The 72,089-nt window shown below is 40.5% G+C and overlaps 1 protein-coding gene and 1 long non-coding RNA gene across 3 annotated transcripts; both read right to left on the bottom strand.

Moving 5' to 3' along the window:
• Window positions 1-23,410: 23,410 nt before the first annotated feature.
• Window positions 23,411-27,721, bottom strand: LOC119733366. Of its 2 annotated transcripts, none has more exons than XR_005271795.1 (5): window positions 27,414-27,721; window positions 25,498-25,703; window positions 25,045-25,204; window positions 24,780-24,886; window positions 23,411-23,509 (listed from the first exon to the last, which is right to left on the bottom strand). It is a non-coding gene; the product is annotated as an uncharacterized LOC119733366 (long non-coding RNA). The 2 variants fall into 2 exon arrangements; XR_005271796.1 differs by lacking the exon at window positions 27,414-27,721 and adding an exon at window positions 27,143-27,318.
• A 22,040-nt stretch (window positions 27,722-49,761) lies between these two features.
• On the bottom strand, window positions 49,762-50,394 carry LOC119733103 (uncharacterized protein K02A2.6-like). The gene has a single exon (XM_038206682.1). The coding sequence runs from the start codon at window positions 50,392-50,394 to the stop codon at window positions 49,762-49,764; it is 633 nt and encodes a 210-aa protein (XP_038062610.1).
• Window positions 50,395-72,089: the final 21,695 nt, after the last annotated feature.

The raw sequence follows: 72,089 nt of genomic DNA, 5'->3' as shown, positions 1-72,089 counted from the left end.
ACTCAACCAATAAGAAAGTGATCGGTAAATTTAAAGACGAATTTGGAGGTAAGGTCATTCAAGAATCCGTTTGCGTAAGACCTAAAATGTACTCGATTTTAGCGGATGACAACAACATCACTCTAAAAAAAAAGCCAAGGGGGTCACAAAATCGGTCACTGACAAAAAATTAAAACACCAACACTACTACGACTGCATCTTTAAAAAAAATCTAAAACAGAAACGATGACTCAAATTCGATCGGAAAAACACATCCTTTACACCATATCGCTTGATAATTTGTCGTTGAGTCCGTTGGATACCAAGAGGTACATTTTACCGGATGGAATACACACGCTCGCTTATGGTCACCGTAATCTAGATATTAATTAGGCGGTAATTGCGTGTCCTCGGGTACGACTTGAAGCTCTTGTCTCACAAAACTCCTTTTTGGGCCGTTTTGAAGGTAATAAAGAGTAGGACCCGTCGTGACTTTTTTACCGTTAATCATTTTAAATTGACTCGTTCTTTTTTTCACGTTGAAAATGTCTACAAATGGGATCCGTGGCTCTTCTCGAGGTTCCACCCTCTTGCTCGCCCGGGTAATATAAATATCTAACCATGGCATCTTGCGGTAATTGTTGCTCTGTTGTTTTAACGGGGTTAGCCGGCGATTGCCGGACCTGTTCTAGTTTAACCGCCTCTGACGGTGCTTTAGCTATTAATCTCGTCGTTTCATCGTTTATAGCTTTGATCACGCTGGGTAATCGCTCGACCCATTGCGTGTTTCTACTCTCGGGATTTAACATTTCTTGAGCGTACTGATGACCAAACAGTCTCTCGGCTAGCGTTCGATTAAATCTTTCTACGATAACCTGCGATCGGAGGTTTCCGGGTTCACCTACGATAATCTCGACGTTTTTTGAAGCCATCCATTTTTTAAAAGCGCCTTTAAATTCGGTACCGGCGTCTTCTCTCAACGTTTTAGGGTAACTCAAAGGCGATCTCGCGTAAATCTTGACAATAGCAACGCAACGCAACGTCTACAACCGTCAAAGCATATTTATAAGTCTTGCGTTTTACTTTATCATAGGGTAGGTATAGCACATCCATTTGGTGAAAGTCGTTTGGTGTTTCAAACTCTCGCGAAGTACTCGTAGGCCTGGGTACATACGCAGGACCCGGTAGATAAATTTGCCATATCGCTTGTTTTTTAAGCCTCTGATTACCTTTTTATCGATTTTTATTTTATCGTGTAAATGGTCGACGGCACTTTCACCTCTCCAATAACCGCTCGGGCTATAATACAGTTTAGATAATGTTTGCATATTATTTAATATAAAAGACGTTTATAATAATATGTCTGGCGTTGCTATGGTGATAGGAGGCGCGATCGTCAACGCCTTAGCTTTTACGGGTTCAAACTTTTTATTTTCAAATCTAAAACAGAGCGACGAGGAGCGTAAGAGACACGATTTAGCGATAGAACAACTCTCAGCCGCCAGAGATAAGTGGCAACGAGAACGAACGAAATATCTAGATTTTCTAAACGAACGTATCAGAAAACAAAATGTCTCTAAAGAAACATTTTCCGACGTAGACCGAGCGTTGCGTTACTACAACGAAATGACCAGAGAAAACGTCGAGTTACCCCGCGAACCCAAACTCGAAGATTTTTACGAGCCTAGCGACCAACAAATAGAAAGAGAACTCGCGTTTATCGCGGGAGGAACGCTTTTGGTGGGCTTCTTGGCTTACAGATATCTTTAAATTTAAAACTCGTATAAATAAAATGAATGCGTATGGAAAAAAGCTCAATCCCAGCAGGCTATTAGAAGTACCCAGATCTATCAAGGGTAGTATATCGGCGGGGCAAACGCTGAGGGTCAAAATTTCTCAATTGGGCGTAGACGACGTGATCGTACCTGACACTTGTAAACTAGCTTTTAGTTTAGAACTCGAAGGTGGAGGTGACAACAACAGAACCATTTTTAGCAATTTGGCCAGAAATTTAGTCAGCGAAATCAGCGTCAGGCTTCAAGGTCACGAAATTATAAGTTATCGTAACGCCGACGTGTATCACAACTTTAAAGACAATTGGCTCAACAGCTCGAAGACTCGAAACATGGCGTACTCGGGCATAGAAAAAGAAAACGTGTCTAAACTAAGAACTGGGGCTCAAGATGCTAACGCAGGCGCCAACAGCGGTAAAGATCAGGCCATCGCAGATGCCTATGGTAACAGATATTGTATCCCCCTAGACATCGACATACTGACTTCGCATCACCCTTTTTACCCCAGCGGTTTAAAACAACCTCTGACGTACGAGATAAAGTTTAACGATCACGATAAAGTAGTCAACAGTTCAGATACGGCGGCGATGTATTCTATCTCAGACTTGTATCTCAAATACGAAGTGGTGACCAACAGAGACCTAGCTATCACCATCAGGAATAAACACAAGGGGTTAATGCAATACCTGTTTGATTAAATCCACTCGCTAGAAGTTAGATCCGTCAACAAATCGGACACGCTTTGGAACGTCAGCGTCAATCAACCCATCAGGAGTCTCAAGGGTATTTTGTTTTTGTTTAAAGATCCCACGGAGAAAAGCCCGCAGCGATTTTATAATCCAAAACTAACCAAAACATCGGTGACTGTAGAAGGTAAACCCAATCAACTCTACAGTCAAGGCATGTTTCAGTATCAACACTGGAACGAAATTATCAAGTTCTTTGGAGACAGCGATACCGAAAGCGGGCGCGGAGTATCTAAAGACTTAAATATGACGGGTTGTGACCTCGGAGACTATCTAAAAAACAAGTACGGTCTGTGGCTCGATTTTAGAAGTAACGACGACAATTCCGCTCACGGATCCGGTAGGAAACTCGGAGACGGAGGAGGCATCAACATTCAATTTTACAGAGAAGCCGAAAGACAAGGTGACCTCACGATGTACGTCTTTTTGTTCATGGCACGGCCGTTTCAATCCCATAGACATAACGTAATTAACTTGAGCAATTTTGTCCGCACAGCGTTTGTTTACTCCAGTGTATCAAAGTGATTACGTCATGCAATTTTGGAAATTCAAGATGGCGTCCTAAATTTTCACGAAAACAAAACACGAAAAACATGCCCCAAACTTGCCCCTAAATCATGACTCACACAATGTCTTATGGTGCCATACTATAATTCTGACAGATAACGTGAGTTTCCACACATCGGGAGATTGAGCTGGCCCATAAAGTTCAAAATACCTGTAAAAATCAGGTTTGATTACGCTTCGTGCGTGAGGTTTTATGTCGCTGTTTGTTTTGGAAGTTGTTAAAAATCCCCGACGAAAATCCCGTTTTATTATTGATACCAAGTTTTCCCCAAATATTCCTTGGTCACTTCTTGTAAATAAGGACCATCTCAAATGACTCATGAAGTTTCATGCGAAAGCCAGCGGTAGATTTTTTTTTAGAACCGTTAAAATACAGCCACTTTTCACGAACACCGTGCGGTATACACGCACATCACACGGCACAATAGCTGTAGGGCGTGAACGCATGCACACACCACCGGGGCACGCGCGGCGTTAACACGGCGTTGTCGCACTGCCCTACCCGCTGAACTGCAACGCAGCGAAACCGTGCGCTGAGAGTCACAGGCCGGTTGTTTGTGGGGGAAATATTCAGCAGAACTCCGGCCAGATCATGCATGTTAAGAATACAAATAATTTTGTACGAACACCAATAATATTAGACAGGATGAGCTTTCTACATCAGACTCCTGTAGGTCAGACGGCCTTATGATTATATGAACAAATGTAATGCTCCAAGTTTGCTTGAAATTGTTTTAAAATTTCATAAAAGAAACAATATCCTGTCCCTATTTGCACAGCAATATTCATGAAGTAAAACCACTACGGGTGCAACACTTATCACTTCAAACATTTTTCATTAACCCTAACTCCCTGGGTGTGGGGGGGGGGGATCGTATTAAAATTCCAGGATTCAGGACTGCTCGGGCTATTAGGAAAACTCGAGCAAATGCAGTCCTGCATATGTCCACAAGTGCCCCAGATTAGCTTCATCCAAACCTCGAAAACTTCGAAAACCTCCCTGTCCAGTAGTGTTTTGCTTCGGGTCGGGTCCACTACAGGCCAAACCGATGCGAAACATTATAGATATAATCCAAATCCTGCGCTGTGTTAATTTCCAAACTGTTTCCATCTTTTTTCCCCGTTTATTTCGGGTTTTGAATTGACCCGATCCGACCTGATCCGCAGATTTTCAAACACAAAACTGACCAACCCAATTGAAATGACGGACAAACCGACCCGACCAAACACAAAGTTGGTTTTTGGTTGGGTCGGTTACAGTTTCGAGTCAGGTCAGCACAACAGTTCTGTCCAGAACCCTTCCAAGAAGCAAAAGTAACCAGCAAGGTTGCTGAAATCTATGGCCACATGACATCACACAGCATATATAGAGATTGCCGCATTCCCCCAGAGATAGTAGAGGCTGCAGCCAATCATTGCATGTGGCACAAGCAAAGGCAGACTCCAATTGAATATTAGATTTAAAAACTGGCAGGGTAATACTTATTTTTTACTTTATTTCATTATTTAAGTTGGCGGCCAATTTAGTGAAATCCTTTGGTCTCCCATTGGTCACAGTACACCTAAAAAAGCAATCCACATACAATGTACACGTAAAAGTCTCATCTGTTTTAAAGTATGGAAAAGAAGGCCAACTTAAAACTTGTTATTAGTAGCCTATTGACTTACTTTAAAAAAAAGCGCCGATAAAAATATCTAATGTAATAATAGCATTTTAGCAGTGTCATCAATTAGTTGATTTTCAATGAAAGTTAATATCCAGTTGTATTTCAATTCATAATTTTGGCACTTGGGAGTGTCGTTCGCAGTAGTCCTGGAGGAATTCCTACCAATGTATACAAATTAGCCTAGGTCACAATTCTGCCCTTATGTACAAAATCACAATGATAATGTAAGCATGGATCCAGCCCATTCAAAGTGGCAACAATGTTGTCATTAATGCAGTTTCAGTAGAGACATGACCATTTTGCCTACTGTTTATGGTTCATGTACGAGTCAGTTTTGCGATGGCCATGCACGAGAAATCAGAATGTAAATATCATTTTCCAAAAAACAAAATTGTACTGCACATGTGCAGAGGTGATCCAGTCAATGGCCATAAATGGGCATTAAAATGTAAACATGTCCGATATTATGGGAGCGAGAACCAATCCATCGCGAGTGATCATGTGTGACGTGTGAATCCTGAGCTTAAATTCCAGAGTGATTCCTTGGCAAGTAGACAATAGAAGTTCTTAATGTGTCGGATCAAGGCGGTGCAGGGTTTGTTCAAATCTAGCAGTGCACATGGCATCACACAGTTTTGCACACATTCAGTTACCAAAAATACACCCAACACATGCTCATGTCTGTGAAATCCTGATCCTCCATGCACAAACGTGGGATGAAAGATTCACTTCCACTGTACGCTACGGCTCATTACTAGGAGTCAACGGCTCATCACACCACCATCTCACCAGAGCTCCAGAAGATACGAGAAACCCTCTTGTCAGGTGAATGATACTGCAAACTTCCTGAAAAATCATAACAAAATGTTTTTTTCAGAAAACAGGATCACATGTACAATTGCTTTTATTAGGGGGTGGGGTGGGGGTGGGGCATGGGAGAAATGTAGCCATACATTCAAAGTTCTACATGTACCGCCAACACTAAAACAGTGGTGCATGTCACATGTACATGATGTATCATGACACCATTACTTTATCGGGGGGGGGGGGGGGGGTGCACACTGCACAATAAGGCCTGTGCAAAGTCTAAAGTGGCTGGAAAATTTGGGAAGGTTGGTGATCTAGAAAAAAAAAGATCCATTTGTAGGGTACAGGATCACACAGAAACAAAACACCTCAATTTAGAATTGCCAATTTTTTTCATGTCCCCGTGAAGCTGAGGCACTAATGTGTTTACATGAAAATGGATTTGGCATTTGGCTAAGCATTACTTAATAAATATGCAAAGCCTGAAATAAATTCAACGTCAGACATGCCAGAATACGTTCTGCAAACACGAAAGGTGGCATGTACAATTAAAAAAGATTTAGTCCGACATGTTAACTACTTTCATCCTGTTCATGTCAGAATCAAATTGTTATGAAATGTTCATTTTTTTTTGGGGGGGGGGCATTTTTCTCTCTCTGTTGTCATGACCTGTTCGTATTGTTTTTATTGATTTTATACTGAATCGTGCAAAAAGCATTTTTTTTACCTTCCAATTAAGGCCTAGTTGATCATGTTGATGTAATTTATGTATGGAATCTTTCCCATGCATAACAAAGTTGTAGCACAATACACGACATGTCATGTCATGTACATATGCATCACGCCAATGGAGGAACTTCGTCCACACATGCACAAACCTAGGTACGGGTTAGATCCGCACGCGTGCCCGTACAAATACATGAACACGCAAACGGTCGAGTTGTCTCTAAACCATCAAGCGCTTGGGCTATGCGTGATACACACGCGCGCACCATGTACGCTTTACAACCAACTCGACCGGTTGGCATTCCGCGCACACACGAAAATATGTCACTTTTTGCACCTAAATATCAACAAATCTACCGCTGGCCTTGCCTTCAAACCGGACACATATGCAGCACGTATCTCCAAAACAAAGTTGATGTGGGCCTTACATCGGGGAAAACCTCTTGTTTGGAGAAAAACACCTTTTAATGTGACAAATTTGTCACATGACCGCACACCGCGATAATCAGTTCGGTCGAACACCAGTTTTGACGGACGCCGTTTTCAGTAATTTAATATTCATGAGCTGATATTCATATATGGAAATAAGGGGAAAATAACAACCTTTTGAATAAGAAACATTTTGAACTTTGACCGATTAATCTACCAATGACATTCCAAATATTCCCAGATATAAATATTCATGATACGAAACTCGCTTGGCCCGACCCACGAAGAGTGTCGGTGACGTCATTTTACGGAGATTTTCGATTGGCGCGATTAGAACGACAGAGGGCGCCATTATTTTGCGCTGGAACAGCCGTGATGGATTATAAATTGAACTTGGAAGACGGAAATTTTAAATCTCTGTTAAGTTAAAATGACACAACCGCATTGCGCTTTAATCGTCGGCAAAACAAATTCGGGTAAAACCAAATGGATTTTGGATCTGTTAGAGTCAGACTATAAAAATACATTTGAAGCGATAGTCATCATTTGCCCTACCGTTTTTAAAAATAAAACGTACATTGAAAGAAAGTGGGTTCACGCAGACCCCGAGGTATATCTTTGCGATCCGGAATTGTACAAGATGACGCTCAACGAAGCGATCGATTACAGGAAAGAATTCGAAGGTCTTCCCACGTTGTTTATCGTGGACGATTGCTCTTCGGATCAAGAGATTAAATATCGTAAAAAGACGTGCGCGCTAAGCAAGATGGCGTTTAGCGGAAGACACGTCAATCACAGCTGTTGGTTATTGACCCAAAAGTACAACAGCGTTTTAAAAGATTATAGAGAAAACACGGCTTTGTTGGCGTTATTTTACTGCAAAGATAAAACATCGTTTGATCAAGCATTAGACGAAAATGACGTCGTACCGATTGAAGAACGAGATTATATAAAACGACGTTTGAGAGATGTGAAATATAGTAAACACCGAACCTCCAGTTAGTTACCAGCTACTTGAGTAGCTGTAAAAAATAAATTAACGCAAAATGCTCTTCATAACGTTTTATTGTTATGAAGAGCATTTTGCGTTGAGAGTAAAAAATGTGTTAGTTTTTGATTGATTTTCTTTTAACGTTACAACTTTTGCAGGACAATACGCAATTACTTTTAACGTGCCCGATTAAGTTATCTAAGCGTTCTATCGTTGCCATATCGTCTCCAAAACAATCGTACTGTAGAACGACTCGGGAATCATCGTAATAACAATGTTTGTAGTCTTCTATAAGACCTCTTAAAAAATCAGTATCGACGAAAAGTTCTGGATTAAATCTATTTTTCTCTTTATCCTTTTTTCGACAACTCCTGATCCTTCTCGAAATAGTAAAGTCTACAGCCCCACCATCATCACTCTTACACTCTCGACATTGCCCTTGTAAGCGGTTGTGGTAACATATATCAGAACCGACGCAATATTTACATTTGTTGCGTACTTTACCGTGTGGACAGATACCAGAACCACCGCAGTCTTTACAATAGTAGCGTTGACGACCATGTGGACATTTTCTTTGGTTCATTTTACTTCTACACTCATCACAGGTTTTGTATTTTTCACCGTTCGATTTAAAACAAAACTTTTCAGGATCACAAACCTTACGACATGTAACACAGGCGTTTGGAATTTAAATCTTTAGGACGTATATTTTATCCCAACAACTTTGGCATGTCTTAGACGTTGACCAATCTCTTTTTATATGAAAAGAATATTTTGGTAAAATTTGGTGACAATGTATACATATGTTTTCCATGGGTTCTATTTATTATATAGATATAAAAAATATGTAATTTTTTTCTACATTTTGTTGTAACAAAATCAGCAAAATAATAGCAAACTACTGAGTTGTTTACAGCAAACTACTGAGTTGTTTACAGCTAACTATTGAGTTGTTTACAGCTAACTATTGAGTTGTTTACAGCTAACTATTGAGTTGATTACAGCAAACTACTAAACTAGCTTTATATTAAATGTTTTTGGCTATTATCATATCGCTTAATCTATCGTTTTACACCTACGAATACCTTTGCTTTTGTAACAAAGTTGCAAAAGCTATAACAAAATTAAATTCCTTACTAATTAAATGGAGGACCTAAAACTTACTTTAACGAACGAACAAGATCCCAACGCAGAACATAAAGATCGTTTGTGCGGTGTCGTAGCAGCCGGAAACTCTAGAAAGTATTGGGAAAGGAATATACCGTTAAACATATCGAAGCTCTTGACAGCAAAGAACTCGACAAATTATATCATCTGTACGAAACTAAATTTGGAAATGAAATTGTTCAAACTGTTGGTAAATACACTTTAAGTCTATTTTCGAGAGTGTTAGCTGTTGTTACACCCGTACAAGTTTTAGGGTATAACGTCACTATAGATTCTGAAGAAGAACTCACCAACGACTTGAGTTCCGATCCTATTATAAGCGCGAGTATGGCTGGTATGTTGAGCGACGTTTGTTACAAGTACGGAACTTTAATATCACCCTTAGTAGCTACGATTATCACAACAAAACATTTGAAATTTAATAAACCTAATATAATAAATGGAAGATCAGAAAACAGCGACAGCAACGCCTGCAGCTCAACCAGCAGAGACAGAGACGCCCCAACCGATAAAAACATCGCCATCACCGACGGTAAGTAGAGTGACCAAGACTAAAAATCCTAACGAATACAGCAGGGTAAAGCTTTAGCCGAGCACAATAGACAGATGAAATTAAAATTAGCAAAAATGAACGTAACATCGGACGAAGCTACGAGCTCACCGGACTACAACTCTTGGGTGATGGGGGGGGGGGGGCTATAGCGTCTATAATAGGAGTGGGGTTGCTGGTACTAAAAAGTAAGGCAACTGCGCCGGTTGTACAGCCAGTGCCGGTAGTAACGCAACCCACTACACCCAGCGCCCCAAAAACGCTAGACATGGAATAAACCAGCAATTTAAAAACTGTTATATTAAAAACGATGAGTAACTTTGACACCAACGGAATAGCTAATACGATTTATCACGGAGCCGTCATATCGGGTCTTTCGATGGGATACGCTATGGTAGGAAATAAACTACTCAAAATGAAAGTGCCGGATTTAAACAAACTAAGCGTAGAAGATGCGGCTAAACTGACGGGCATTATAAGTGGAGCTCTGGCCACGCAAAATTGGTTGGTGACCCAGGGTATACTACCGGGCAGTATAATGAAAACGGCATAAGTTAAATAGGTTTATTAAATAAATGGCTGATGGTGGATTTGAGATAGATCCAGACTACGAAAGAACAGATGATTATGACGATGATGATGATGTAGCAGAGACCAATGTAGATGACGACTTTGATACTACTACACCACCGCTAGACTCAGAAAGCGTCCTCGGCACGGGAACAATAAGCAGATTATCTGGTAAAGACAAATTGGTAAAGACAGAAATCTATACGTTAAAACATATAAAGGTCGAGAACCATTATCTTATAGACGAGGTGGTCAAAGAATATATTACAAATTAAGTACCTTACAAAGTAAATATGGTACCGCATTTATTCGCGACACCCTCAAAATCGCTGACTATAAACCAACAATACTTGCCAAACTAAAAGATAAACTCGAAAAAGTACAACCCGAGAGTATCCCCATGACAGAACTACCAAGCGTCACCGATGAGGTAACCGAGATTATAGACGATTTACAACGCGACACTGGCGCTCAAACGGAAGGACTGAATTACAGAGAACTCCAGGGTTTAGACAAAAGTCTTCAGACGTTGAGAGGTAACCTGGAACTTAATTTAGCGCGTCTCGCAGAACTAGACCAAGAGATATTTGATGCCGAACATGAATTAGGTGATCATAGGATCAGCGAAGAAGAACGACGAGAGTTAAACGATAAATTGAGCGACTTAGACGCTGAAAGATCCGCCAGATTAGAAGCCGCAAAAGCCAACGAACGAGGGCTCAAAAGTCAGATCGCTAGAATCAAAGAAACGACTAATAAAATATTAGGCGGCGACACGACTCTGGCAGAAAAGATTAGAACTCTGTTTAGAGAACAAGTTGGGAACGTAGTGAGTATTTTAGCCGCCTTGAGTTTAGCCATCAGTACGATAGTGAGTAGCATCGTCGCTAGCGTGAGAGGTGCGGTTGCCCCACCCGCGCCATCGCCAGCACCTGCACCAACACCAACACCAAAAGGCGGTATCAAAGAGTGGATTTCAAAACAACTCGCTAATTTTGCATCTGCTCTTAAAAAATTCGGAGTGAGCGCGTTGGGCGCTCTGCCGGGTATCATAGGCAGCGTACTCAGTTGGATATTTAACGCGTTGAGTAAGTCCGTATCGTGGTTGGCCGAACACGTGTGGGCTTTGTTTTTGGGTGTGGGAGCCTTGGTGTTTGCGTACCTGCAAAAACGATGGTAGTTATAGTTGTAATCAAGTTTAAACAAAAAAATAAGCCTTACCAACTGTGTGCTGGTAAGGCTTATTTTTTTTTGGGAGATTAGAGGGTGACTTATCGCGTTGCCTCGTAAGCCAAAATACCCATGCCAACGATAGCTAATATTCCTACCGTCAACGATAGTTTTTCGTCTTGGTGAGTTTGTAGTTTTGTGGGCTCTTGGGTTAAAACTGTAGGTGTAGGTGTTGGTGTTGGTGTTGGTGATACAACATCGTTCGTCATAGGCTCTGGGGGTGTATGATTCCCGCGGGGGTAAACAAACTCGTGTCGGGTATAAAATCTAACCAAGCCTTTTATACTGATTCATTTTGTTCGATGTAAATAACCGTCCAAGGAACGTAACTGCTTCCACTCTTTTTAGGGCTATCTAGACCGTGGTAGCCGCCGTAAATAACGTTGGGTTTGATGGGTAATGCTCTATCGTATTCACCAACCGCCACAAACTTGCCCTTATTAAAGCTGTACGAGGTACCCAAAACGTTAGATTTTGTGTCTCTCGTTTGTTTAAAAGACTTGTTTTGATCTATGCCAAACAACAAACAGGTATCGGTAAATGCTCTGTTATTATAACTGTTGTCTAGAGCGTTAAATGCGTCATCTCCCGGTAAAGGAGCGGCAAAGTCGTACAGGATCTTTCTGACCGTAAAATATAAATGAAAGTTAAAGATAGCCCAAACGTAACGGTTGCTCGCGTTTAAAAGATCAAATCCAATACCGCAGCCCGTAGTAGCGCAGTAGATTGCAAAATTTAACTGATTTTGATAAAACGACATGGGGTGTGATTTCCAACAATCTACATCCTCGTCCGTCTCAACGTGAGGCAATTTATAGTCCGAGGTTAAGTCGGGAAAAATGGTTAAAAACCCGTTGGTATTTTTAACTATAACTTCCAGTTTACTGGGTTTAGTGCTGTTTAAAATCTTTGCTTGCGGTGCAGCTTGATGCTTTGGCTCGGTTGCCTTGGCCACATTTTGATTTACTTGTCTCGTTACCTGATCAGCTATCGATTGTATCTGCTTTTTTAACAACATAAAAGCAGCCATTACTTTAGTTTCAGTTTTAATATAAAAAGACTTTCAAATAAATGCATTCGTTTCACTTGTTTCAAAATGAGCAGACGTTTAAATTAGAAGACGTCGTAGATAATCTAAACGGTCACAAATCTGTACGCGTAAAAAGCGTGATGTTTAACCCCGGATATTTTAATATTTCCAGCGCCACGGAGATTGATTGGCATACGCATATAGATGGGAGACCAGCTAAAGACCTGATGATGGTAGAAGAGGCACACGGGTTGACTCAGATGTAGAAGTAAGAACAGATAGAGAATTTATTGAATCGTTGATACCTGAGATACCGTATGACTTTTTTTAACGACGAAAATACTTTCAACAGTTATAAACGATCTTATAGAAGCGTACGAAGAAGATAGACTAGACTGTGCTTAGAATCGTTAAAAAAAGAAAAAAAAAAAATAACTGAAATACAAAGAGCTTTACTAGATAAAAATCAAGAAAGACCACTAACCGACGTACAACAAAATACGATTAATTTTTTGGCGAACATCTCAGTTGACAGTTACAACTTCATCATAGAAGGTAAAAAGATAGCGCTAGAATATTTCGACGGTATAACAAGCGAACCAAGAGCGAGAATAATTAGAAATGCTGGGATAACAATACGGGGGAGTCTTGTCGTGTCTGGTGATAATTTAGATTTTATTTCTCCGAGTCTTTTAGCGCCGTTACCAGCCGGAGTCACTGGTTCAGTCACCATACCACCGGGGTGGTACGACGTCGATTGGTTCGATTTCATTTTAAATTATATACCCGGTGTAAGTTTTCGAATATTTAGAGAATCTAAAAAGGTGACGTTGGTGGTAACCAACGTAAATCTCAAATTGCGCTTAAACAGAGAAGTATCTCAATTACTTAATTTACCCAAAGGAAGACTGATACCTAAAGTGGTGTATGCGGGGTCTTACGACGTTAATCCGTTTAAATTTTGGTTTATTCGCTGCCCGCAATTAAGTACGAGTAAAAACTTTTTTGATGGTCGTCCGTCTGACATCTTAAAACCGTGGGTACGCGCGAACCCGAGCCTGATAGAGTCGAGGATTTCAAAAAACTTAAAAACGGTATAATCGACAAACTGACATTTTCAATCATAGGTGAAAAAGGACAGATCATCAACAACAAGGGTGTGAGTATAATGATAGAGTTAGAGATCTTTTAATTTTAAAATCTTTTTATATTAAAAACATGAGTGTAGATGGTAAGGCGTTATACCCCGATATTTCTGGAGATGTACTCCGATTAAATAGTAACGAAGAAACAAAAGTGTACAGACTTAAAAAGATTGAAGAGATTCGATCTTTAATCTTGAAAGAGAGAGACCACCGAGAGCGCACTTATAAAAAAATAAAGAGAATGATCGACACTATTAATAACGTAGAGATAGGATTAGAAGGATTGGGGGCTTTAGCGGGGGCTGTCAGTATCCCCGCTCTCTTGGGTTTTATATCAGCCCCAGTTGGATTGGTGTTAGAAGGAACGTTTATAGGCGCTTTTGGTGTAGATATTCTGCTTAGAATCGCGTCTAAGCGATTATCCGCCAAGCTGAAAAAGCACGACCAGATTAAAATATTAGCGGACTCCAAACTTAACACGATTGAAGAATACGTGTCTCAAGCCATCAACGACGGAGATATATCGCACGAAGAGTTCTTACTGATTACGAGAGAGCTCGTAAAATTTAACGAGCTTAAGCAGAAAATAAGAACAAAGACCAGCACAAAGCTTCAAAAAATTAAAAACGATACAGACTTTGAAAAAGAAGTTAAAAAACGGGTAGACGAACGGCTGGCAAAAGAAAAAAAATCTCTTATCGAAAAACTTACAAGTTCAAATTCTCGGTAAATAAACATTATGAAAGCGATCCACCGAGTTATACCTCTATTTCACCTCCTAGGGTGTTACCCTCGGCCCCGCCTTTATTGTAGTGGTCATCGTATCTTTTTAGTGCCTTATTAAATTGATTTTGAGTCCATTTAAATAAATCTCTAACTCGTTCTTTGTCTAATCCAACGACGTGATGATAACTCGCGGCTATTAACGAGCGTTTGACACATCCGTTTCCCCTCAATGTTTCGTAATTAACGAGCTTGTTATATTTATTGATTGTTTCTTGGACATCTTCTGAGTCTTGCTCTGGACACACAGACAAAATAAGTTTCTCCACATTTTTTCTTTTATTTCTTTTTAAAATTGACCAATTGATACGATCTTCTTGCGCATTTTCTGCCGAAAAATCAAAGTAACGCGAGACTATTTCACCGCACGTTTCACAAACTAAATAACCATTCTCGATGATTATGTGGTGAACGCATTGATCTGTTTTATTAGATAGCTGAGGTTTTCACTCTGAAAAAAAGTCATTGATATGTTTAATAAAAACCGATATTATGTTTTATTAATTTTTCAAGTACTCGTCGGTCTGAACATATTACTCTCAATTTTTTATATAAAAACAGCTTCTTTACCTTTTCACAGGTAGAGGAGCTAATTTTTTTGTCTCGAGTTTCAAGGTCACGTGGTGGTGACATCACCTCATTTTAGCGATGACAGATTTTTATTTTGAACTCCAGAGCGACAGGCTCTGACTTGGCACACATTTTTTCTTTTTTTGCTCCCAAACCCGACGTCAGATTTTTAAAAAAAAAATTGCATCGGGGGATTCCCCTATATTTTTCCCCAATTATTTTTAGAATCGAGAGCGGCGTGTCCAGGCTGGCCGCAGATTTTTTTCCATTTTGGTCCCGTACCCCCACCTCCCCTACTACTATCTTCCAATGCCAAATTGTTCGCACAAGCTTCTGCTGGTATCCTGTTCTGAAGCAATTTCCTGTGACATGTATAACAAATCCACAAACTTGATCTACTTGATTCTGCCACACGACACTTATCACCACAACTTTCATTGTTGGCACACTTATGCAGATATTTATGATATATGCAATCGTCACTTCTGTATTTATTTTGATTACACTTTACAACCTGCTTTCCAAAAAGGAGTTTATGACAAACTGCACAAATATATTCAGGTCCTGATGACACATCTTGCCTCCAATTTCTCATTACGTTGCTCATAATACATTGACTTGCTCTCTTTCTTTTTTCTCGTTCAGCATTCCTTCGATTCCTATTCTCACGATAACACTGATCCCTGTGGTATTTTGCTTTCTTAAAATTTATCAATTTCATCCTATATAATTTGTTCAAAGAATACTTTTTTTTAATCGATTTAACAAGAACATTTTTATATGATAAGTCAGTATGGTACTTCTTTTTTATAGATTTAATAAGAGCACTTCTATATGATAAATCACTGTGATACTTTTTTGTCATAGATTTAATGACAGCATTTATATATGATGAATCACTATGGTACTTATTTTTCATAGATTTAATATGAGCATGTTTATATGAAAAATCATTGTATTGTATTTTCTCTTACTGTTTTTGGGGGCACATTTCTTCTTCCTTCGCTATAATCAGCATTCTCATGGTATCTTTTCCTCATGACCCCTGTGATATTTGCCGCATTTTCTTTATATCTCCTTTTGCAATACTCAATAGCACCTTGTCTGTATTGCACACAACTATGATATATTTCTTTCTTTGCACCTTTTTTCTTCTCTCTGACATTTACAGCATCATTTATATTTTGTTTATTTTCTTTCTGTGATATCTTTCCCTTTGCTGGTCTCGGTTAGTTCTTTGCCTCTTCCTTACATTAACAAGTTTGCGTCTCTTTGATCTTTTCAACACTTGTGTTTTTGATGCATTGTGATCATGCTCCTCAATGTTGTCTAGTACCTTTCTTCTGGACCCATGTACACTTGTCACTAAATCATAATGTACCTGATTTTTGTGGTGCAAATAAATTCCTGACTGCACTGAATTGTCACTACTACTGTCTGTTCATGTATATCTATTTGAAAATAAATACCACTTATTGGCATCATCATACGTGTTAATACCGACATCCAACATGTGTGCTGTTACAATGATTTCTACCTCAGTAGCCCATGTTCCATTGTTACACAATCTTGCATTTGTGACATACTCTTGTACTGTCCTGTAACCTTCACGTAAATAGCATCTAAACTGAGCAGCATTTTCCAGCAAGTATTGAACAATTGCCATTCTGAGCTGTATGTGATTATTTTCAGTTCCTGAAATAGCATATGAAATAGCTTTGTAGAAACAGTTACCGTCACCTTGAATTTTCTTTATAGAATCAGGTTTACTCAACTTTTAACATTTCACCGGAATTTCATGAGCATCTAGACAAATGTTGGTCACACCACTTTTCTTACACAATGCAATCTTTTGGTCATAATCCAGGGGAACAAACTTTAAATTCACAGGTTGATTAGCTTGTATGATTTCTACATCCTGTTCAAAGTCTTTGTTTATCTGTGCAATACTACTTGAGCTACCACCGAGAGCCTCATCACAACCAGTGATACTGAGATCATCATCGACCCAGACAGTAACACCTGTAATTTCAAACTGTTCATGGTCAATGACATTCATAGATTTTCCAAGTTCAGAACAATACCTGTACACACCTTGCCATGAAGACACACACTTGAGCAAACTTCTTCCTTCACTGTCCTGATGTCCATGCTGATTTCTAGAATGTGAATTAAAAATATAATACTTTCCTTCATGAGCAATTACTGAAAATGTATTCCCTTTGAAGCAAATAAAACATGCACAATATTTCTGCACTGTCTGTTCCACTGCACAACTCATTTGAATCATGCTGAATTCAATCAGACATGTTTCTTCTTCAAACCTACCAGAAATAGATTCATCAATCTTCATGTGGAAATGTTTACCGAATGCATCAATTTCATCACTGATTAACAAATATTCATCCATCATTGTAGAGCTACGAGACAAACAACTGAACAATTCATTCCCAGTATTCAACACGAAATCCATGTCTTTGCAACACCACATGTTCAACGGCTTAATTTTGCTAAAGAGGATTCCGCACAAACTCATACAAACACATTGTCTACCAGTTAGGCCCCCAAATCTAAGATCACCTTCATGAAAAGTACCTTGAATGACACTGTTATCTTTTTTGTTCATCTCGTGATTGTCTGTGCAAGAACAGCTGCTCCTACAATGGCCACATGATTGCTTTTCCAATTCAGGTTTGTGTACTGTCTCTGACTCAACTTTGTGTGCACACACTCTGAGCTTTTTCTTATTAGTACTTTTAACACAATTTTCTACACTGTCTTCAGCTTTTCTTTTTGGTTGCATTTGTCCATCACCATCTTCATCATTTTGTATTGACACCTTTTCTTTCCTGCTCCGAGGTTTGCCTGAATGACCTGTTTTCTTCTGCGCTTTATCCTCATTGCACTTTCCACTATTAGAATCACTCTGAACATTGGTACTTTTCTTTCTTCGCAGAGAATAACCTCCTCTTTGTTTGACTACATATATACAATGATTTCCATCTGCATTCAAACAGGCATGTCTGCAGCCCATGTCATTTGCATGTGCTGTTTCATGCTTGATCTTGTCAGTACTTGTCTGTACCTCACCTTCATTTCCAGTCACCGTTGAAACGTGAACATAATCTCCTGTGCAAGAAACACCTGCAGAGCCTGACTCACTAGCAACATCGTGCAAGGTGACTCCAAATGCCAATGCCTCATATCTGTTATCATCTGTGGGAACACCAAGATCATACAACAGAGAGTCACTGTAAGTACATCTTCCACATTTTTGACATAACCGTACTGATTTACTTGTTAACATAGATACCATGTTTGACAACCCCATGCAATTGACATGATAGCAGATATTGCAAAAATCACATTCCACAACTCGTTCAAGTGCGCTAGCTACTTTATCACATAACCAACACTGAACAGTTTGTGTTTCCTTCAAAGAATGATCCACAATCACTTGTTTCTTCTTAACAGTACATCTCTTACTTAACCTTCCTGCAGGCTGTGCACGGTTTATTTTTGTCTTTTTCTTGTCCCGACTTCCAGTCAACCTATTCACAACTGCATTCAAACTTCTGTTTGTATGACACCAGATATTTTTCTGCCACTTCTCATGCAACTTTGTGTTTTCCTTGGTCATCCGACTCTCAACCACCTTTCAGTCTTTCTTAATGTTATGTGACTGCTTGAACTCTTGTCGTCTCATTTTCCTCTTGTACCTTCTTGATGGCTTCTTTCTACCACTTCTGAGACAAATTTCTTCTGCATAGTCCAATACCTTACCACGTCCACAGTGTCTTGTCCAACCATACTCCTTAAGCCAACGTACTACATTCAAATTACACACTCTTGATGATCGCTTCATTCTGTTTTCTCTTAGAGTACTCACAAAGTTGTCTTTGTTGTTGATGTCCACTACATCCTTCTTTTGTTTTCTTGTCATCCTTGACATCCTGTTCACAACAAATGGTTATGAAATGTGTGATCTTATTAGTGTTCATTCTTTGACAATCATGTGTTTCATGCATATAATCCAACTGTTTCAAGATTGCTTTTCTGCTATTTTTAGTGCTTATGGTTCTAAATAATGCACTTAAACTTCCAATTCTCTTCCTTCTCAGGTTCGTAGCACTATATTTCATTTGTCTTCTCTCTATTCTGAACCTCATTGTTCTGACTGTTGTCTTCATTGCACGGGTACTTTCACACAACTCTGATGATACAATTCCGATTCCTATTACAGCAGCTATTGTATGATGTTGAACTGAAAACACTAAGAAATCTGTAATCTTAAACTGTTACTATTTCAGTTAAAAATATCCCTTTGCATCAACTAATTCAGCTTTGTAATATACTTTTCAATAACTTCAACCAAAGACCCTTTAGCAACTTCTTGGCAAAAACAAGAAATATTTCCTTTTCAATACCTTTCAACAAAGACTTTTTGGAACTTCTTTGTAATGCCTTGCTTTTCAATGACACTTCAAAGGCTCTTAAGCAACTTTTCTCTAATGACTGTTAGCTTTTCAACAATAATTTCAAGCAAAAACTCTGAAACAACTTGTTTTTAATGCCTTTCCTTTTTAATAATAAATGCCAGCAAAACTCTTTAGACAATTCTTTGTAAGAACTTTTCTCTGATTTACTTCAAAAACTCTCACCAGATCCTTTGTAATGATTTTCGCTTTCACTGATAAATTCAAAGACTTGGCTGCTTCTTTGTAATGACTTTCTTTTTCTCTGATAACTTCAAGCAAATAATCTTAGCAAGTTTTCGTAACGATTTTCGTTTTCAATAACTTAGAGCAAATACTCTCAGCAACTTCTATGTAATGACTTTCTTTTCACTGATAACTTCAAGCAAAGACTCTTAGCAAATTCTTGTAACAACTTTCACTTTCAATTACTTCAAGCAAATACTCTTTGTCAACTTCTTTGCAATGACTTTCGTATTCAATTTTAACTTCAAGCAAAGACTCTTAGCAAATTCTTGTAACGACTTGTAACTTGTCACTGAGACAGTGACCGATAGCTTTGAATATAATTGTCACTGAAACAGTGACCGATAGCTTTAAATATAAAAAATTGTCACTGAAACAGTGACCGATAGCTTTAAATATAATTGCCACTGAAACAGTGACCGATAGCTTTAAATATAATTGTCACTGAAACAGTGACCGATAGCTTTAAATATAATTGCCACTGAAACAGTGACCGATAGCTTTGAATATAATTGTCACTGAAACAGTGACCGATAGCTTTGAATATAATTGTCACTGAAACATTGACCGATAGCTTTAAATATAATTGTCACTGAAACAGTGACCGATAGCTTTAAATATAATTGCCACTGAAACAGTGACCGATAGCTTTGAATATAATTGTCACTGAAACAGTGACCGATAGCTTTGACTTTTGTTTTTGCTTCACATATAACAGACAATATTCACTAACATACAACTCGTTCTTTACATCTATCACCGTTTGCTACATATAACAACTTCAGTGAGAGGAGATGAAATGAGACAATGAATAAGGGAGGAAATATGTTTGAAATGAAATGGGATGATCAGGAAGGGTCAATGGGACAGACGAACTGGACATAACTAACACAAAGATGAGGAACAGCTGCCACACTGTCATATCTGTAAAGACTAATAGAAAACTACTGATTCAATATTTCATGAACGACTTACAGCAATGACAATTCAGACCACTAGTATTTTTGGCACTTAACGCCACTCAGAATGTCAATGACCCTGTTATGAGCCCAATTCATCCAAGATTGGAGCTTTTTTACTCGCACTTAAATTTTTCTTCAGCACAAACTTCCCCCTGCTTTACATGCACCTTAAACTTCACCTCAGCGTTAACATCCAGAAGTGGACTTTGCTGAGTACCCGTGTAGATGTAGATCATATTACTATTCTTTACTGTAAATTTAATTTTAAAAATGCAAAATTAAAATCTATTCATATTTTAACTACCCCAGTTAATGACCTGAATGTAATATTGCAACCAGATAGCAATACATGTGGTACAAAAGTACAACTTAGCATTTTACAAAAATCTCACTTTATTGTAATACAAATAAATACTAGGCCCTAATTGCTGTTGGCTCATGATACTTCAACTAACACCGTCTTGGCACGACAATATCAATATATTTTGCACCATAATCTTATATTCATTTGCTGTCATTGCTACCCACTACTGTCATAAAAAGTAAACATAAGCTCCAGTTAGTTGAACAACTCGTGTTTTTTATACTGATCCACAAGTTTTCAATTGCATTGAGATCCAGTGACTGAACAGGCGTCCTGGTTCTCCAATAGTGTAAACAAGCCGCAGTCTTTGATATAATGAGCCTTGTAGCCACCTGCCTCTCACTGTAGCCTTCATTCAGCAGAATGTCGACAGTCTTAGCATAATTTCCTGATAATTTATTATTCCCCACCATTTTTACACTACGAAATCTTTATCACATTCATAGAGATTCCAATTCCATCGATGTATACCAAGTAAATCTAAAAAAGTTGCATCTTCATAACAACAGTTTAACACTAACAAGTATGCCCAGTCAAGGCATATAGTTTCACCGTGTGCCTACATTATTGTAGAACCTGGGCCTTATTTCAATTACACTTCAGTGTGCTAGCTCTACCTGAACTCTCTTCCACAAAATTATGAGTGGTTTCATACTGTTTCCCTACAATTTATACCATAAAAATTAATATTGAATAATTCTCCATTTAGGTCTACATATACATCTATGTGTATATTCTTATAAAGAACACAAAATTACTTTTCCAAAAATCCAACTGCAACTGTTTCTCACATAATTTACACATTAGACCTAGGCATGTAACGTTATAGGCCTGTGTATGGCCTCAACTGCATGGTATAGTGGGGTTCCCTTACGTGGCGCACTTCGAAGCTTACCCGACTTTCCTCGTGTTGTGTTGCCAAACCTCTTTGTTGACCAATGTCAAATTTATGCAGAAAAATACTCCCAGCTAACCAAAAAACGTTGCAAAAACGTTCTCATAACGTTACGGTAATGTTCCCAGAACGTTTGAAAATAACGTTATGGGAACGTAAATGTGTAGAGTTCTCTTGACGTTCTTAGGACGTTACAAAAAAACGTTACGAAATAACATTTGTACAACCTTCACAGGACGTTGGCAAGAGACGTTCTTGTAACGTTACAGGCAAACGTTACGAAATAACATTCATACCACCTTCAGAGGACGTTGGCAAGATCGAAAAATCTACTGTTTGAACTCTCATTATGTGCACTGTGACAAAGTAATGAAAAAAGACAAATACAACAAACTGAATTAACTTATCAGCCATTTTATTTCTCATTTTATTTAACGTTTTTATTATAAAATAACTAAAGTTGAACCCTGATAAGAAGAGCCCCCTGATACATTCCGCTTATATAACAAGCAAAATATTAGGCCCAACAGTTTGTTTTCCAATACTGCTAATACAAAGTACTTGTTATATAACAATGTAATTTGTAAAGTCACATCGACCGTGTTATAAAGGTGTGTATTTCAAACACTTATACGAATCCAAAAGAGAACTTAACTACGATGCTCTTTCTTTTTGCAATTCATGCAGAAACATATAACACATAATGCTTCATGGTCCTTAATGGACAGAATGTTTCAATCTGACTCAACTTTTTTCTTCATATACAGGTACATGTATCATCTCGATAGGTCTGAGAAACATAACGGAACTGAGAAACATTTTCAATTCTGCTAGGAAACACTTAATACATGTTCTTGACTCTCCATAGATGACCGCTGAGATGGCGTCAGGATACTAAATTCTTTCCCACTTTTGAATTTATTTAATGAAATGGAGGCCATTCAACGTCTTTCAAAATGATGTCAAATTTGGCTACTACGTCATAGGCTACTAATCGGAGATTGATACTGCTTAAGTGTGTTAAAGTTCGCAGGTCATGCATGCTTATTCATAGTTCATTAACCTCCATGTATATCTCAAACAACTACAAATTACAAATACAATAATACAATGTACATATTTCATAAAGGCCAATAACACTAAATATCGTTTTAACAACTATGTCCAGACAAACATCTTCACTAACTTTTTAATTACCACCTGTAAAAATATACACTGTTTGGCAAGTTGGTTTTGGGTTTGAAAGCGAAACTACCTTTTACTTCGTAGTATAATGAGTCAATGTTGAATGCCCAAATATATATTTGTCCTAGTAAGAAAAATGGAGCACTACATTTTTTTATGTCTGATTTTTTTTTATTGAGGAAGAAGTAAATTGGCACACTTAACACAGTTTGGCAAGTTGGTTTTAGGTTTGGAATCCCAAATATATTTGATGTATACTAGTCATATATTGAAGTAGATTAGCCCACCATACTATACACGTACATGGATACTGTTTGGCAAGTTGGTTAAGTTTGAAAGCCCAAATATATCCTAATTCTTCCAAGTATTAGAGTAAATAATGTAGCACCATCTTTTATGTGCTATTATGTACTTATTGAGGAAGAAGTAGATTAGCACACTTAACATATACATGAACACTTTTTGGCAAGATTGTTTCAGGTTTGGAAGCTCAAATATATTCTAATCTTTTATCTATTTTTTTTTTTTTTTTTGGGGGGGGGGGGTGTTGTTACCAATCATTTTCAGTTGGGCTAGTCATCAAAGTCGGTGGTGGCCTCATCTGGTGTTGCGATCGTGTTGGCATCAGGATTCTGTGAAGTTAAAAGATAAATGAACTTTTCAAACATCAGAATAAATACAACAAAAAACAGACACCAAAAGAAAACCTGACATTTTTGGAAACTTATAATAATTTTTTACCCAATCCGCTTCTTGCAGGAACAAAAGATTGCATTTTTTTTACATAGTAACAACGTCCCTTTCCTAGTGTGTGCATAGGTTCATACATGTTTGGCGTTGGACTCGGTGACAACATGCCGCCAGTTAGTCTTTGCCCGTGCACAATGCAGCAAGTTGAAATTTTCCCTACCAGCAGCTCTTGTCTAAATTTGTAAGGGGGGGGGGGGGAGGTACTTGTAGCCAGAGCGGACAGTTGCGGTCAATGAAAAGTACAGTCCGTTTTTTTTTTTCCGCAGTGTTTCAAATGCATCATATCTGGTTGAAGTAATACGTTTCCTGAAATCAAAGTAGACAATATTCAAGTGTTCTACATGTATATGTTATACGTGTACATGTACATGTATTTGACCAACAGAAGAACAATTCAAAACAATGGACATGCCAAAAAGTGAACACGTTTTATTGACTGTCAGGATAGTTTTTGTTTTCAAGCTAAAGTATTATCAACCAAATTCCAATGTGCACAGTCGACTCTCGTAAATACACAATAAACTGGCACTGTAGAGCTGATTAAGTTGTATTATATATCCTGACATACATATCCTTGTCATTTGCTTGGTGGAACTCACATCACGTGATATTCGTTAATTACTCCCATTCCCTCCGGGGCTCAAAAATTCCCATTCGCCCATAGGGAATGGGAAATACTATTTGACAGTTATAGGATCATCTTTGTTCCATGCCACGGTATTAGTGCAAATGCATGCTGGTGTGCGCGTTCATCAATGCACGTAGCATGTATTGTCCTAAAGAGCCAGCGCGACAGTAGCTGGGTTCAAACATTTTCATGAAGGGATGGTTTGGAAGACAGAAAGACATTTGTTTTACCAATTTCATGTTGAAATGAGATTTCTAAAATATCAAATGACAAGGATCTAAATGTCAATAATATAAAACAAACATTGAGCGGCTTTAAATTGTGAAATGGGAGGAATATTATCGCTCGGTAAAATCTGGATTTTCTTTTCCCAGTTCACTCCGCTTCGCCTAAGGAAATGGAGAAGTACAGATTTTGCCTTTCAATAATATTCCTCCCTTCACTCGGAGTCACTTAATATTTGTGTTTTGACAAGACTAGACTTTATGCGTGTGAAAACTGAAAATGCAACAAGAGAAACGTACCTTGTACTTTGCCCCACCCTTTCGGTTTGGGCAGTACTTGAGAGTCTCTTGGATGGTTTCTTCAATTTCCAAGACTCGGCTTTATGGGTGGGCACTCAGACAGGCTTCTACAAGAACGGTTGAAGAAGATGTCAACATTTTAATAATTTTCAATAACTGGCATCTGATATATGAACTTTATAAAAAAAATTCTTTCTTGAAAAAAAATGAATGAATTTACATGTACTTAAAGAAATTTCAAGGAAATCAAATAAACGCAGCTTACTGATTAACACCCGGGAGATTTGAAGATCGCTCAGAGCTCTTTTCCCCTTTCGTCCCTTGTAGCTGTAAAGGGACCACAGCATATTTGTCCCTAGCCTGCGTAGCATGCGGCAGACACTCTCGCCAAGGTTGTAGCCTCCCATGGAAGTAAAGTGACAAATCTGAAGGAAAAATATACAATGAGACAATTGTGTGGCGTAAATACATGCTACAAGTGTGAGTGACACAGCCGGTGGAGTGAACTACCAAAACTATTCACATCAGTCATGCTTAAGTTTGAATTTTTAGTTGCGGACAGCAGCTTAACATGTCCTTGTGTCTCTTCCTCAGGGTTCGTAAGTAACAAACATCAGCAAATACCTATAAAACAAATGTCCCTCGGTCATATATCAACTGCTCCCGGAGGCCCTCTGGGTTTAAGAAAAATACATGAATTTACAAGACAGCAATTTACCATCTGTTATTTCAAGTTGGCCTCTTCAGGAGAATTCAGCTTTTCACATAGGTCCTCCAGTTCTGCGACAGTTTCCAGAGGTTTTGGAGTAAATTCTTCGATGTCCTCATCATCAGGAGCTCGGAGCCTGGCCACTTTCCTCAAGAGGCACAACTCCTCTTTTTGGTTGTCCAAAATCATGTCTAATTTGACATGAAGGCTCTGATCTAAAACATTAAAGCAAAGGTTGTTGTGAAAGCTTAACAACTATTAATAGTTGCACTTCAGTCAATGATCGACTTGAAACAGACCACAAAAAAGAGTGAAAAATCTTGACGATTTCGGTGGCTTGTCCGTAAAAAACGCCAGTTCCAACGGCTGTCTTCCATTTTGTTTTACTAATTATGTAAATGTATGCATCACATGATGACATCAAAGAAAATCTGCGCCCGCGATGTATGTGGGTACCACACCGCTTTCAGGCGCCGCAAGTGAGTTCAATTTTCGTCTGGTGCATTGCCGTGGAGGGCATTCTCGTTGTCTTGCTTTCCGCGACAACGCACCAGACGAAAATTGAACTCACTTGCAGCACCTGAAAGTGGTGTGGTACCCACATATATCGCGCGCGCAGATTTTTTTTATGTCATCACGTGATGCATACATTTACATAATTAGTAAAACAAAATGGAAGACACCCGTTGGAACTGGCATATTTTTTACGGACAAGCCACCGAAATCGTCAAGATTTTTCACTCTTTTTTGTGGTCTGTTTCAAGTCGATCATTAGCATGATTAGGCTTCGTAAATGACTGCTGAATGTATGAGGTATGTAAATGAACTCTGGGGTGGGATAAAAGATAGCTGGAGTTACCCAGCCCTTAATTTTTTCATTGGGTTGTCATTTAGAGCTGGAGCTAGTTTTTCACGTAACCCAGCAGCGTAGGCAGGTCCCAACAAAAAACACTGTTTCATGCACTATTGGTTGCGGTTCCAGTACCGCAGCTGTGATGCGAGTGGTAAACCTCATATTAGTGCATGAAACAGTCATTGGGTGTTACGCTTCCGCGTGACGTCATGCGCCAACAGCCAGCGCAGCCGGCAAAAACGGCTAGTTGACAGCGCGCTGTGCCTGGTAATCGACCGCCATTCATTGTACACAATTTTTTTTGTGCACAAACCAATTGCGGTCCTGGCCATGCCTGCAAGGTTGTCAGGTTAGCGGTTATTCCTCCTTTTTTTCACTGCAATTATAGGCTGAATCTTCATGGTGGATCGTTTTTTACTTCAAGTACCTGTGTAATGGTTATTCCAGGCACGTTTGGGGTGAGTTGCAGTTGCAATTAGTGTGTAACGGGGACAAAATTGAAAAAAAAAATGTTAGGACCTGCCTACGCTGCATGGTTACGTGAAAAATTAGCTCCAGCCCTAAATGACAACCCAATGAAAAAATTTAGGGCTGGGTAACTCCAGCTTGATAAAAGAGGTGAAATTTGGACAATTTTGGAGAGGCCTTTTTTTAGGGTCTCTTGCTACCACATTCTAACGAACAGGTTATTCCTCCAGCGTTACATGTGAATGAATATGGAACAAGTCAGCTGGAGTTACTCGCCTAGCTAGGCCTACTCATAATGTTGGAAAAAATCACGCAAAATACTTGCCAAAATACCTTTCAAATCATTTACTGGCTTCCACACGTATCAAAGACGAAGTAATGGGGCTTCAATGATACTCACAATTGTTTTTGTGGTTGAAAAATCCATGAAATTTAACCAGCATGTATATTCGGCACGTTGTGCACGTTTAGCCTATGCCGAGTTTAATACTGACCTACATGTACCTGAATTTCATGATTGAGAAAACTGTTATAAGAAGCACGTGGAATGTAAAAATAAAAAGTCCTACATGTGGTATAAACAATCTTGCTTTAGATTACTTACTTTGTTGTGAAGGCGCTCAAAGGATGTGTTTGATATGACAAGATAATTATCAGACATCGCATCACCATCGAACAATCCACTTTCACAATTTAATTCACCGCGCTTCTTGCATGCATATAATGTGCAACGTCGTCTCAGCTGGTTCTCCAACAGTACATTTGTATGGCGGGTACCGGGTAGAGCACTCCATTACATCGCGATGGCGATGAGTGTGTGTGGGAACCATCGCAGCTAGCTGGTACGCGGTGACACGATGCGAGCGCGGGACCATTTTTCTAGTACATTCGACACTGACTTAAAAATACTACAGTTGAACGGCCGTCTTGTTAAATTTTGAGCTTGATGATTTGGAGTTTTGAAACAAGATGGCCGTTCAAATTGTGAAATAAATGATTCTGTGTCTGATGTCGATATCAACGTTTTTGGAACGTTATCAGAACGTTACAGTAAAACGTTACATTTAGACGTCCGTAAAACAATATTCAGACGTTGTTGATAACATTGTTTGAATGGTACAATGCAACATTTTTTTCTAACGTCTGCATAACGTTCAGGTGACGTTTTTAAATAACGTGTTCCAATTGTTACGATGTAACGTTTCTTTCAAACGTCCGCATAACGTTCAGCTGACGTTTTTACAGAACGTGTCACAAATGTTACAATGTAATGTTTCTTTCTTACGTCTGCATAACGTTCAGATGACGTTTTTAGAGAACGTGTTACAATTGTTATAATAAAACGTTTCTTTGAAACGTCTGCATAACGTTCAAATGACGTTTTAGAGAACGTGTTACAATTGTTACAATGAAACGTTTCCTTCAAACGTCTGCATAACGTTCAGCGGACGTTGTTACAGAACGTGTTACAATTGTTACAATGTAACGTTTCTTTCAAACGTCTGCGTAACGTTTAGGGGACGTTTTTACAGAACGTTACCGAAGGTAACTTTCCAGGAACGTTATGAAAACGTTATGTGTTAGCTGGGCTAGTACTTTTACCTCATTAATGCTTGCCAATTAACCGCTGTGAAAAATTTCGGTTTCATAAAATTTAATCTGAAATTCAAAAAACGGTGACGTCCGGAAATTGGGCACAAATTGGCGGAGTGTTCCCTAACGTGGCGCACTTGAATAAATCTCGGGAAATTCCAAATTAACATTGAAGAATTTCTGTAAACTTGATAAATTCTGATAAATAATTATTATCTCTACTTACATACCCAGCCAGATGTTTTTCAGAAAATTATTTTCTTATTTTTCGGGGCATTTTCAAAGGGTTCACTTTGCACTTGAAAATAAAATCGGAAAATCACGCCAAATTAAATGTTTCTTCTAACTTTGTTTACGGGTAAATAAACTCGCAATTTATGAAGAGAAGTGTTAAGAACTTCATGAAATTTCACTTTCTGTGAAATTTCAGTTAAAACTTTTGCTCTAGGTAGGTGCTACAGGCGAAAAATCAAAGTGCGCTACGTTCGGGGTCGCGCCACGTTAGGGTACATCAACAATACTCTAGCTCTGTTACATGCCCATGGACATGATAAAGTTGCTTATCCGAACTCCTTCTTTTCGCAAAATTATGAGCGGTTTCACACTTAAAATTCCATTTTCCTAAAATGTACAACACAGTAATTAGTATCATGAGTATTGAATAGTTTTAACATGTTCATTTACATATAACTTAGTGTAGATTCTTATAAAAGAACACAAAATTGGATCTGCTTAATTCTCACCTTGCAAATCAACAAGTCTGATGATCTATGTTACAGCGTACTTAACCCATGCTTCAGAAGCCACGCCATCGGTACCAGACGATTTCAGACAAAATTAGCACGTTAACGAGTCATGGACTTTCCAACCTCGTCCCCAGGGTGTCGAGCAGTACGCACCCACCCCTACCTGCTCTATTGGAAACGCGGTTGGAAATAAAGTAAGCACTGGGGACGAGGTTGTGGACTTTCCGGTATGGATATCAGCGTGATGGCGCTCCTTCTTCTTCACAGACAGAGCAAAAATAAGATCACTGCTCAACGAAATTTTTAAATCCCATTCCTTTGCGTTTTTTTGTTTTATAATCCTGATAATACGGTTCCTCATATAACAAGGTAACTTCCTAAGTCCGAAATACCTCTTATTAATAGAATTCGACTGTAATCGTAGGCAGTTTTACTTATAATCTTTATTATGACTGAGCACATACAACACCGCCAAGTTTCAATAGCGCCCTTAATGTGTACTTTGCGACTGCACGCATCGAGCTGTTCCCCCGGCCCGCCCTGCGAACAGCTGGACGATGGTCAGGGCTGACGTCATTTGAGCTCTCATTGGATAGATTTGCGTGACCTGTGACGTAGAATGCGTCACACAAACTAGCTTCCGGTGCCCATCATGGTAGCGCGCTAGCTGCGTGCGAAGGTCAATCTGTACTTCACAAGATTCTGTGAAACTCATCAGCCCTTACCATGCGCCCTGTTTGCAGGGCGGGGGGTACGAGCGAAGCCGTTCTACCACACGCCACCTGAGACTCCGTCTCGGCCTTCAATCATGTTGTTAGACAAAATGGGACTTATTCGTGAGGTTGGAGCCTTAGCTGACATTTCATTAACGGCCAACACCTCGTTCATTACCATACTAATAAGTACAAAAGGTGTCACATTTTAAGCGAGAAACTTGAAACCCACGTGAACTTTACAAAACAAAACCCTAATTTCATTCTTCATGCACACTTTGCACATTAGTATGAATGCTTCACACTAAAAGTTATTTCCCCTGGATAAAAAATTCAAATATTCTTTGCTATAAATTGTCGACAACATTAAGGAAAAGAAACTATGATGACAAGCGACCAGCAAGTGCATTTCAATCTATAATACACTCAAATCAGTTATTAAAAAAAAAACAGCCCCAAACAGCCCAGCCAACAAAGAGACAACCAGACACCCCATCCGACTGACTAACAGACCGACTAACAGACAGACACCTACTCTCAGAACACATGAAACACTTTCCTTTTTCTTCAACATTATATTCCATGTAAACAAAACTCAAATATCTCAATACTTAAAATGTTTACCAACCAAGCATACAACAAAGGTAACATTTGTAACAACCTTTACATAACTCCTATCTTAAGTCTTCAACTCATAACACATAACTATCTCAAAAGTAACATTAAACAGGATTGCTGATAACAATTTTCGTCACTATGTAGTTTCATGTACATTAGGCTATACTAATGCTAAGTACACAAGAAAAATCATAACATGACGTCCTTTTTGGGGTTGCTGCTCCATCGCCAACTTGTAGACAAATGACATCAATGCACTAGACAAAACGTGGTAAAAACACATGTCAAAGGTAATTGTTGCATTATTTCACAGCAAAATAAATTACTTGTGTATTACCTACTCCAGACAACCAAACATTTCTATCAACAATCCACAGTCTCTTTAACAACTACATGTATAAAAATATATAAACATGTGCTCCTTTTTTTAAAACAAGTTATCACCTGACAATGCTAATTAACATTTCACACGTTCCATTCGAACTGACCTTTTATTTAAGTTTAATATACACTTTTTGTTTCTAAACTAACTTAACAATAAATGTAAAAAAAGTTAGAAGCTCCTGAAATCAAGATCTTTATCAGAGGCAAAAGTGTAACAAATTACACTGATGTTTGGGAACAAATACCAAAATCAGACAAATGTACTCTTAAATTCTGTGCAACCCTTTTCCCCATCAAAACTACCACTAATGTTACATAAGACATGACTTTACATAATTTTTCTCATGCAGTTTTACAAATTTTCCATTTTCATGGCTACCGAGACCACAACTATTATACCATCTTCATAATCATATACTTCATTTTTCTACGGACATCAGTGTTACATTAACTGCACTACTTACTACTTCATTTGGGTTCATTTTACACTGCATAATTATGCCATACTTTAAATAGATGGATTATAACACTATGCATAAACAAACATGTTCCAAAATTTACAACATACAGTCACCAAACACCTCAATTTCAACTGTACACTGTTTACATACATTTTGTGCAAAGCGAACTTCACCAAGACAATAATACTTATTAGATGCACAGTTCTCCAACATTCACACGATTTGACTTTGAAACACTTCCAAGGTCACATATTCGAAAGTCATGACTGTTTTCTATAGATGCATGAAAAACTTTTCTTGATAGCACACAAGCGGTTACAAGGACAAGGCATAACTAAAAAATGACATATTACAACTCAACTAACTATAATGTTCATCAATGTCAACTTTTTTCCACTAACTCATGTCGAAACTAATGTCAGAATGCCACAGAAAAAATAAGTCATAAAACACTGTTTATTACAAAACATATTCCACTAACCTTATCAATGAAGCCATTTCGGTCATACTCCCTGAATATATTTCCTAAGGTGTGACTTAATAAATATCATGATGTCAGATTATTTATAAATTCTAGCCCTCTTTAAATTTGTAGTATTTGATTGTTGTGTAACAGAAAACCCAATTTCAAAAAAAAAATGTGAGCAGCTCTGTAACAATGGCCCTGAAATCACTGTATTTGTTCTACTTGTACAATAGCACACTACACATTGTAGACAATAACAAAGGTCATTATCAATCACTGACGTCTTAAACAAAGACAAGCCACACTAGCAATGTATAAGATAAACAGTCAATTTTGAATTACCGTGTAATCGAATTGACCCTAGAGCAACATAAAACCCATTTTCGCAGATTTGAATTACCATGTAATCGAATTGACTCTAGAGCAACATAAAAGCCATTTTTGCAGATCAAGCCGATCACATATTGATAAAACTATGCAGGTGTATACATCTGCTTTCTCACCAGCTTGCAAACTACTTCTTTCAGTCTCCGTCTAAGTATATGTTCAGTCTAAGTATTACCACTTATGGGCACAAACACCTTCCCACCATGGTCATTACACAAATCCGAATTTTCACCGAAGATGATCAATCAACTTAGTTGTTGTGCACGTCATATGGTACTCAAATATGCCACATGCAAATAACCCTACAGTTAAATGACACTCGACGGTTTGCATGGTGGAAGGTAATTAAGTGAGATAGGTTTGCAGTAACACCATGGAATATTATCTCTCCTGTGAGAGAGTGTAGTTATGAAAAGAACAAGTGCTTGTTCTTTACGTTTCAAACAGCGTGCTCTGTTCATCATCAGCATACTGCCAGACTCCAGACGGGGCAGATGTATACTAAGAACTACAGGGTAGCTATGTGTGCAGTGAACCATGCAGGCGGGAAAAGCTAAACGGATCCTGAGTGGCATCCTGGATGCTGGGGTATACTATAGGTGTTCAGTGAAGTGTGTCAGTTGGGTGGAAGTCAGACTGAGGTGAACATCGTTGGCGTGCCAAGATAAAGGGAACCTATAGGCTGATGAACTAGTGCAGAGGGGGAACTATGGGGATGGGTTGTTGTCCGTGGGTATACAGGACATTTGGCAGCCACTACTTCATCGCAAGTCCAATGGGTCCTCTATACCCACAAACAATCACCCATCCCAATAGTTCCCCCTCCCCACTAGTTGCTCAGCCTATGGGTCCCCTATACCCTTGTCACCCCAACGATGTTCACCTCAATCTGACTTCCACCCAACTGACACGCTTCACTGAACACCTATAGTATACCCCAGCATCCAGGATCCCACTCAGCATCCACTTAGCCATTCCCGCCTGCATGGTTCACCACATACATAGCCACCTGCCGCAGGTGGAGTCCGGCAGTCTCCTGATGACGAACAGAGCCCGTTGTTCGAAACGTAGGGAACAACCACTGGTTCTTCTCAGGGCTACACTCTCTCACAGAAAAAGTAATATTCCATGGTGTTACCGCAAACCTATCTCACTTAACCCTACAGTTGTAGCTAAAATGGCTAGTACTTAACACCATAAAAAAAGTTGAATTCTCACCACATTTGATGTTCGATAGCTTGAATTTGCAACGACAAAATTCTTGTAACAGGCTGTAGAAGTGGAATTTAGAACATCAGAAAATGTCTACATGTACATATATCATCAAATTTGTTACATAACTAATCATATTTTTGCACAATGATTATTTTGCTTCAATTTTTGCTACATATACCAGGTTATGTCAACATAAAAAAATATTACAATGAAATCATCCATGATCCTTTGCAGCCTGCTAGAAGCACCTTTGTTAAACAGGTTGCACAAGTAGTAATGACATAATGGCCCTTCCAAATATAATAGTACTCCAGACTGATTGGTGAGACCGCCTCTTAACAATTTAAACTTCAACCTTTTTTCACCATCTCTTCTGGTGGTCCTTCTTCCACATTTGTCACAGCCAAATCAACAACATTTAGTCAAGTTCACTGTGTAATTTCGTTAACTTTTTTGGGGGATTTGCAAACCTATACATTTTTGGAATCTGTGTGGTACAGGCAATCAGAAAACCAATGTTTACAATTTGCCGGAAGCATGCATGGCGGCCATCTTGGATTTTCAAAATGGCCGCCTTCAAAATGGGTGTTTCTCAATATCTCAGCATCCAGGTGGCCTGGAGTCATGATTTTAACGGCTAAACATACATTTTCAGGGGTGAGGAAGCCAGTGGTACAAAGTAAAATAAGCTAAACATAACCACAAAGCGGCCATCTTGGATTTTCAAAATGGCCGCCTTCAAAATGGGTGTTTCTCAATATCTCAGCATCAAGGTGGCCCAGAGTCATGATTTTAACGGCTAAACATACATTTTCAGGGGTGAGGAAGCCAGTGGTACAAAGTAAAATAAGCTAAACATAACCACCAAGCGGCCATCTTGGATTTTCAAAATGGCTGCCTTGAAAATTGGTGTTTCTCAATATCTCAGCATGCATCCAGGTTTCCTAGAGTAATGCTTTTAACGGCTAAACATACATTTTCAGGGGTGAGGAAGCCAGTGGTATAAAGTAAACTCAGCTAAACATAACCACAAAGCAAATTTTCACGTTCATTCCATTACAATACATTTTTTAAATGGCTCAAAACTTCTACATGTAGCAAGTCAAACCTCTAGCATGTCTAGGCAGCTTCTTGGACAACTTCAATATCATGATAGCATGACAAAATAAGTGTGGTATAACAAAATCTTTGTTATATCATCATCATCACTGTCACTGGTTGGCAACATGTCATTCCTAGAGTCCTCATCATTCTGGCACTGGGTGCTGCACTGGCAGAGGTCTGTGCATGATAAGTTCTTGGACCTACAAGAGCATCGAGATGTTGAACAGTCTGCTCTGCACTGGCATCTCACCATCTCAATGATGGCCTTGGGGGCTGGGAGGACCTTAGTTGTGATTGGCTTCACCTGATCAGCTGCTGTGTCCTTGTAGAAGCCATGCTGCAGCGGATCCAGGAACTGCTGCTGAGCAATGCTTGCCTGGCCCTATACTGTGGCCTGGATCTGGACTCGGTGGATGTGCTGCTTGAGAGCACCAAGGGTGGGAGGCAGCTTGTCACTTTCAGCCATATGCTTGCAGAAAAGATGCCATCGCAGCTCAGGGATGCTCGCAATCTGGATGCCCTTTGGCGCGTATGCAGCACAGACGAATGTAGCCAGCGTTGACAGCAGCTCTTCAGTGACTTCAGCGGCATCTGAAAGCATCTGCAGAGCATTGATGACTACCCCGCCTGCTTTGAGGTAGACTTTCAGCCAGGTTGACTTTCAGCCAGGTTGCCTTTCCTATGCGAGAGAACCTCCCAGTGTTGTCTGCCCCCGTGAATGCGTGGAAGGCTGGCAAAGCCTTTGCTCTTTCTGGACCTAGATCTGTCCATATTGGCTGCACTTGGACCACTCCGGAAGCCATTGACATGGACGTGTTTCTCAGCAGAAGGTCATAATGTGCTACGACCAGCACCAGAACATCAGTGTCTGGGGAGAAGACCACCAACTCTGCATCAGGTGGGTTCCTCTGTGATGCCAGCACTGCATGATAGATTAGCAGCGTGTCCGCCTCTTCGTGATTGTTGTCCTTCGTGATTACTCCTAGTACGTCCTGCGGCAGATGCGATAACCAGCTTTGACGAGTCTTGGTTGTACTCCAGGGTTTTTGCTGCCAGATACTCAGTCAGATCAGCCTTCGTTTTGTCATGGGAAAGGAACCGGCTCATTGGGATGTGCTTGATGCTGGTGTCATCTCTGATCTGATATTGGATCGGATCCTTCCCTTGTCTCCGTTTCTCCCTTGTGGTACTCTTCAGGGTATCAGCCGTGTATGTGTCAAACACCAGAATGATCTCATCACAGTCTCTTGTGAGAGACATCAGTCTGGTATTGAAGCATTCACTGAGGTCTTTGACTGTAACTACCGTGGCTGGTTTCTTTGTTAGCTTCTGCACGACCACCATACCGTCCACCAGTGCAATTTTTCGACTTCGATGAGGATCTTCAGTGGGTGTGCAGTCTATTGTTTCTGGATCCACTGCATCGCGCTGCAGAACACTTGCATCGTGCAGCTGCTGCTGCTGATCTTCATTGGGTGGTTCTGCTGTTCCGAGCTTCTCAAGGAGGTGGATCAACTTTGCCTTGTCAGTACATGGTAGCATTGCCCCGTTTGCAGCAAACAGTGCCCTTGGTGTCAACGTGAACTCATAGTTGCCGATGGCTTTTTTCTGGTCGATGTCTCGGTTTGACCTGGCAAGGACCATCAGCCTTCCGTACAGATCCTTGGTCTCCTTCAGATCTACAGTATTGTCTCTGAGTTTCACACTGGTTTTCTTGTTGCCAGACATGAACATCTTGTTGTTGTGTTTCTTCACTGGTGCCCAGAGGCTGACTTCCCCATTGATTCGCTCTGACACGTACTCTTCATACAACTTCTGCCCAGTGACATCAATGTTCAGGATCTGTGGCACATACTCGTCTGGGATGTAGGCATGGGTGATCAGATTGTGCAGCTGGTCACCTTCAATAGCAAATGGATTGCCATGACTCAGGATCGCAGCCTTGATCTTGTCAATTGCGTCATGCTCCCTCTTGACTGCACTTGGTCTAAGGTCATGGTGCTCTGTGACCTTGCCAGCTTCCACATCAAACTGACTCTTGAACTCGCTCGACAGGCATGACAGTTCCGGTGCAGCCATGAAGAACCTCTGTCTAGCATTGGCGTTGTTGGAGATTCCAATCAGTCCAGAGTGAACCTTCATCAGCTTGTTCAGATGTTCGCATGCATGGTCTGCACCAATCGATACAAACGGCATCTCGTTCTTGGTAACGGATATGTTTCCAGCTTCCAGTTCCCTCCAGGTATTGGGGTGGTCTGTTCTCAGGTCATACATGTCTGCGATGTACCGAGGCCAGAGTCGCTTGTACTTGATCCTGTCCATAGCAAAGAACATCTTGCTCAGTGCTTCTCCAGCTTCGAGATGGAGCACCAGGTCAGCATTTTGGGATGCCGCCACGAAGAACAGAATTGTCTCCACTCGGTGTAGGTAGTTCATCATTGATTTGAACATGGCATTCTTGGATCTTTGGGTCTCCCAGTCCTGGAATGTCTTCCGCACTTCAGCATTGGTCAAGGCTTGAAGGAGGGTGATGTTGGCATGTTTCACGGATTCAGCCTTTGTGCATTTGTTCCCCTCAGAGCAGGCAGCTTCTACTACCTCCGTTGCTTCCAAGCAGATGTCTTTCAGTTGTGGGTTGTCCGTGAAGAACTCCTCCAGTGCCATCTCATAGAGTGCTACATATGAATAGATGTGTGCACGGAGAGCACGCTTGTAGTGTGTGCATTTCAGGATTTGTCTTGTTGTGGCAGAACCATAGACGTCAGCTTCCATCCAGGCATCATCTATGCCGGAGTTCTCCATGGAGGCTCTGAGAGCTCGCAGAGCAGCCATGACGACGTGTAGTTCGCCCAGTCTGGGGACAACTGTGTGCTTCAAATCAGGCCTGGCATCTAACAGTTGCACCACCTTCTCGTAGAGAGCCATATCAAATGAAATGACCGTCGGATGATCTTCACCAACTGCCAAGTACCTCAGCTGACTTGCTTGCATGATCACAGTCAGTAGGGTCGGTCACTCGTGTGCCACCTCTGGCAGTAGTGGTAAGGCTCCAACCTTGGTCACGGACTGGCTTGTAGACAGCAGTGAGTTGTAGCCTGCCCAACCAGGGATCTTGCTGGAATGTCTGCCGTCTTTCATCCTGGATAGAAAAGAGGCGACAACCCATCCCAGCTGTGTCAGCTGATATGGGCAAGAGACTCCCACCTCGTTGATGGTAAAGTCATCTGTCCTCTGGGTTGGCTGCGGCTTGGGCTTGTCACAGTGCAGCACATCTACGTTGTATGGGGTGACCGATAGACTGTGTGCATCACCTATGATCAGAGGTGGTGCTATCAGCTCTCCGGAAGCATCCGCTTTCTGGTACACTGCAGTAACCGTTCCATGAGTGGTTCCTCTTCCATCAGCAGTGTCCTCAGCAAAGTCTGTGTTGTCTGAAGCAAAGAAGATGAAGGCGCCCTTCTTCAGGAATGGTGGCACATACAGGCCTTGAAAATGTCTGGTGTTTTCCAGAAACCTGGATGCTGAGATATTGAGAATCACCAATTTTCAAGGCAGCCATTTTGAAAATCCAAGATGGCCGCTTGGTGGTTATGTTTAGCTTATTTTACTTTGTACCACTGGCTTCCTCACCCCTGAAAATGTATGTTTAGCCGTTAAAATCATGACTCTGGGCCACCTTGATGCTGAGATATTGAGAAACACCCATTTTGAAGGCGGCCATTTTGAAAATCCAAGATGGCCGCTTTGTGGTTATGTTTAGCTTATTTTACTTTGTACCACTGGCTTCCTCACCCCTGAAAATGTATGTTTAGCCGTTAAAATCATGACTCTGGGCCACCTTGATGCTGAGATATTGAGAAACACCCATTTTGAAGGCGGCCATTTTGAAAATCCAAGATGGCCGCCATGCATGCTTCCGGCAAATTGTAAACATTGGTTTTCTGATTGCCTATACCACACAGATTCCAAAAATGTATAGGTTTGCAAATCCCCCAAAAAAGTTAACGAAGTTCAATATCTGGACATAGTGAACTTGACTAATTTCGTCATTCCAGTACAAACTCAAACATTCTCTTCTTATCTAAATCCTTGATGATATCCTGAACAACAACTGTCTTCCACAGTTCCACAGCAAGTGCTTCTTTCATGTTAAGTTCCACCAGTTCTCCCCTCAGCTCGCAGGTTAGCAACAGCATATCTCCCTCACTGTGCTCCACAGAAATAACCTCTACCTGTACTTCTTCTACTGCTATCTGTTTTAACAAAGCCAAAACAATGCAAACACTCATGTCACACAATTTCAAATATCCATAATGTCATATGATATGATTTCGAGTCATAACAAGTTAGCAAGTAATCATGTGATAGCACATTTTGCACAAGTGGAAAAGTGTTTTGCACAAATTCAAATCAATTCAGACACTCCGACACAACTCAATCCTAAAAACTCAAACCTCAACCCTCTAAACTTGAAACACAAAACATAACAGCACTCATTAAAAAACCTGTAGATTACCTCCTCCTGTTTCACTTGTACATTTTTTCCTGCTGGAATAAATTTACTCATGTCCAGTCACAATGACTTTTCTAAGCAGCTACCAACAACCCCATAAACAATTACAGGTAGTTCCAATTAAATACTTCCAAAAGATGAATCATTTTTAAAAAGATTCATACAATATCATCTGATATGATTTCGAGTCATAACAAGTTAGCAAGTAATCATGTGATAGCACATTTTGCACAAGTGGAAAGTGTTTTGCACAAATTCAAATCAATTCAGACACTCCGACACAACTCAATCCTAAAAACTCAAACCTCAACCCTCTAAACTTGAAACACAAAACATAACAGCACTCATTAAAAAACCTGTAGATTACCTCCTCCTGTTTCACTTGTACATTTTTTCCTGCTGGAATACATTTACTCATGTCCAGTCACAATGACTTTTCTAAGCAGCTACCAACAACCCCATAAACAATTACAGGTAGTTCCAATTAAATATTTCCAAAAGATGACCCATTTTTAAAAAGATTCATACAATATCTTTTTGCTTACTTACATCAATTTCTGTCTGAGCTGTTGTTGACGTGGTCATTTTTTTTTAAAGTAGTCATTGTGCTTTGGGGAGATGTTGGTGATTTTCACTCTGTCACCACTCTTTACCGGGCTTTTCCCTCGTTCGTTCCATAAGGCCACCTGAATTGAACCTGTATCGTCCTTGACTCTGATGTTCCGTACACTTTGATTTCCCTCGACTCTCCTTGGTAATTCATCCTAAATAAATGCACATATTAAATACTATTAAACGACACAAAATACCAACACACTATATATATGTAATCAAATAATATAGTCAAGCCCAGCAACGTAGCCAAGAGAGGGCGTGGGGGACGCACCCACCCCATGAAAAATATTCAACCCCGCCCCCCCCCCTTCTTCACTTGCATGACCACGTTTACGTACATGTCTACGTGTATGTCTAACGCAGCAATTCTGTTTCCACTGTAACATCCAGTCAGCCCCCCACTTTAGCGTGAAACCCCCCTGCTCGCCCGCCCATGCTTAGAATCCTGGCTACGTCCGCCGCAGGTCAACGCCCTTATCAAACAGTATTGTAACTAAATTTCTACTGTGCTGTGTTTTTCAGATTTTCTTTGTAGTTTTACATTATGATGTAACAAACCTTTAATACACTAAATACTTAAAACATTAAAATGATTTCAACAAATCACACAACAAAATAATAAAAACCTTACTTAATTATTGTATATACACAGTCAATTTCTCTCTGTTTCCTGAAGAATTGTACCAATTATGAACGCATCATTTAAGAACAAATAATTACAATGTAAAACACACGCCTCATTCATTAACCTACTACTATATTCATTTAAGACATTTCACCACAAAAACGAAAAAACATATACTCTACACAACTCGCTACGAAGACATATTCTATTGTTTAAGCTCGCATGGATTTTGATAAAATGTACATGTCCCCAGATGTTTTGATGTCTATAGTCACTTTTCTGGACAAGACAGTAAGAGCACCACACATGTACATGTATACAATGTGCATGTATTACATGTACTCGCGTGCTGCAAACCAATTGCTGAAAGCAACATTTGTTGTTCAACATTGCACACGTTATATTAGCACCCACTTTTATGTGTGCAGCTCCCAAACTACACTGGGTTGGGAGGAGTTCACACAACTTCTTGAGCCAGTTCCAAGAATTTCACACAAATGAACTTGATTACACAAAACGTTTTTGTGCTCCAAAAGAGGAGACCTTCGGAATTAGTGTTCCAATAAAGGAAAACTTTTAATCAACAAATACGTGTTCAGTCAAAGAAATTAGTACGGTTGTTAACTCATTGTATCCCGTGATGCGCCACATGGGCTGATCCACTTTAACACAAACCTTTATTCTAAAACCTACAGTCTGAGATGTTCCACTTGACCTGTAACCTCTCTACATGTGCCAGCAGTGAGAAACTCTGTTCGATGTTTTGATCTTTGATTGCATCATTGACCCAAAAATTAACAGTGTCTACGGGGTTTGAAGTTAAGCACCTGGGTTGTTACTGGTTTTATTGTTCGCTGTTTAAATACACTTGCAATGCCAACCTAATGTACATGTACACACATGTACAAAGTGAGCACCGAAACACATTTTGAGAGTTTAAACTCCACAAACACAACGCAAATTTCTATTTCTATGACCGAAACATTGTAAAAACAAACGTGCATAAAACTAAATCGCACCAAGAAAAACAAATTAGACAGATGACCACTCTACATGTACAATTTGTGTTCACAGAGCTGAATACTACTAAACTAGTTTTTTAATGCCATTTTAACACAAGTAATACATTTTTGAATTTCAGGCCATTTCTTTTCATTTTCTTCTTAATATTTCTTGAAAACAATAGAAGAAAAACTGAACCAGTAACCCTATAGCGCTCCTCAATCTTCCACAATCCTTGGTGCAGTTTTAGAGAATATTAAAGATTGAGCCTGAGCAATGTATCATGACAAAAAAAACCAAACATTTTGCAGGATTATGCCTTGACAGAGGTCAAGGGGTCAGTCTATGACCCCCATGTATTGCGCTACATGTAAATAGCGCCGTGTTTCCATGCTGTACAATACAAACACTCTCTTGACACGTCTGTGGACTATAAATAAGCAGATTTTTCCAGATGTTTTTAGGCGAATCTAGTATCCAGGCAAATAACCGCTTGAGAGAATTTAAATTTGTGCAAAAATTTATTTCAGACCTACACTGTTATGTACAGGTATACAAATGTTTGTAAATTTTGACAACAAAAGTGGTATATAAACGTACCTGAGCTTTCAAGTTCTTCCATAAAATGGGTGTAATATGCGTATGTGTCAATTCCCACATCTTTTGGTTACTTCCGGACGGAGAAAAGATCGGCTCTTTCAGCTGCTGTAGGAATTCCTCAGCTGTCACGGTGAAATGCTCATTATGACGCATGATTAGTTGTCCATCCTGCGGATAACTAACAAGCATGTCACCATACAGCTTTAGACCCTCTTTTAACTGCATGATTTGAGCATGCACTTGAAGAACTGCGTGGTGGAGACAGATGCTTTTGATGATATTGTCTCGATCTTGCAGGCAGAAATTTGGTTTGAATGGGATTCCGCATGACATAAGGAGATCCAACACTGGTTCACTTCTGATCATTGTGTTAAATGTGGTGTCATCAACAGTTCGCCATAACTGTTTTAAAAAAAAAGTAATAAGAAACTTAAGCAAAACAATTACATAAATGAAAATGATATGAAATGAGTGATGGCCTTGGTGAGAGACAATGATTAACTCAGCATTGTCACTTTGACATTTTGACCTCAAACTCAAACCAATTTGACTTTTCTTGAGGCTAATACCCCCTCAAACAAAAGCTGTTCCCAGTTGTGATTGTCTATTGGACTGTAAACAAAAGGATGTAATAAAAAAAAATTAAATTAAAGAAATTGAAACTATAACTTTTAAAAATTGCACTTCTGTTCAACCGGAAGTAAGGGTCACATGACATTGACATTGGAGGAGGTGCATTTTCAGTCCAATATGAGTAAATGTGCAAAACTCTGTTATCATAACCATGGAGATATGGTGGTCACACTTTTACCTCATTAAATATTCATGACGTCACAACATGATAATAATAGACTTCACAGTATAATAATGCATAATGGAAAACATTTACCATTAAATGTTACTTCTTAATATTATTATTTATCAACGAGAGCGGATTTATAATTCGTGAGATTATGACAATAAAATGGAATACAATAAATTAACCCCGTCAGATTTATAACTCATGAAATGTGATCAATAGGGTTTAAAAGTAACACTTCGCACGTTAATATTTCGCACATGTATCGCCCTGAAAACGGCACCATATATTGGCGCTTTGTGTGCTTAATTGTCGGTTTTGTACAGTGCCCCCATTGACAGATGGTACCAGCCCCCCTCGGCGTTTTTGATGTTACGGAGGCGAAGTTTCTGGAGGAAAAAACCTGTCTGCATTTCACAAGGGATGTGAAAGTGCCCTTTTCAAAATTCCCCCAAATAAAAATGACTGGGCTACGCCCCTGCACTTTAATGTTATGAAAAAAAAATTCTCAATTTGGGTGATAACAATATGCCACACGACACGAAATTGTGTTCATATATGACCTACCATACCTCAAAATACAAGAAAAGTTTTGAATGTAGCATGTTTTATTCCCAACGTATGAAGATCAGCTGAAAAGAAACCGAAATCAATAAAAAAAAAAAAAAAAAAAATCGAAATTATGACGTCATAATCGCCTCGCCTGAATTTGCATTAAGTAAGATTTCAGGCTTTACATGAAGACGGTCAGAGCATAGTGACCGAAACGTCGAGTTTATACCTCTGGTTCTTTTCAGAACCATTCTCTTAGTTGATAAATTATTGGCACATGGTGTTTCCGAAAAACCTTTCATTATTCAATTTGCATTGTAATTTTGAAAAGTGCACTTTTATGATGAAGAGTTATGGTAAGTCCAAAGCATCCCGTAAAATTGTGGCTCCTTGTGTGCTGAAACTTTCAAGAAATGCGCTGGTCGGAAAATGTTTTTTTTTTTATCTCGAAATACTGCTCGAACTTGTTCACATTTCACTTCCAATTGATAACACACCGGGTACAAGCCTGCCCGACTGATTCTCTGACCTTATACATTTCCCCAAAGTCTATCAATTGTTCCGTTTTATCTAAGTGGGGTGAGGGAAGCAGACTACAAGAACGTGGTTGCTTTTCTTGGTTTCTGCAGTACCTCCGAACCTCCTCCTCCCAAAAATGAAATTTAATGCAGAAAAAAACTGAGGTCCTTCATTCTGCCGTAGAAGCCATACTCAACTCCCCCCTGTTCATATCGGCAACTTTCCATCCAGCTCGTTCCTAAGGCACGAAACATGGGTGTTTTATGCAACCTAATCTGCAAATGGACACACACATCAATAACATCTGCTAGTCTGCATCATCATTTGACCTGTGTGAAATAAAGCACTCAAGATTGAGGGGGTTGCGCAGTAACCACCAGAACCAGAACCGGAATTTGCTCTTCATAAAATCGGACAGATTCCCAAATTCCTTGACCCGCACACCACATAAAAGCTTGTTCATGCTTTCATTACTTGTCGCCTAGATTTTTGCAATAATTTATTTAATGAAAGACTACGAGACTTAGAAATTGCTCAACTCCAAGGCATCCAAAAATCAGCTGCAAGACTATAGTCACCCTCTTAAAACCCTATCAACCCATATCACCTATTCTGCGTAATCTGCACTGTCTTCCAGTCAAGAAGACGATAACCTACAAGACCCTTCTCCTAACATACAACAAATTTCTCCATCGTCTCGCATCTACTTACCTCCAGTAATTAATCCATTAATACGAACCTCGTAGAAATCTTCGATCAAGCTCACAATCCCTGTTCGCCTGCTCCTCAACATCGACAAGGTCATACGGTCAGCGAGCGTTTTCATCTACAGCGCCCACCCTCTAATATAAACAAACCCAATGACATCAAGGATGCCCCAACCGTGGACACTTTCAAAGCTACATATAATCTCAAAATGCATCTGTTCACTGCAAATTATTTTTTCCCCCCATAATGTACATGTTTAGTTGAAATAGGTTTCAATCAGGGGTTTTTGTTGTGAGCCCTTTGTGGAAAACACAAAAATAATGAGAAAATAAAAGAAGATATATTCGAAACAAATCATTGCTTTTAATTAATATTTCAGGGATAACAATAATTGAAACATGATTGTTTTAACTTATAAATGTTTAATCATAATGAGAACTACATAGTTTAAGTATGCAAGCAGAATGTGTTGGCTACCAGGATTTTTGAATATATTTTGCAAGAATACCTAAACTTCGTTGAAAATTCAGTCCTGCTTCAAAATGCAGTGATAGTGATCATTGGCAATCCTCCAATTGCAAGATCGTCCTCATAGTAAATTTTTCACCCATGTTCAAATGAAGGAAAAACATCCCTTCAATCTTTCAAAAAATCCGCATTTTCGAACACCTATCAAAGGCCGTCAGCTGGACTGGAAAATTCGTTCGTTTCGCTCCGGCAATCGCGGGTCTAAACAGTTGTACCGAAATTTACTACCAAAGAATAATCTTACAAAAGTTCTCCACATTTCGTGCAGCAGTTTTTTGATAATTTGACTCGAAAAAGCGAACTATTTGTCCATTGTGGACGTTCAAAAACATACCGCGTCTACGTTAAAACTGTCCGCCGCGTATTACGCATCGTACCACGTGACATGGACTGTCCAATTAGATACCAGATATGAGGTCGCAGGTCATGACATTTAACAAACATGGCGGCGTCCATTGCCAAAAGTGCACGAAATTTATTGCCAAAAGTTGACGAAATTTAATTTTGGAAATGATATGGAATACCTGAAACATATTGAAAATAGATAATCTTAACATTGAAATGATAGGCCTATGCCTGAATTTCTTGTTTGAACTATATATTTTATAATGAATTGTTACAAACCTAAGATATTTTCCAAGTGACTGTAACAGTTGACTTTAGTGGAGAAGATTTTGCAGTACTGACATCCACGGGCGGTCTTTGAAGTGTTGAATACTTGTGTCAGGGAGGTAATTACCATGGATGAATCATCTTTCATGAAGTAACTCTTGATGTAGACACCATGGAGATATGGATGTTGTCAAATTTGTGAATATCATAGACCGATGCCTTGATGTACGCTGTTGGGTCAGAAAGGCTAACATTCATCATTGTTTTTGGTACTCCATCTTTTTTGTATCTGATGATGTCTGATCGTGCAGTGAGTACACATTTGAGGGGTATGTTGTATGGCTTCTTGGGACCGTCTTTATGACGGAGAAGCCATTGAAATCCACGAAGTTGATGGAGGCCCCGTGCACGGTGGGGGATGATACACATTGGACCCGGCGTAATCATGATGAGGGGGCCCGACAGGAGACTGCTGACATGGCTGATAGTACCCGGAAGAAACTGCACCGGCGGTCAAAGGGCGCCCGCTGTTGGCCGTTTCATTGACGCTATTTGACATCACAGGTACGCTAGCTTGATTGACAAGAATAGCTGGCCCTGCTGACGACTGGCATGACCGGGGCGGGGCTATGGTGAAAATACCACCGGCCGACGAGAACACCGGTCGAGTCGGGACGTATACCGTCGAGCCGTCTCCACTACACGGTTGGACCGCCAAACCCGGGGCCGGGCTGGCCGGTGGAACGCCATCGGAAAGAGGGTAGGTAGCACGGGCCCGACGCCTTGGCGTATTCTTGGCCTTGCGACTCGTCGACGATTGACCGCCGGACGTCTGATGCTGGCCTCGCCGACTGGCAGAAGATTTCACGGTTGTGTCCGTGAAACGGGCTGGACGCCAACGAGTGCGTTGTGGCTGATCACGATTCATTGTGAATCTGAGCTCAGTCCAAGGATATGGTCAAAACAGGATGAAAAATCACTGATCCAAGCCGGCAAAAGTAATTCCAAAAAAATTCAACAGAAAAATGAAGAACGAAATTGGTGTGTCTGTTCACACATTGGAGGGCTGTGACAGAGTGGCCGTATAATACAGCCCGCCGAGCGCCCAGCGTCTCGACGCGCACCCATGAAATCTGATTGGTTAACAGTTCTTCCAGCGCCATTTGCCTGCCTGTGAACTTTAGCCCTTTGCATAATCATCCCTTAAAAGGTGAGGACCTGTCCGGGCCTGTAATAAGCAAAGCGCGCCACAAATAAGCGACAAAAAGTTTGGTGACCGAGATAAATTTAATTGTGGGTCACCAGCTGTGCGTAGCATCGATACATTTTAAATACAAAAGTCAACAGGCACGTACGAATGCAATGGCCTGGAATAAAAGAGATTTCACCGAGTATAAGACGTTTTACCCTTGAAAGGGTAAAAGGAATTGTTGATATTATATCAGAGTGATTAGTATATTTTAGTTTTTCTAATTGGAGCTGAAGAGGAGAGTTGTTTTTTTTTTTTCACGTGCAAGATGCATGCAAAACTCAAAGGAAGTCTTTCCATCATGTACAATGTACTGCCTGACTGGGTTTAAACCATCATGTCAACTGTAAATTATCGTAGACTACATGTAGCTTTTTGTGAGCCACACATGCTACAATTTGGTCACTGACAAAATGACTGCTGACTATAGTAAAGTATCATTTGTTATAGACCCGTGAACGTCGTGTGGTATACAAAGCCACGCGCCTCCCTCGGGTAAATACTAGTGAAATCATTCTATTTTTTTGATGCACTACACATAACCATGCATAATTTTGCCCATATGTACGTATATCACTTACTTGTTGGGCTTCCTGTGAATTTATGTGAGTGTTGGATCTGTCATTGCCAAGAAATTTGATGTAAAATACGGCACAACTTTGTGACAACGAACATTTTGAAAATGATCAGAAAATCAAACACAGGTGTGACACTCTGGTACCCAAGTTCCGCTTGCGCACAATGGTAGGAGTCCCACCAGTGGGTACCCGACTAACTGCCTTACATCGTAATACTATGTAAAATTCTGCTATATCCACTTCGAAAGTCCGCCAAATCATGCAGTATAAATTGCTGGTCCATTGTGCAAGGATTTGTTTCAGGGAACATTCAATAAATGAAGGTTTTTCATACGGAATGTGCCATATTTTCTCTAATCTGTTTCATTTTCCTTCTTCATCTTCATAATTCTGCCGAAAAAATATTCTGCTGGATTTTCTGTACAACTCATTTTGTATCGAAATATGCAAAAATTCTGTCAAATGCAGCTGAAAATCGGCTAAAATGGTCACTCCATCTTAGTAACCGCAGATCACAATAGAGTATTTTTACTATATTAGATATTCCTTCATGCACCGATCAGTAGACACATGGAATAGACTCCCCAACTTTGTTGTTACGGCACATGGTGTCAAGTCTATTGAGGCTAGATTAGACAAGCTCTGGACATCTCAACCTTTCAAGTTTGACTTTGAAGTGCCAACCCCAACTTGCATGCACACATACCAGTTTAACCAGAGTTATGAAGATCTGATGAGAGAGGCCTACAAAGGCCTAATATCAGAAGAGGACCTTTAAGTACCTGTATTAAAAGTGTGGCTATGTTCACGGGTCTACATTTGTTTAATTGTCTGCTGGAAACGAAATTGAGAATTGTTTAGAATTTAAAAATCAACAATTGGCAGATAATGAGAAGTTTACAATATAAATAATACAAGCCTATTATACTGTTTTGAGTAGGCCTACCTTGCGCTGTGTAGATGTACAAGGCAAATTTGTTGCAAAAAAGATATTCAGTTCGCTCAGTTCAGGAACTTCGGCTGATGCCTGGATCAGTGGTCAGCTGAGCTCGGACAGAGATACAGTGCGCCCTCTATTCGAACAAGTGCATTGACCTCCAGCAAGCGGTTGACAAAATAGTATGGTTCAGCTGCCGTTTGATAGAATGTGTTCCATTTTACAATGTGGAGGCTTGGGGACAAATCATGTCAGTTGTGATGCACATGTTGCATATAGGCCTATGGGTTACACCTCTATGTTCCGACACCCCTATGTTCTGACTGCACATATTCCTATTCCTAACCCTAACCTTAACCCTAACCCTAACCGGGAGTAACACAATCTAAGTTGTCGGAACATAGGGGTGTCGGAACATAGAGCAGTCACCGGCCTATGCGCATGGATACAAGGTACGTCGTGTTTGCTTGTTATGCTAATGCTATGAAAATAATGTATGCTCTCTTGGTAATATTTTGTTATTATTTTGTTCGTAAATTGAAACAGAAAAATATGTTATATTGCTTGAGTATTAATGTAGAAGACATTGAGCATTTGCTTGGGAAGTTGTGAAACGGAAGGAATGAATGTTGCAACCTGACGTTACTTCGGCGGTTGTGTACGTACAAAAGCAGACAGGGCTCTGGACATTGCTGGAGTGCTGTGAAACGTCCAAAACTAAATCAGGGCCACTTTACTCAAAGTTTAGCCAGCAAATTTCTCAAAAAAATCCACTGGGGCAAAGAAAATGTTCTCAGTATTTCATACTCCTAGAACTATAAGGCTCCACTATGTGGAGCCTCATAATTCTAGGAGTAAGTTTTTCACCGACCAATTTTGCAGACTGAATTCAATTTTTAAAGGAGATTTTTTCTTCAATATTTTGCACATGAGAGGCTAGAAGGGAAGTCATGTAATTTCAAAATGGGGATAATACTGGACTGGTACACGTCCAACCATGGTCCAACTATTTGAAAAGACTGACCTGTTCATTTAGTGTCAATAGTCTGTTGCCTTGTAAATTGAAACTAGTTCCCGCTTCATACCATAGTCGGGGATCTTGGGGATATTTTTGTTCACATTCTTCCAAAAGCACCAAATTTAGCACAGATGTCGTTCATACCATACTATTTCGAAACCCATTCGATTGAGGATATCTGGGGGATGATGTGGTATGTGTGAAATAACAAGTGTTGGAGATGTTGCGGAAAGTTTCAAAGTTGAAGTGGGGTATATTGTCACGTATCAGTGTTTCAAGAATTCCTTGTTCTGCAAATATGTTTTTAAGAAGATATACAATGGTGTTGCCGTTAGAGTGACCTTTCGGTATCTTTCGCAAGTATATGTACTTGGAATAGTAGTCAGCGATAAGTAAGTATTCCTCATCATCTAGGAAAAGATGTTGGCAGCTATTGTCTGCCATGGTCGATTTGGTAAGACACGTGGTTTCATAGGTTCTGATGGTTGTGATTTGCCATGGGATTGACATATGTCACACGACCTTGTCATCTCTTCAATGTCATCATTGATGTTGTGCCAAAAGACACATGTCTTTGCTCTGAGCTGGGATTTGATTATGCCTTGGTGTGCTTCGTGTATGGTGTTGAGGATGTTTTGTCTTTCCACTTTGGGGATGACAATCCTCTGGCCTTTCCTTATAAGCCCATTCTCAAAAGACAGCTCGTCCCGATATGCCCAGTATTTCCGTAGTGGTTTTGGAATCATCTGTCGGTTGTCTGGCCATCCATTCTGTATGATCTCGCGAAGGGCTGCGAGTTCTGCATCGGCATTTGTTGCTTCTTGCAGCTTGGACACATTTTGGTCAGAGAATTGAACATGGTGTACTCGTATTTCTTCTGTCTCTACCGGTGCTCCCGGTAGTGGATGGAGACGAGACATTGCGTCTGCCAGTAGCATTTCTTTGCCTGGCTTGTATTTGATCTTCACATCATACCCTTGAATTCTTAGCAGAAGTCTTTGCAGTCTTGGTGGTGCTGCGTTGAGGTTTTTGATGTGGATCATTTCTAGGGGTTTGTGATCTGATTGAACAGTGAATGGTTTGCCATATGCGTATGTGTGGAATTTTTCGCGAGCATATACTACGGCTAGCATCGCACGTTCAATGTTGGCTTATCTTTGCTCTGTATCGATCAGCGCTTTGGATGCGAAGCAGATTGGTTTAGAGTCTTGCGTTAGTGCTGCTCCGAGACCTTTCAATGAGGCATTAACTTGTAGGACGGTTTCTTTCTTTGGGTCGAAGTATGCCAGAGTGACTTCTTCATAAATGGCCTTTTTGATGTTGTCAAATGACATTTGATGTACTGGTAGCCAATCGTATTCACGATCTTGCTTCATCAGCTCTCTTGAGGGCAATGGCAAGGAACTGTTGTAATTCCTTTGTATTCTTCGGTGGTGTGATAGACTCGATTGACTTCACTTTTTCTGGGTCTGGGTGTGCTCCTTTAGCAATGTAGACAATGCCAAAGAATTTGATCTGTGGTTTCTTGATCTCGCACTTGTCTAGGTTGAAGACAAGGCCATGGTCTCGTGCAACCTTTATTAGGTTGTGTAGGTTTTCATCATGCCCCGACTCAGTCTTGCCAAAGACTCCCAACATCGTCTGCTATACCGACTGTGCCTAGACACTTCTCTAGGATTTGGTCCATCTTCTGTTGAAATATGTCTTGACTGACACATAGCCCAAAGTGAAGCCTAGTGAAGCGAAATCTTCAAAAGGGACTGTTGAATGTCGTGAGCATGCTCGATTCTTGATCAAGGGAAACTGACCAATAACCATGTCCGGCATCAACTTTGGAGAAGATTGTACTTCCAGCAAACTTGTATGTGACCTCCTCTAATGTGGGGGTGTGGTGGTGGCTGCGCTTTATAGATGCGTTTAAGTCTTTTTGGATCTAGACAGACGCGCCATCTACCGTTTGGTTTCTGTGAGTATGCCAAGCTTGAAACCCAATCTGTAGGTTCAGTTACGGGTGTTATTGCCCCTAACTTGATCATGTCATCCAATTCTTTCTTTATGTCATCTTTAACTTTGACAGGGCATCTTCTGGCCGCATTGACAACAGGTGGAACTTCTGGGTTAACCACAATACGGTACTCTCCGTCGAAGTTGCCAATATCTTCAAATCTATCTGGATACAGTTGCTGTAGGTCTTGTTTTGTGTTGACCTTTGTCAATGACTGTGTCTGTGTCTCTTGAATGCTGCACTCGAGTGAAACAACTTTCAACTCGAGGCATGATGGTAGGCCTAGTATGGCAGGACCTTAAACATCTGCAATGTAGAATTCTGTATTCTCATTTTTCTCTTTGTGTCCGCATGGTATTTTCATTGTACCATAGTGTGGGATTGTTGTCCCATTGTATGCCGTGAGTACCGTTTTCTGTTTTGTACTTTTGTCTTGTTTTGGAAAACCCGTGCTGTCAAGTTTCCTTGGGTACATTCTACGGAATATGGAGAGTGGCAAGATGTTACCTTGGGCACCAGAGTCGAATTTTACTTTGAGTGTAGCAGGATTAGGCTTGTCATCTAGCTTTATGTCTAGTACTGCATAAGCTTCATCTTGTTTGGTGATGGTGTGACCAATATGATTTATCTTTATAGACTCAAAACTTAGTTGATCTAACGTGTCTTGGATCTGTGGTTCATCACCTTGATTGACTGTACTGACATTTTTGCTTTGCGTGAATTTCTGCCTACCCCTACTCCTACTTAGGGATTTTGGACATGTACCATGTGTTGGTTTGTCCTGTGTTTGCTTGCGAAATCTGCATACGCTCTGCCAATGGTTGGCGTTGCCGCAGGACCTGCACGTACTGCCGAGTGCAGGGCATTTTGCTTTCGCATGCTGCAGACCGCATTTGCCGCAGTTAGCTGCTTGAGGTCACGGTGGTGCTCTTATGCTTTTGTATCGCATTGCACCAACATTCAATTTTTCGCTTTGTTGTAGCTCTTGCATGTGTTGCACGGTAGCTTCTTTGGTTCGTGCCAAGACCATCGCTTGGTCGAGAGTGAGTGAATCATCTTTTGCAAGCAAGATCTCTTGGATTTTCTTAATCTTAGTGCCAATGAGAGAGATGAGTCTCTCTTCACACTCAGCAGTGCTGAATTTGCAACGCTTATCTTGTATTTTGCATCTTGTCATATATTCATCCACCGATTCATTCTTGGTTTGCTTGAACTTTTGCAAATGGAAGCGGAAAATTCGACTTTGGTTCAAAATGTTTTATGAATTTAGTACGTCATTATGACTTTCGGATCATTTTTTTCTTCATTTTCTTCAATTTCCCATGTATTGAAGATGTCAATACCTGCTTGACTCAACCATAACAGCAGGTAATTAACACGTTCGGGTTCAGACTTTTTGGACTGGGGGCCTTGAAACACAAGCTCACAGTAGGCCTTGAATTTATTAAATGCAGTAGATTGATCTGCTGCATCCCAGTCCATATGGGGTGATGTTATACCTGACATTTCCCCCATTTTGACTTGGTTACCCTTCAGGTATCAGTTCAATTTGCATAAAAACTATTGTAGTCTTTAAGAACACAACAAAAATTGTTAACAACAGTAAAATATCATGTTTATCAGCAGGTAATTAAATGTACATGTTATATTAAACAGAACAACTTGAACAATGATATTCGGCAAGGATATAATAGTTCTGCAGAACTGTCCAACTGTTCAACTGTTGTCTGTAGTACCGTTCAGCTGTTGCATTGTTCACTGTACATGTCTAGTGTAGCGGTGGTGGTCTCCCGCTCACCATGTACCGTTTAATGTTTACGTGATTTCCAGCATTTTGATGTACGTGTTTGACGTTCACCAGTTCCGTTACTGCGGTTGTCCGTCTTTCTTGTTTGCACTTGCGTGGTGCCGTGGTCTCTCCACTTCGTGTTTTCGGTTGAGAGGGACAGAATTCTCGGTCTCTCCACTCGGCTCGTACGGGGCTTTGCCGGCTCGGACTCGCGAGTTTCAGCTCCAAAATTGGTGCCTCAAGTTGATCGGATAGGTGCTGTGGCGGTCGGCTGCCCGTCTGGATTCCTGTCACTTTTCATACATGACTGTGTAGAACAGCGGTGTGGCCAGTCTATCAATGTTGCATCTTGGCCTATGTCACATCACTGGAGAGGCGGTCTGGGATCCTTCCTCTTCTGCAGGAACTCAACGTTCACATGCGGGGATCAGACTCAGAGCACGTCATACGATGCGTCTTGTCAGCTTACCAGCTTTTCACCAGCATATCAATGCGCCGCACTTCCAATCCCAAACTCTGTGGCACGGGACGGGTGTACTCTTGAAGTACTGTAGCACGCGTCATGTACGGTGTACTGCACATGCCGTACAGCGTGTATGGCTGTATGTGCCGTTTCCGTGCGTGGCTAGGCTTGGCTATGCGAGTGTCGGCTGAAGTTCACATAGTAAAAGTTCCTTGAGCCTAGTAGGAAGGTTCCAACCGGTTTCGACTATGTAGACTTTTCCGCATTCACATGGAATGCGGTAGACTCCCGCCTTGGAAGAGGAGTCCTGCTTGTCCTTTTGAGTAGGGAGGCTGCCTTGGAGCTTGTTGCCCGATGAGCAAGGTACACCTTGACACCGGCTTGTCGGAGGATGCGTTGCAGATGATGAGAAGCTAAACCTATGTAAGGAAGAGTGACTGAGGGAGATACAGTGGAAGGACCTTGGGTATAGGAGACCCGTTGGTCAGGTTTGCTGATCGTGATGCGGTGGGGTTTGTAGCCGTTCCTCCTTGAAGTTGTGTATACATCATATACACATCACAAAACACTTTAATCTATGTGCAACATATTTCAAATGCTACTGTATCCACAATACAAATTACCACAAGTCACTTTCTACACAAGCAAACAAGTGTTTATAAACGGAAACTCTGAAAACGTATCTTCCATACAAGACAACGCTACAAAACGCACACTACATCGGAGTTTTCATGAAGAGACAAATTTGGCCGAAATCACGATTTATTCGAAATTCTTTTTTGGCAGAAATTGATTAAGTGTGTTGCAACAGACATGTTTGCGAATTCATTTTGTCAAAATCAGATAAAGTCCTTGAGATCATCAAAATCAATGAAGGGGAAATTTCACCCGTCATATTTTCACTTTTTGCTTAGAGACAAATACACTGTATAGGCCTACCCAAAACCACATTGTTCTATGAAGACAAAACCACACAAGTTTGCAATTTTGAGTTTTCACAAGAGACAAAATCGAGCTCCTGTGAGCAAAACAACACTTCCAGTCAAAACGACACGAGTGGGATATATGTATTTAGTTTTCACAAACAGACAGATTCTGCATCTTTCGATACAGGAGACCCTGTACAAAAAGACAACTGGATCATTGCTCATTTGCCCAGCAAAACCAATCGCGTATAGAATTTTGGGTTTTCAACAGGGACAAATAATCATCGAGATTCCTGCAAGCTGCAAAGCAAAAAATTACGCCGAGTGCACGAGGTGCCCACAGGTGGGGGTGGGGAAGTTTTGATTTTGTATAAAAAATACTGTTTTGTGGACAATCTTTTCTCTAATGGTCTTAATATTATGAATGTAGTTCCCCGGACATACCCACACAAATTTGAAGCATTCGGTTACACCTCTATGTTCCGACACCCCTATGTTCCGACTGCACATATTCCTATTCCTAACCCTAACCCTATCCCTAACCCTAACCGGGAGTAACACAATCTAGGTTGTTGGAACATAGGGGTGTCGGAACATAAAGCAGTCACCAAGCATTCTGCCTATTTACATATTCATTCAGCACTGATTTCCCCCATTGTAGATACACTGCATAAACTGTGACCATTACATGTTGGATCCCCCCAAAACATCGACATGACACAGCATCAGTACAGTATACACAGTGAAACAGCTGTCACTGGGCCAGCAGGAATATGATTGATGACATTTTTGCTAGGGCAGTCAACTAGGCGGTGAAACACAAAGAACTTTTTTTTGTGCACAACTCAATGGGCTTTGGCTGGAGGGCCAACTGTCCCACAGTCGGTTTTGCCCCGCCCCCCCCCCCCCCGCCCCCCTGAAATCCTGCGACAAAAGCGACCATACCATCTCAAACCACAAGGTTCACTTTAGGATTTCATGTAGTTTCAGTGGAATTGAGCTAAAGCTTGATAAAAATGTTAGGAAACAAAAAAAAACCTAGTCATCGTCTTGGCACAATCGCAGCTCGCAGGGCTCAGATGAATGATAACAACCGTGCCCACGTGTACGTTGTGTCGACGCTTGTGAGTGCTCAACCGAATTAAAAAACAAACTGCAATTTCCAACTATGCGGGAAATGGCTTTCTTTCATTGTTTTCTTCAAAATGACAGCTTGGCAAAAACAATAATTTCACAAGGAAAATAATCTCACAACTATCTTTCAACCAAGTATGCTTTTCAACAATAATTTCATTAATTCCATTTTCGATATTTGCAAATGTTGCACAATTCATACGATTTTTAAGTGTGAGAACTCAGCTTCCTATTGCTATAAAAAAATAACATGCAAATTAAAAGTAGGTGAAATCTTCATTTTTAAAGAGGCTTTGACTTTAAAGTCAATTTTCTCAAAACAATGTTTCAACACGCTGTGGCCAAATTTTTCTCTGTAACAACTGTGACAACTTCTTCACAACCATATATTTATACTATCAAGTACATTTGATATCACCTACCTCAACAAATGTATGTTGCGTCGAATTGAATGATGTCTCTGTTAGGTTTGTGAAATAATGGACACAAGACTACGAGCTTAACTGTCGTGTAATATCTTCATATAATCCGAAAAACCTACATGGATGCCAGACGCGGCAAGAATACAGAGGTTTTGAACAGCGCACTCATGAGAGCTTAACTATAAATGTAAACAAGATCAAAGCAAGTTACAAACACAACAGAATGAAAGATCATGTGTGTCGTTCTGTGTGGCTGTAGGTGCAGGGATTGGAATAAGTCGGCGTGTATTCCAACGGGTGCCGTCACTAAGTTGGTAGGTGCTCAGACTGAACCGACGAGCGATTTGCTTCGGCTGTGAGAGTGAAGATGCCAGCTTGTGACTGCGGTTTGGGCGTTTGATTCTGACCCAGTCACCGGTCTGAAACTGTGGCATTCGAGCACGACGCTTAGTGTCGGTGTAGGATTTAGTCTTCTGTTGGCGTTTTGCGATTGCAGATGCTTGGGCGGCTACCTTCGCTTTAGGTTTGGCTGGAGGTTTGAGAATGTCCAGTGGGAGGCGAAGGTTGCAGCCGATCATGAATTTTGCAGGCGTCTTCCCCGTCAGCGAGTGTTGGGTCGTGCGGTAAGTGCGAAGAATGGTTTGAATGGCCTCGTCGAATTTTTGGCCTGCTGCAAGGTTGGCTTTCAACCCGTCCTGGATAACGCGGTTGAAGCGCTCAACGCCACCGTTACTCTGTGGATTGTATCAGGCAGTAAGACGGTGCTCGATACCGTGGCTGGTGAGGAAGTCGGCGAACTGGTCTGACACAAACTGTGGACCATTGTCAGTTATGATGACTTCTGGTAGGCCCCATTTGGTGAACATTCGCTGAAGAATGTTGATCACTGTGGCAGAGGTGACTGTACTTGTGGTAGCGATCTCTGGCCATTTGGAGTGCAGGTCGTGCACCACAACGAGGAAACGCTGGTTGGCTGGGGCTGCCTCAACTGGGCCGAAGATGTCCAGCTGAAGTTGTTGCCATGGTTTCTGTGGCCATGGGATGGGTTGCAGCGGAGCTGCAACCCATCATTGCTTCATCATTGCGACATCGTTGCTTCATACGGACAATGCCTGGATGTCCGTCGTGTGCAAGTGACAGAACGCGTTGCTGCAGGGAGCTGGCAATTACTGCTCTGTCCCCACGCGCTAGGCAGCAATCGTTCCACACTGAGAGTTCATCCCGAAGTCTGTGGATGGGCTTGAGTTCTTCCGTGAGTTGTATTGGCCATGCCGTCTGTAGGAAGTGGCATACACAAGGTTGCTGAGGGAACCGGTGATGAGCGACATGACATAAGCGACATCATCGGTGTAGAGGTCAGTGTTACAGTCTGAAGCAGGTGTCAGGCGGCTAAGCATGTCGGCAACATGGTTACGGTTGCCAGCAATGTACTGCACAGTGACGTTATACTGGTAAAGACGGTCAGACCGCCGGCTGATTCGTAGTGGTCTGTGGCCGGATCCAGTTGTTGCGAGAAGTGTAGTCAGCGCCTGGTGATCTGTACGCAGAGTGAATTTTCTGCCGTACAGGTAGACATGCCAATGTTAACATGCGTAGATACAAGCGAGGGCTTCGCGTTCTCCTGTGGATTACTTTTGTTCGGCTGGGGAAAGCGTGCGAGAAGCGAAGGCTACATGGTACGATGGTATAAGTTGCAGGAGCCGAGAAATGAGGCAAGTTCTTTGGTGTTGGTGGGAGCCTGTAGTTTCAGGATAGCATCCATGTTTACGAGCGTAGGCTTGACTCCTTCGGCTGAAACTCGGTAGCCGAGGAAGTCGATCTCGTTGGCTGCGAATACACACTTGTCTGCATTCAGTGTGATGTTGTGCTTGGCAAGTCGAGCAAGCACAGCATGGAGTCTCAAGTCATGTTCGTCCATGGTCCGTCCATGGAAAACAATGTCGTCGAGTAGATTGATGGCTCCGTTGATCCCTGTGAGCATACTGGTGACAATCTTTTGGAACGCACTTGGTGCTGAGGAGAGTCCATAGGGCATTCGGCGATATTGGAATACCCCGTCATGTGTCACGAATGCTGTGAGCTGTTTACTGTCCTCGGCGAGTGGTATTTGCAGGTAACTACGACGCATGTCGAGTTTGGAGAAGACTGTGGCGCCGTGGAATTCGTTGGACAACTCGTTGATGGTGGGAAGCGGGTACTTGTCTGGAATGACAGCCTTATTCACCTCTTTCAGATCAACACAGAGGCGAATTTGTCCATTGCGCCTCCATGCGATGACCAAGTTCGAGATCCAGGGAGAATTGATGCGCTCGATGATACCCTGTGATTCGAGTCGGCGAAGTTCTGTGGAAACTTGGTCGCGAACTGCGAAAGGGAGACGGCGAAGGCGTTGAGAAACTGGTTCGACAGCTGGGTCAACGCGGGGGCGATGGCAGAAATGCTTGATTTCTCCGAAGCCGTTGAAAATGGTGGGGTACTGTTCGTCAATGTCCAACATGTACATGGGAGTGCCAGTAGGATCGAACACCTTAAAGCCGAGCTTGTCAAAAAGGTCAACACCCATAAGACTTCTGACTTTAGCGACGTGAAAGGAGAAGTGATCCAATGTTATGTCCTTGTACTGAACTGGAACAGAAATGACCCCTCATACCTCAATTTTGGAGTCGGAGTATGCGTGAAGGGTGAAGGTTGCTGGACGTAGAGGGTGGTGTGCGAAATGCTGCTTGTATGTAGCCTCGCTCAGGATGGAAACCTTGCCCCAAGAACAATGAACAAGCGTGAAGGTTTGCCATCGATGACGAGTGCACAGTCCTTGAAGTTACCAGAACCAGTGTAGGAAGGGTCGCTAACTGTGTAAATCATACTGGATTCATCACACTGTCGGGGTTGTCCACATGGCGAATATGAGTGTTATCGCGTTGCGATGAGCGGCAGACGCTGGCAAAATGGTTCATTTTGCCACATGCGGATCACTTTTTCCCGCGTGCGGGGCACTTGGAGCTCTTTGCTGAGTGTGATTTGTCCCCACAGTTAAAGCAAAGGTCCGCGAGTCTGGTTAAAGGTTAAAGTCTGGTCCGCGAGCAGTGGGTGGTTTTGTAGACTTAGGTCGACGCTTTGGGCGAACACCCTGTACTTGAGCTGTAGCTGTAATGGTTTGCTGTGGAGTATAGGGGCGGGGGATCGGATGGCTTTGGAATCAGTGAGTGCTGATTCGATATGGACAGCCAGTTAAGTGGCTTTGTCCAGTGTTAGTGAGTCATTCTCCATGAGAAGGCGTTCTCTAACGCGAGAGATGGAAGTTTTCTCGATGATCTGATCCCTGATCATGTCTTCATGCAATGCCCCAAAGTTACAAGTGGCTGCAAGTTCAGTCAAAGCTACAACAAATTGCTTGATTGGCTCACCGTTGCCTTGTCCCCGTTTGCAAAATTTGTACCGTTCCATCATGACGCTCTTCTTTGGGCCGAAGTATTTCTCCAAAGCTTTCACAGCTTTATCGTAGGTATCTGTCTCTTCGAACTGTCTGAAAATACGCTGGCCCTCGGTGCCGAGACAGTGGATCGGTATCGCTCTGCGCCGAGCCGATGTCACGCTGTCGCTGTCCAAAGCACTCGCGGTGATGTACGTTTCGAAGCTAATTTTCACCTGGTCCAAGGGATTGCAGGATCCCCAGGCATTCTCTTTTGTGATCACATCCACACACCAACTCTTCTTCCGACGCACTGGATCAGTCAGCACTTAAAATGTATAACGACACTGTGCTGCCATCTGTAAAAATGAAGCAATAAACATGCACACTAAAAAATTCCCTTTAATACTGCACAGCCACAATCATACGAACATTTCTTTTAAATCCTACAACTGTTTTTTTTTCACATAAACTCCTAAATTCAACTTTTGCAGTCTATCATGCTTCTAGGAATCATCCACAAATCAAATGTTTGACAACCTTTATACATCACTTGCATAACAAAGAAAATTCTACATTTCTATTGAACTTTTTGAGACATTAAAAAAAAACACATCTCAAATGTTACATGCATCTACATACAAGTATACACAATGTTCATTATTAATTTTACCTAGAAAAATATGCAAACAATCCTGCAATCTACTACAAGCCATAAAGGCAACTCCAACCCAACTGCTAAAAATCAATAAACATGTAATTCATCTGCTCGTCATAGGCAAAGAATTCCATGCACAACCTCCACCTCAGACTTACTGCACAGAGTCTGTAAGCTGTGACAGAAAACATTTAAGTATTCTACAAGATTTTCAGCCTACTATTCCACTCCTAAAATAGTCTTTCTTCATTATATTGACAACTTTTTGTACTTTTTAAGTCATATCAATAAAAAATAACTAGAGGCCATGCAATTATTTCCTTATTTTGATTTACATTTAACTAAAACTACCTCTGATCCCACACCAACATATATACAACCCCACCTTTATTTCTTCTCTTAAAAACAGTAGTAATTGTATTACTGTCATCATTTTGCACTCAAATATCAATTCCTCTGCTAATTCTATCGGAATGGCTGTACAAAATAAAAACTAACATGCACTCAAAGTATTCACTAACTATTCATTTGACATATCCATGTTATGAACAACAGCTTCGACAACAAAACAAAATGTCTGTTTTACATCCATCTGTCCTCACATTCTGTTAACACCTTCTTTCTAGGACATCCTATCTCTCTTTGACTATTCCTACAAAAAAAATCAATCACAATTAGTAATCTCCTTAAAACCATGCCTTGAACAACATCTTTTGCATTGTCAACAAAGCTATCCCTCCTAGTCACAACCTGAGGCTGAGAGGCACAAACTGCATCCATAAATATAGCTGTCAATATCTACAAAGTATCATTTGTTACCTGCTACTCCCAACAGCAATTCCATCTTGCCTTATCTGGAGCAGTTCTCTAATTCCAGCATTATAATTCATATCACAAGTAACCCTCCAGCAGCTTTCTTATGTTGTAAATGTCCCCCAAAAAAGGGACTCCTAAAAAACAGTCTTTTTCCATCAAGATATCCAATCTATATTCCATACCTCATCCTCACATGCAGCTGCAGTCATACACGAAGCTTATAACGGACAAACAAAACAAGACACACTGAGATATCAAAAACATTGAGCATTTCGGTGACTTGAACCTAGTACCTCCAGTTCAACACGGATCCTGCATACACTGGCTTAAGCTTTACCGCCCGTACCGTATTTGTTATTCCACCAGTCCACAACAACACTGAAATTACTCAAACTAGTTTTATCTACTTCCTAAATCAAATCATACCATACACATAATTTTCCATCATCAAATATCATTACCAACACACTTACCGTTTACACTTCAAACTTCACTTTCAAACCAAGCTTCAGCACAGCCAGTAAACAACAATCGAACAAACGCAACAACGACTCGACATTCACTGCGAACTGCATTTTTGCCAACCACGGCCTGCAAAACAATGGAAGGGCCAACACTGCAAAAATGAAATAGAGTTATTACAGATCACAAAAATATTATTTAATACTTGAAAATATAACAATTTTAACAAAGCTACAAAATAATGCCCACATATGTCTTTTTACCGTGTGTAACGGCGTTATGATAACTTTTTTGGGGGAAAATGTGTTGCCAACCACGGCTTCATTTTATGCGCTTACGGCAGCCCATAAAAAATGGCGCCAATGTTTACAAACAAAAGAAAGGCTGAGGGGTTTTTCGAAACCTTGGCTCCGGCTTCGACTTCGCCTCCTACTTCTGAATCACTGAGAAGCAAACTAAACGAAAATATTCCAACTTTTGTCTTCATATCAACCTATTGAATGTTCCTGAAGCATAACAGGGACCAAAATGTAGCTAGAGTCTCCGACGTCGGGGCCGAAAATCTCATTAAGCCGAAAACGAAGCCAAACCAAAAACGCTCATGAATAATCCGCGTGCTTCACACGCATGCGTCATACTTCTCACATAAACCAAACTGGTTCCCTGTCCTCCATATTACCCTGACTCCTTTGATTTCATATAGTGTCACGAAGCTAACACCCATAGTAAAGGCATTCCATCTTTTCTCCCAACGCCCATCACGACCGTCTCCAGCTTATCCGAGGACACGTACATCTTCATACATCTCAATTCATTGGTTATAAAATCTAAACAATGTCCCTCCTTTAATTGATAATTCAAAGAGACACTATCAAATCCAGCCATTTAGGCTGGTTCCGTGCACTTATCCTTAAATCCAGGACGCACGATGTTTTAATTTTACAACATGCATATCATTTGCATAAAATCACGACGAAAACTTCCCCTTTTCGCTACTATCTATCAGTCCCCATATTTCAAGTCCGAATGAGTCAGAAAAATATGTATCACAGGAAACCAGTCTATCAAATGGTTCATTAAATACAATTTAAACAATTACCTAAGGAAGAGGTGAAAGTAAACATCTTCAGCGGAATTCCAACTTACGCCTTCGAATTACAAACCAACAGTTTATACAGCCTGTCTCCAAAAAATGGTACAAACGATTTTTTTAAATATTAAATGTCAACATAAGTAAGTCGTTTTGAGAATAACATTACAAAAAAACGACCAAGCTAGACAATACTTCTTGTTTCATCTCATTTGCTCTTGTCAATCCAGGGATAACTCCAGTTTACTGCGGAACACAAAAATCGAGTTAATCTTTTGTGAGCTTCAAGACAGCATGGCACAGTACTTGAAACAATTCTGCCTATGCATAATAATGGCACAAAATCGATTTTGGTGTATCGCACTTATTTAATTATATCTCTGAATTGACAAAAACAAATAAGATAAAACAAACACTTTTTGAAAGACCATTCTTTGTTCTTCAATATTATGCCAAGTAACAATGACTTATTTTGAAATTTTATATTTAACCAATTTTTTTTCTGATTGTACCATATTTTTTGAGACAGGCTGTATGTCTGTGGTTTATCCCAGTTGGCCATACACAGGTTCTCTGTCCTCCATATTATTCTGACTCGTTCATACTTCATATATAACGACAGGTACCTAGTACTAAAAAAAAAACCATAACGTTTTCCTGTATTTGTTGCAATTATATCCATGACATCATGCATATAACTTTTTCTAACATTTTCTTTTCTCACATACAAGTGAGCTGATCGTCCCCGTCCTCTTCCTTTTTTAAAGCTGCACTCGTTTTTCCCCAATTGTTCTTATTATATATAGATGTCATAACACTTTTTAAAGATGTTTGATAAATACTAATACTCAGTATAACCAATTTCGGATTTGTGATAATCAACAAGTAGACAACTACCCAAAACTGTCAAATAAAATGTGCCTCCTCCTTTGTAATACACATATTATTGTGTCGGCTACATTTTAGCTTACATTTTTCAATAAAAAAACAATAATAGGGCCCTTATCCTCCTCTTTCCAATTAAAAACCTGCACGATCAACTGTTTTTTTTACTTGGCCTTACAGCTTGTATCATTTCAAGTTAATCTTAATTTGAGTCTCCATTGCGACATTTCGTTGTGAGATATTGTTCGTACGTGTTCTTTAGTGTTCTGTACTGTCTGTCGCTCTTTTAATTGACCAACGGGTCAGGATACAAAAAAACGCTTGCTACTCTCCCTTTCCCAGTGTTATGTGTATCACATTTAAATAACTTTCATTGTCTTTACTATTTGATTGATTGATCTCAAACCTGGTAGGTATAAAAACAGGGAAGTGTTACAGATGAAAATTGGTATGTCAAGGTCATATTACCCATACTTCCGGTGTTACCGGAAGTCTTAATTTTTTACCCTAATTAGCATATCTAATGAATTATAAATGATGAATTATAAATGATTTCATTTTTTAGCTGTTTTGGTGACACACCGAAACAGCTGTTGTTTTCGTTGAGGTGTTTTTTTTTTTTCCCCCTCCTTTTTCAGACTTTTTCTCATTGGTTTAACACACGTTTCCTCTACCAGTCCACTTTGCCACTATTTTAAATTCGATTGATTTCAGACTTGGTACATACTTGAGCCCTGTCCGCACTGGACTTTTTTTGGTCAAAATAACCGAGACTATGGGTACTTTTCCCATTTTAAGTCCAGTGCGGACAGCCTAGAGCCCTGTCCGCACTGGACTTTTTTTTTGGAAGGTTTTACCGAGACGATGGTAACATGAAAAATGGTCAAATGTGACCACTGTCCGCACTTGGACTTTCGACACGGGAAAATTTACCAAGACCGCGTGGGAGAAGTAACCTAGCTGTCACAGTGTCAGTAAAATGACTCGCCGTACACAGAAAACAAATTGCCGATCACATTTTCAGCCGCCGATACGCACAGTAATATTACACATGCCATTTGCATGCACAACATAATCGTTTGCTCGATATTATTTCATCTTGACACGCTAAATTTGACGAAAAAGCCTATAATTCTGACGCATTTTGTGATGCACGTCGTCGAAACCATGCCGCTGTACGATGTTCCGTGCGGCAGCAGTGCCATCAGTATTCGTTGGTTCCCATCGCATGCTTACAGAATCGAAGCTATGATGTGGGCAGGAACCAGTGACTACGGCCTACGTACGGTACCGGACGTACCATGATGTTCCGTGCATGACTACAGTAGCGTATCAGGACGAATTTGGATCGTGAAAAATAACTTACATCGGTGGAGAAAGAGAATTTCCGCAAATTAATTCTCAGAACGTGATCTCTCTTCTCTGTGTATGTATTTTTGTCCGTTGAAATATATATTTTAACGAGATTTTACCGCTTGCAGCGTGTTTCTACAAAATGTTCGGCCACCGCACGTGCAGGTTCGTGCGGTCTCTGTATGCATAACAGGGCGCTCGGGCCGGATGTACGCTTTCCTGAGCCGCTTTTACCGACTCACACTGTCCGCACTGGACTTATCGTCTCGGGAAAAGTGACCTGGTCAGTTTTCCTGGGCGCGTGGGAAGTTTTCCTGGGCAGTAGTTGGCCAGTAAAAGTAACCGCTGGACTCAGGAAAAGTAACCGAGAGGAAAAACGTCCTAGGCTGTCCGCACTGGACTTAAAATGGGAAAAGTACCCATAGTCTCGGTTAGTTTGACCAAAAAAAGTCCAGTGCGGACAGGGCTTATGACGTTTTCCTCTCGGTTACTTTTCCTGAGTCCAGCGGTTACTTTTACTGGCCAACTGCTGCCAAAGGAAAACTTCCCACGCGCCCAGGAAAACTGACCAGGTCACTTTTCCCAAGACGATAAGTCCAGTGCGGACACGGCTTTAGACCAACACCCACATATGGTCCTAGAAGAAGTTTGTGATCGTGACGTCATCAGGTGTCACGTTACATCACATTAACGATGCATTTTTCCCCATATGTTTTGTAAGCGTTTTAAAACACTCCAGTTTGGCATCTTCGTAAATCCGATCGACTTTAAACTTAATTCATACTTAGACCACCACCCACTGATGATTCTAGACGAAATTCGTGATCGTGACGTCATCAAGTGTAACGTTACGTCACATTACATATGGATTTTCCCCACAGGGTTTGTACATGTATTAAAACGCTCCATTTCGGCACTTTCGTTATTCCGATCGACGTTACACTTGGTACACACTTAGACCATCACCCACAGATAGTCCTTGACGAAATTCGTGATTGTGACGTCATCAGGTGTCACGTTACTTCACATTAAAGATGCACATTGTCCCTATATGTTTTGTACACGTTTTAAAACACTCCACTTTTGCACCTTCGTAAATCCGATGGACCTCAGACTTGATACATACTTAGACCACCACCCACAGATTAGACCAAGATGCATGGCCGATTATCTTGCAGGTTCGTGACGTATATCACAGATCTAAATAAATTGTACTTTAAACTACTCAGGAAGCTGTTGGGATGCTCACATATAAAATCCACCGTTGATCCGTGACCCAAAACAGTACCAAAATCGCGATTTAAAGTTCAGATTTCCTCCGTTTCGGCGCAAGAAATGCCTAGTGAAGAATTACGTCATTATTTTTCAATGACCAATCAGCGAGGCCCTTCTGTTGTGGTGCGGTGAATGGACCAATAGCAGGCGCTGTAAGTAAGAGCGTGCGCATGCGCGTAAGCACTACTAGACAGCAAGATGGCGACCGCCATGAGCTCCATAGACGACGGCGATTCGGACGAAAAGAAGTGCATTATGCATGTTTCGAATGCCCAATCGAGCGTTTCATCGTTCTTCGAGTCAAGCTGGATAAAATTATTTGCTTGTGCTAGTAGTCGGAAGAATGTGGGGTGATCAACACACGCAGAAATCGTGGAAAAAGCGGAGAAGTTCATCAGCATGCACGTGCACTGTACTGAGGCAGCACTTTCGTGGAAGAAGAGAATTTCGGAAGGAGATACCGGAATCATCGGCCTACGTTAAGTTCGTATTATTATTCTTGCCTTGAACTTAATTATAAGAAGCTGTTGGATTCGGAATATTTCCGAATATTTTTTTTTCTACAACCTATATTCATATGATGTATTATTTGGTTTGTAAATCGTGTTTCTAGTAATATTTAGTAGACCATCTGACCGTCCATTGTTGACAGCATGATCTGATGATCATTGTTGTCAAGGTTAGGAAAAGCCACAGATCAAAGAATGTTTTCCCCTCACTCAGATATAGGATTTTAAGACTAGGAAGAGACTCTTATTCTACACTACAGAACATTTTATATTTTACAGGCGTCCTCGAAATCTACGGGACTTGATTGTTCGAGCTGAAGTCCCTTCCTTAGATGCATCCCCTCCCACCCAGCATGGTACTTTCAAGTGCAGTTCCAGATGTGTTGTCTTCCAGATTCATATCCAGGAGTCTGACTCCTTTTCTGGCCACAAGAACTTGCTAAGTTCGCAACGTCAGGCCATATTAATTTTAAGATTTATATATTTCAGGTCCATCCAGTCAGTAAGCAATTTGCAGCAGTTTTACTTTTTTTCATGTTTTAACATTTTATATTGAGTACGCCTATGCTCCCTGAACTTGGCGACTGTGTATAGAACGGCCGGTTCCTTGATTTAAAAAATAAGGAGAACGAAATCCACTTTGACTCTTATACTTGGCATCATTGGGGATTTGATTGTGTAGTATGTTGTGGGTCTACCATTCAATTTAAGCCACAATTTGCTCTGTAATAATTTATAATTATTTAAGTACGAAGTCGTTCAAACCAACATTTTGCCATTCTTTAAGCTGGCACGGCAGCTCATATCATCCTCATTTCAACTGTACTTTTATTTCCTTGCTATTTTTTTTCTAGATAGTATAATATAATAAAAAAATAATGAGAACCTGCCCACTTCTCTAAATGTCAAGCCCTTACTGTCAATATATTTAGATTTTAGATTTTTTTATTTTTTTCCCCCTGATCACTACATGTGAAGAATAGTATACGGATAATAAATGTTTGTACCTGAAGGTGCCATGGTGTAAATATTTTCCTCAGTTGGATGATAGAATGTTCCATTCTACGAGGTGAAGCTGAGTTGAATGGAACATTTCTCTTTGACCCATTATTCTCCAATCAACTGACAAAGATTTACACAGTGAAATAATTGAAAAGAGAGTAATGAGTGATATTTTAAAAACATTTTTTTTCAATTACAAGCATTTGGATACCATCAACACATTCAGCAGTGCTACAAACGTATCTGTGATGTTTCCAGGATAGACCGTACGTGCCGAAAGACTTGAAAAGAAACTGCAACATGAAAGTCAAGGTATTTTTGCCTTTTTTTTCTATGGAGTCACATGAGCACACTCACTTAAAAAATATTACATGCCTAAAGCAGGGGCTGGTTGGAGATAGAGCCTTCCTCTACACAACTTTAGTTTGAGTCAAGGTTTCATAATGTTGTTGCTAAATCAAATTGGAAATACTTGCAAACATATACTCTGGGAATTTTTTTCTCGTACAGTTTTTAAAAACATTCCATTTATTGCTTATGTTTATTTCTCAAGTTTAAACATGCAGTGCCCGTTGCACAATACGAAAATGCAATTTGCAATTAAAAATTGCTGTCATTTAAGAAAGGGATTTTTCTCGTAATTTGACAACTTGCAGATACAACATGTTCTAGATGGGAACTGTGATGGAGCCTTTGATGCCGCCAAACAAGGATGCCTTGCACCTGCACTTAAAGAGGGCTAACTACAAGGAAGTCGTATACAAGCGGGCCCTGGATGCACGTCCTGAAGTGCCGTCTAGTCTCCACACAGTAGAGGATGGAAGGTCATCGGCGATGACATCAGAATCCACTGGATGGATCTTCCCCCTGCCCCAGACAGTGTCATGGAATTTGACCATTGCTCATGTAAAAAAGTCAGTGCACAAAAGGCCAGTATAGCTGTCTTGAAAAAAAAACTGCCATGCACACACTTGTGCAATTGCACCAACTGTGAAAACATTCCAAGTGAAGGGCAGCGCACTTCACCCGAAAGTGATGTTTTAGATATCGAGGATTAACTAATATATAAAAAATGACCATCACGTACATGTACGTCTATCTAAATAAGGAATAAGATTGTCACTTGAAAAACTTTGAATCACACAGTCTGCTTTCCATCCACTTAAGTATTTCCAAATATGAATCAATAGGACTTATGTTTTACTAACTTACATTGTTATAGATGTACACAACTAAAAAAACCACCAAATTTCAATCCTACGGTTGAAATGGACACCGTTGACTTTGTTGCAGGATTTTTTTCACTTTTTCAGCAAGGGGATGGGAAATAATTTTACCGTGTGTTTTCCTTTTTGACGATCCTTTTTTTTTAACCGTTGACCGTGAAGCCAAAGCAGTTGTTTGTGTCAATTAGAAAGGGCTTAAAACAGGTGTATTCCTCTTCGGTAATCTTCGTGCTTACAGTGTTATTTGTTGTTGATCAATAGACTCTATTTAGTCCGGTGGCTTGAGGAAAAAATCGTGACCCGCCGGATTAAAGCGCCAAATTTGGTACACTTACTGTATAGGTCCCAAGAAGTCATTCTAGAGGGGGGTGCCCGATTTTAGCTGCCTGGGTCAAGGTCAGGCCAAGGTCAAAGGTCACAAGGTGTATAATACGGTATGTAGTTGTAGTAAATATCAACAAAAGTCTGAAATTTTAAATTCTGAATAGTATAAAAGGATGTCTGACAATTACAAGACCTCACCTTTTAGAAAAAGTTCCACCCAAAAAACTTTGCCCAACAAAATAGGGGAGTTTATTCCATTTCCAAAAATGATGACTCAGCACTTTTTAGAAAGTTTGCTTTTTGTCATGTTAAAGTTATAGAAAAGGGAACTTTGTTCTTTTTTTGCATCACTACTACGGCACTTGGATACTAGCGAGCATAATTAACGCTCTTCCTTTGATTTATTAATTATACATGGTTTATTAATTATTATAATTACAATGTTAGTTTGATTTCAATCATGATTTAATAGCTGATGTCTGTATAAGTATGTATTGTATATACGTATATCACTTTTAACTCACAAGACATAAAAGTGAATGGTCAGTTTCTGGCTTTCTATTATGTTTTTTTTTTCTAAAAATGTATTGGTCGTTCCAGTTCACATTTTTATTCTTTGTTTGTCATTGTTTTACGGTGGCACGGTAGCCTATACGTAAACCTACATTTATACAGTGTATGTACATGTATACGGAGGAGCTGAATACCTGTAATGACATGTGTCAAAGTTTGTTTTTTTTATTTGCATAATAATTAGCACCCTGATGTGCTCATTGATTGAGTTTGCCTACCATTGCTGAAATTATGTCCTATACCTTGTGTGTGATTGATTCACAATTCACAAAGCAAAAGATTTACAAGAGCGCTTTTCATTCCATGAAAGCTCAAGTGAACTTCGGACCAAACTTGAAAATTGCGAGTCGCTAAACCTAAATGCCTATATATATGCATACCTTATTATGCCAAATAGTAGTTTTCAATGATGAAAACAATAAAATACATGTAGAGCTAGTTTGAAAATTTAGTCAAGAGGTATACAAACTCATTAACTTTTTGGACTGGAGCCAATGGCTGGAGAATAGCCAACTATTCCGTAAGTTGCTGAGATTTATGATGATACAAAGCTATCGATGTGGAAAGATTGTAATAGTGCAGTGCATTCTCTTCAATTTTAAGGCCAGGACACAAAATTATGAATGAATATAGGCCTGATGTAAATCAAAAAATAAACTCTTATGAAAAGAACAAACAGTTTAAAGAGCGTAGTATGCAGTACTGTCCTTTCTCGACACAATGTATACCTTCCACACTGATATTGATTATCAAACACGGGTAACTACATGTAATATGACCAAGCCATTACACTGGACCAAGATTAGAATACTGGAAACTGATTGTACACCTTCATGCCTTATGAGTAAAGTGTGATGGGAATACATACATTTGTACATACACACATATGCATACATAATGGCAACTTTATAACTATCATTATTTTGAAGCAAACTGTCGCTTAATTAAGATAATTAACAAACCATAACTAATTAATAAAATAATGGAAGAACATTATTTATGTCTTTGATTATTCACATTCCAACAAAATAATGAAAATATAACAAAGCTTATAGTTTATATAACATTAACATAACAGAAATCAAATTTTCTAAAAAGTGCTGAGTCATCATTTTTGGAAATTGCGAAGTCTCCACTATTTTGTTGGGCAAAGGTTTTTTGATGGAATTTTTTCTGATATGGTTGGTCTTATAGTTGCCTGACATCCTTTTATGCAATTCAGAACTTTAAATTTCAGACTTTTGGGGAAATTTACGACAACTATATGCAGTATTGTACACCTTGTGACCTTTGACCTTGGCCTGACCTTGACCTAGGCCCCCGAAACCGGGCACCCCCCTCTAGAATGACTTCTAGGGACCTATACAGTAAGTGTACCAAATTTGGTGCTTTAATCCGGCGTGTCACGATCTTGCCCAAAATTAGCTCTAAGCCACCGGACTACAATACTGACACCGGTCGATGAAGTTATCCGCCAAGCCGATGGGAAACCACTCCCAGTAAAAGGAAGTGCCCAGATGGAGATACAAATTGGAGGATATAAAGCGGAGGTGGAAGTCTCGGTTGCATCCATCAGAAACCAAGGAATACTCGGCATGAATTACCTGCTGGCCACTGGCAGTGTACTGGACTTGAGGCATCAGCAATTGAAGATTCGGGAGCATGTAATTCCTTTACAAGGAAAAGATCAGACGAGCATTTTCAGCTGCCGAGTGCGGGCAGACAGGACTACAAGGATACCACCCGGTCATGAAGCAATCCTCACTGGTGTCCTGGACGAGAAGAAAGACCTCCATGGAGGGGGGATCATCGAGCCAACTGACAGGAGTGAGGTGGCAAAACGAGGTCTGATGGTAACGAGGGTACTTGTGGATGCCACTGCAGATAAATACCCGGTCCGAGTGTTCAACCCAGGTACTACAATTGTGATGATAAGTGGAGGTAGTGTCTTGGGGACCATCACATCCACAGCTGATAAGGACATTCAGAAAGATGATCAATCTACGATTAGGATGATGGAAAGAGGGGAAGAAACAGCAGAGAATAAAGCAGGTCAAGATCTGTACCAACAAAGTGTTGAGAACTTACTGGAGAGTCCAGATAGAGACAAGGTGAAGAAGCTACCCATCGAGTATCAAGACGTTTTCTCAAAGGGCACGGGAGACCTGGGGAAAACGGACCTGGTGCGTCACGAGATCAGGACAAATGATACGGCCCCCATACGCCAACGTCCCAGACGTCTCCCTACCTGGCAACGGGCCGAGGCGGATGAGCAGGTACAAGACATGCTACAGAAGGGGATAATCGAGCCATCAAATAGCCCATGGGCATCTCCAGTCGTCTTAGTGAAGAAGAAAGATGGATCCACCCGGTACTGCGTGGACTACCGGTTTCTGAACGAACACACACTGAAAGAT

This window comes from Patiria miniata, unplaced genomic scaffold, assembly GCF_015706575.1.
Source record: "Patiria miniata isolate m_02_andy unplaced genomic scaffold, ASM1570657v1 HiC_scaffold_25, whole genome shotgun sequence".
NCBI lineage: Eukaryota > Metazoa > Echinodermata > Asteroidea > Valvatida > Asterinidae > Patiria > Patiria miniata.
This window is presented reverse-complemented; position numbering and strand designations above follow the sequence as displayed.

Bases quoted from the DNA above. Each gene is read 5' to 3' on its own strand.
- LOC119733103 (XM_038206682.1), bottom strand. From the start codon at position 50,394: ATGATCCACATCAAAAACCTCAACGCAGCACCACCAAGACTGCAAAGA.